Source organism: Aplidium turbinatum, chromosome 3 (assembly GCF_918807975.1).
Source record: "Aplidium turbinatum chromosome 3, kaAplTurb1.1, whole genome shotgun sequence".
Taxonomy (NCBI): domain Eukaryota; kingdom Metazoa; phylum Chordata; class Ascidiacea; order Aplousobranchia; family Polyclinidae; genus Aplidium; species Aplidium turbinatum.
Window position 1 is genome coordinate 6,120,582 of NC_137474.1, and position 72,089 is coordinate 6,192,670.

The following is a 72,089-nucleotide window of genomic DNA, read 5'->3' on the forward strand; positions in this document are numbered from 1 at the left end:
TTGTTAACTCTGCAATCTTGGCAGAACTTCGTGATAGGGTAGATCCCGAATTTAACTCGTTAAAAAATAACTTCGAACAAAAAGAAAGTGAGTTGTCAGATAGGTTGGATGCTGACATACATCCTGAGGATAGCGCCTCAAATGTAAGCACTAGGATGTCTGAGAGCTCGTCACGGATAGTTGCACAAATTAACCTACAGTTAAGACGAGAGGAGCTCCAGATCCAAGCTGAGGCCGAAGCAAGAGCTGCTGAGGCCATCGCAAGAGCTGAAGCCATACGAGCTGAGGCTGCCGCGAGAGCTGAGGCCGACGCGAGAGCTGCTGAGGCCGAAGCGAGAGCTGCTGAGGCCGCCGCGAGAGCCGAAGCTAGAGCTGCTGAGTTCGCACTCAAAGACGCTCAGTTGAGGGCCGAACAACGTAAAGAGGTAGTTTTAGCTGAATATCGTTCTGAGTTGGGCTCCCGGCGTAGCTCTAGGAAGGGCTCTTCTAGGCATTCCAGAAGTGAACATCAATCACAGTTTAATTTACCTAACCTTTTCCACACGCCTGTTCAATCCGTAAGTGGACCTGTACAATCCACATGTTTTCCAGCTGTTTCAGGAGGTCTCGGGGCCGCGGCTAAGGATCTTCCGAAGGCTGTAGAGCCAAGGTCTGCAAATTACAACCGAACTCCTCCCCCAGAGCGTACAGGTCACGGGGCCGCCATTAGCAGTAATGCTTTGCCCCCTTCACAGTTTTCAGCGCCGCTAGTTTTTGATCGCCCAGCTACACGTATTTTGGGTGGTTGTGAGAGGCGTATCGTGTCTCCTGATTTTAACGTATGTGAGGATCGTGATCGGGCTGTGCATGTGACTGAGCCCACTCAGCCCATTAAGGGATATAGCTTGTCTTCTCCCGCTAAATCGAGTTCTCAACAGCAGGATTGCTTTTTTGAATACTAAAATAGTAGGACGTTCTTCGATAAGGCGGCCTTGATTGGTTACGATGGTAATAATATGCCATTTGTCTTCTTTAAAAATCGTGTTATGGCCTTGATGGCAGCTTCGCCCTTTAAGGGAACTCGTTTGACTTTGTTGCAAGCAGCTTGTGTTAGAACAGCTGCACAAACGATTGCTAATTTGGTTTCTGACACTCCTGGCTTGTCAGAGGAAGACAGGATAGAAATGTCGTTAGCTCGCTTGTCCCAACGTTTTGGGGTTCGTGGAGGTCTTTTCGCAGAACCAGAAATTAGAAAGTATCGCTATGGTAGCAAATTGACTTCTATCTCTTCCAGTGATTTGAAAGAGTTTAAAGATGAATTGTCGCAGTGTTTGCTTTACGCGAAAGCTTATGGTCAGCGTGATAAATTAGAAGGACGTTTTGTTTTGGATTTGGCTAAGCGACTCCCGTTTGACGCTAAGCAGCGTTATCTTGACTTTTTAGGTGATCAGTATGGTAGCACTGAGGAACCTACCTTTCAGAGTTTGTTTGATTTTGTAGTACGGGAGGAAACGCGCAAGTCGACTGATTTTAGCATTATGCTAATGGGCGATTCTGGTGAGTCGCAGCATTTTAAAAAGTTTGGCAAAGGAAAATTGCCTTCATGTCCGGTTAGGCAGACGTCGGTAAAGCCCCATGATAATGTGATTTCAGGGAGTTCGCAGTACTCGACTGCTGTTGGCGCACCGCGCGGCGGTGTGGCCAGACATAGTGACATACCGGCGTGTTTTTGTTGTTCGTCACGTGGTCAAGTTGAATATCATTTTTTGTCTAATTGTAAAGAATTTTTGCGCTTGACACCTAAAGATCGGAGAGATGTCATTGTGAAAGCTGGCAAATGCTTGAATTGTTTGCGCCAGCATATGGTTAGAGACTGTAATCATGCAAATAACTGTCGTAAGTGTGGACCTACCAACGATAGGAAACACTATTTTCTTCTGCATGATTTTTATGTGACGTCACGTGATTCTCTGGATTCGGTCGGTAAAGATGATGCTGGTGCCAGAGTTCCTGTGCGTAATGTTAAGATTGGAAATGTTAAAGCAGCCTTTAACCGCGTTACTGCTGCTCGTGTTTTGAATCCAATGACTGGCAAATCGAAGTTGGTGTATTGTCAGCATGATCCTGGTTCGCAGTTGACCTTTGTTTCGAGTGACTTGGTGTGCGAACTTGGTCTTAAACCGTATGATAAAGCGTCGTTTAAAATAGATACTCTGGCTGGTCAGAAACCTACTTGTGCTGACCTTGTTAAACTCAACATCCAGTCGTTAGAGACTGATGAACTGTTTTGTGATATAACCTCGGTGGTTAACCCAGCTTGGGCTGACGATGTTAAAACTTTACCTCATAAACAAGATTTAAGTGGTTTCCGTCATTTTCATGACGTGAATATGTTTCATTTGAATGATTGTAGTACTGTAGATGTACTGATTGGCAACGACAACGCTTATTTGATGTGTGCAAAAGAAGAGCGTGTTGGTGACAATCGTAGTGAACCGCATGCTTTGCTCACTCCTCTCGGTTGGTTGGCTTGTGGTGGTAAGTCACCCTTAGTTGAAAGCGTTGCTAAAGTGTGCAGAGTGCAGACGTCTTCAGAGTCGGATGTCATCTCTGGCTTTCAGCGTAAAATTGAGTCTCGCGATATGGAAATAGCAGACCTGAATAAAGTCATTCAGGATTTGACTTTGCAAAATGAAACCTGTGAATTGTTTCGCAATGATATTTTGGCTAGAGAACTTGTCGAACCGAATATTGAGTTGAAAGATGGTCGATTTGAGATACCTGTTCCGTTGAAGGAAGATATTGATCTACCTAACAATTTTGTTTTGGCGTCAGATAGAGCTGCTGCTTTAAGGAAGAAGGCTTTAAAACAATCTGAATTTCGAGGAACTTGTGTAAATGATGTAATGTCTTCTTGCCCTGACTTGTCTGACTTGTTAAACCCTCTGGCAGATGTCTTGGCTAGATTTCGGCTTGAAAGATTTGGTTTCATGGCTGATGTGACCAAATACTTTTTTCACATTTTGGACTCTTCGATACGTAAGCCCAATTTTATTGAACTGCTTACGTACACCGGCAGTGCCGTTCGGATCGTGAACGAACGCCCTTTGGTACCTTTGAGTGACGACCCTAGGGATTTTACTGTCATCACCCCTGCTTCACTTTTGACCCCATACTTAGACCCATACTGTGCTGTTGGGCAACCACATGATCGTGACCAATTAAGAAGGGATTATCGGTTCAATTTGTCACTTTCTCATCAGTTTTGGAGTAAATGGATCGATTTTTACTTGCCAGGTCTTCAGGGCCGGAAAAAATGGCTAAAAATGGCCGAGAATTTGGAGCCTGGTCAACTTGTAGTGGTAGGTTCTCTCCAAGACATTGGTAAACGTGGGAAGTATCAACTTGGGAGGGTGCATGAGGTAGTTCCACAAATTAGGAAAGGGAAGCCTGTGGTTCGTAGAGCTAAAGTTGCCGTCTGCAACTATGGTGAGAGTACGGGGAAAGTGAAAGTAGACTACGTGTTGAGGGATATTTCGTGCCTCGCCCCCGTAAAGAACACCTAAGTGTTAGGGTTTGAGCCTGGTTTTGTCTGCGGTGGCCGATACTTGTCTGAGCCCGGAACAGTCGGTTATTAGCGCAACCATTGTATATAGCGTCATTTAGCGTGTACCTATGGTACCAATTTCATGTATCGTCGTGTTTATTCTTATTGCTGTTCATTCTTTGCATGCCCTTTGCATTTGCGTATTAACTTAAACGTGAGTGATTCAAACAATTTGTGTATCATGTGTTTTTATTCATTGGCTCACAATTGTCGTCATTTCTTTTTAGTTATGCCATGTCAGACTGTCATAACTAGGGGCCGCTATGTTCCCGACAATTTTCACCAAATCAAACGTCATATAAAAACCGTTCAAGTCTACTGAATATTACGTCATGGAAATTCCTAAAGCATGTGCCAAAATTGCACCATCGTTCATAAGACCTGTTTGGACCTGTTTGGGCCTGTTTAAACAGGAAATATTACATCAGCTTAAACACCTGTTGGAATGACTTCATAATTGTCTTTCATTTATTGCGTCACAGTTACTTTCTACGTGAATTTGAGATATTGATATCTATTCTGGTCATTCGTAAAATGATTGTTTGAAAGTTGGCCGCACATTTAACTGTTGGCTTAGTGCTTGCTAGCTGGACAAAGGTTCCGTCTTTTATCCAAGTAATCTGTTGTGTAGTGACAGTTTAAGTGGTGTAGGCGTTGCACCCCCTCGTTTTCGGTAGCCGTGGGCTAATTTTTACAGAAATACACTTCTTGAAAAGAAGTTCAAGTGTGTGTTTCTTCGGTCATTATATGCAGACGAAAGGATCCGGGAACTTTAAGTTACAATTTTCCCACGAAGAAATTATGGTTTACCGCTGTGACCACATATCTAGGCTATATGTCGTAGTATCATTGTTCATATGTGTTTTATCTTTTTCTTTCTTTTTAATTGATTTTCAAATTTTCTGGCCCCCCCCGCAAAAAACTCCTAGATCCGCGCCTGAGTCGGCGCCAGTGCGGCACCTCACTCCATTCGCTTTCGCCAACTTATCAACACTCTCATTCAACCCAAGCAAGCTCAGAAGTTTTTCAGTATTCCTTTTATCCATCAGCTTCACACCACACATTGCTCTTACCATCGCTCTCTAATAAGGCCTATTACGTTGCAGTAGCCTACTACATTTGCCAAAACTCTATTATTTCTACGCCTTTTTGTAAAACACGTTCTGGGTGAAATTTTATTCTATGTTCCAGTGTTTCCATCAAAATTCTATAAAATCCGTTAATTTTTTTCCACTTAAATTGTAAAGTAGCTGAAGCGCGATTGAAACAAATATAGCATCTGTTCGCTACCTCGAATAAAAAGTTCTGCAACCACTACAGTAAACAAAAATGTTTTGGCGTCACCACCGACCTCTGGTACGTAGTTCGTAACTTGCATGTAAAGGTGTATAAGTAAATTTTGGGTTATGTTGCGTTTTCGGATTTTTTTGTCCCTGTCCTATTGCCAATAAAAAAAAAAACGATAAACTCAATTCTTAGTACAGTATTAATAATAACGAAAGCTGATGATTAGGCTACGGTACTATAAAGTTTACAACATAGTGTAAAAAACAAAAAATCGGTAGAATTCAATTTCGATTACGGTAATTTTCTTTTGTGAAATAGTAGTTCAATAGATACTGCTACAATTATATTGTAAGGTACCCTGTGCAGTGTGCAGCATTTGTTTATTTAGCCTCTCATTTGGTATGACTTGTTTCTCGCCTTTAACGATAACTGAGTAGGCTAATATTGTAGTTGATATGGGGTGGTCCATAAAAAGCGTTCTCATAAAATTACTCTCTCCCTTATTGCCACAAATTGTCCGCACTGCGTTAACCCCTCCCGACGGACAACATTACAGATATCTCCAAAGTGTAATTAAGTGTCCATTGTGGTTCAATAAAGTTGTAGGCCTATTGCTTGTGTGCGACCACAAATACTCCATTGTCTTTCTGCTGGAGTGACAGTTTAGAAACAGTTAGTCTGCCCGTTAGCTCAGTGGTTACGCGCCCCCACTCAAGATCAAGCGGCGCTGATTCGACTCTCGTGGTATGTGCCAGAGCAACGCATTTCAGGACTGCTCTCCATTCAGCGGCGCCTAGTGGATGGAACCACAACAATCGGAAATTTCACTCTGTCAATCTCGATAACCGGCCCTGCGTCAAGAGCCTTCACAAGTATGCGAAACAACCAGGAATAACCTACAAAAGGCTTTGCTAGTCCGAGGATAAAGATTCAAAACCAAACCCTCTAAGTAGACTAAGTTATAGTTAACTATTTCAGATCCTGTGAAGTAAATAAAATAATTAAAAGAAGTTTGAAATTTTGAATTAAAAGGCTTTATAAGTTACAAAATTGTGTTGTAATAATATTACAGCAACACGTTCCATACTTTTTAAGTAGCTTGTACCGTATACAAAACTCGTTTACGATAACTGTTGTGTATCGCTACGCATCATTGCTTTTAGTTTCGACACATGGTCTGCGGAAAGTTGCATGGATGCTTAAGTATTCAATGAGGCGTAAACTCTCGTGCTAAGACGTGGTTGTATCTTTATGCAGTGATTGAAGAGAAGAGTTCGTGAAGTACAGTGCGTTGTTATTGTGTTGTCTGACTTATAAGCGTTTCGTTCAATATACAAAAACCTATATCTTACCGAAGTATCTCCTGACTTAATAACGAGGCAGAAGTAAGAATACAACAATAACAGAGACTGTAAACAAGTTACGTTAAGTTCAAACAAGTGATAAGGAGTAAATGCCTGTCGTAACCTACATACAAGATTAGCCGAAATAAACTTTCTTAAGGAGTTGAAAAAAAAACTAAATATAAACTATCGGACCACATTATCCACAAACTAGTCCTACGTCCCGGTTTGGCAGGAACAGTCACAGTTCAACGCCTTGTCCCTACGTCCGGTCAGCAAAAATGTGGTTTGTTTGTTGTATCAGGCTCACCTGGTGGTTGAAGATTTAGATTAAGTGGACGGAAAGGCAAGGAAGCCAATCTTCAGGCATGTCTTTAAATGTCCTGCCAAAGACACAGCCGCATGCTCTTGAGCGGTGTCGAACCGGCGTCTTTTCTAGTGTCGTTCCAGGGCTCTCGGCTATGCAGCCACCATAGAGCAGTCACAGTTCAACGTGTGGTGTAATGGAGGCTCCTAAAACTTGGCAGAACAGCATGCACAATCGTCCTGTTGCAAATTCGCAGGCTCTTTTCACACTTGATCTGCAATGGCTGCTGTGAGGGTAAGAAACATTTTCGTCATGTGATTGAATCATTGAGTGCTAAAAAGAAAGATCTTCCTCATAGGACCTTCGCACTGCTTGGTTTAGCAAAGATGAAGATGCTCAGCAAGTGTCCTCTCACTTCGCACAGAAAAATTGTGTGATCAAAGCCAGAATGCCACGCAGCAGCGGCAAACATTGGGCGAGTATCTTATTCTGGTTCCATAATTTGGATCTAGTTCTAAAGGATCCGTTATTCTGAAATGGTCATCCTAACTGCATGATTGATTTTGTGCGAGTCTGATCATGTGGCCCGCGATGCATTTTTGAACTTTCAAATAGGCTACTGTAATTGACAATTAAAACTCAAAATGTAATTCACATCAAAATATAAAATTCACTTTAAAATTGCTCAAGAAATCTGAAAATGCCTATCAAACTCACTGGACTTTTTTTCTCCAGGTCCAAGTCGTGCCGTTTGCATTTTTGTTTTTACAGTGTTTTTTTACCATGTCTTTGTTCTTATTCCTCTTTTTGGCGATCTTACGTTCTTGGTGCGTTTTTACTCCCTCTTTTATTGCGTTTTTATTATGTTATTTGAACGTTGATGAACTGTTTTATCAACATTTGCAAGGCACACGTAGGCTACAATACATATAACTGACATGGTGAGAACAATGAACATAGCCAGGTCAGAGACTTCAAAAAACCGGCCTGCCATACCCAGGGCCGGATTTAGCTGATTGGGGCCCGGGGCACTTTTAGATCGGGGGGTCCCTGTGCAAAAAAATTTTTTGCGCCTACGGCACGTAAAAACCATCTCTACGTCTACAGTAGCATCAGTCCAGTACTGCACAGCATTTTGCAGAAACTTTAAAGGTCAAAAGGAATAAAATAACACAAAATCACATTTTTTTCCACATAGGGGGGCCCTTCAAAAGTCGGGGGGCCCGGGGCAACTGCCCCCCCTAAATCCAGGCCTGGCCATACCCGCGGTGGTGGGGACCGGCGTGTTTTTAGAGTGGCGATATACCCGGGGAGAAAGTCCACTAGCTTAAATTGCAAAATGCGGGGCCAGGTAGGGGAGTCGAGGTACCTGGGGAAGGAGAGTGATGTTGGAAAACTCTGTTGGACCCTTCAGCAAAATTTAGAAAATTAGAGGGCCAAGAAGACTGGAACGGGAACTGTTAGTAACGTAGAACTGAAAATTAGAGGGCCAAGAAGATCGACTTAACTTTCCGCAATGCGAAGACATTGCGGCCCTCGGGTTAATTTACAAGTCCTATTCATTCGACCCTCAGAGCAATTTGCGTTCGAGACCGTTGTTGTAGTTGGACATCCCGTGCTCCATGGATAACATGATTCGCAGATTAGAGGTTGTAAAATCATAGAAAAATTGTTTTTGAACAAATCTCGTTCCCCCTGAGGCTCTTTTCAAATCAGATTTTGGATACTTAGTAGCCTACGGTATGCACTATGCAGTTGAAATGACCGCAACTTATATCGACTCTATTCTACGTTCAACTGAATTTTGATTGCTTGCCAAATTCAATTCACAATCTGACGCACAGCGCTTAGACTGCCAAGACAACCAACCGTTACAGAAACGTGATTTCCTGGAAATGCGTTTGTATTGGTTTTGCACATAGGAAAGCTTGAACAATAGTTGTTATGGTGCTTCATACCTGGAAAAAAAATACATCTTTGGGAATAAACAATGGATTATAACGACAAGATGCGCAATCTATCGAGCTTTGTAATGATGTTCTGATCAGATGACTTAACGACATAAAAGGTAAAGTGTAGCATATGTTAAAATTGGCTGTGAGTCAAAAGGAAATTGCAATTACACAACAAAGAAAGTGGAAACTTCACGATTTTTTAAACAAAGACTATCATCACGCTCATGAACATTCGAAAAACCTCGGGCCTGTGACGTAGAACTCTTTAATCTCGATGGAACTGATGACTCAAAATACAGATTTGGTTCAAATTCTCCAATCGAAGTTAATACGAAGTTTCGAAAACAGGCGTTTTTCGTATGACTCATCACAAGAAAAGACGTAAGACGAAATACAGCAATAATTAGTTTTGACAGAGATCCGAGTACTCTTTCTATTAATACAGTAGTACGCTTAATAAAGCAATACAAGATGTTTGAAAGAGATGACCAGCCTGACAAACCATCAGTGACGCGCGGTGAGGTTCCTAGATGGTGAGGCACTAATTTTTTCAAGTCACTTTTACAATAAAATTTTTTAACAACAAAAATAGTATCATAACTTACTAATCAAAAAAATTAGCAGCATGCTTTCACATTTATTAAAAATAAAATCCATGCGCCTATCCTTTTGGACATTTGTGACTTTGTTGTATAGACCCTTCTTTAGTTCTAACAGTATCACTAGATATTGAAAACAAGAGACAGGGAAAGCAGAAAAGGCAATTTTTAAAGCATAGCCACACAGCCACTTCTTTTTTGAGCAGCAATCTTTTTGAAAGTTGCAAGTTATTTTTTTTTGTTCAGTCGTCTGATGCAAACCTTATAAATTTAGAACTGGTCTTCCTTTACTTCATCATCAGACTTCAACTTTGGATTGAAAGTTTATTTTTTTTAAATCTCTCAGATTTGATACTAAATCTTCCTCCATGTTTTAGTTAAATTTTATAAGAAACAATCCTTTACAGTTTACACTGCAAGAAGTCACATACCACGTACTATGCGGGCATTCCAGCTTGACGAAAAAGGTTTCATAGCTGTGACGTCACACTTGAGGCAAGCCTCAAATCGTAGCTAAATCGTTCATGATGATTGCTGGGCGACTTTGCGAAAGAAAAAGGCACGCATAATGCAGTGTATGGAAGTTTTCTGATCTGAAGTGAGGCAAGGCTTGGCGTTGCCTCTCCTCGCGTATTTCAACGATTTTGAGTTTTTGACCACGTGAACGCTCGATATGAATATCGCCACAGAAACAGAAAAAATTAAAGCACAGTTTGGGTGTAGAAACTTGAATTTGAGGGAAAGGGGGCACGACCACAGCAATTCACACAAATAAAAGCACCTAAAAACGTGCAATATTTACTACTTTTTAACAAATAATATTTATTCTGTGATAACCATATCTTTGATATAAATTTTGCTTTGCCATATGTTGGCAGGTGAGGCACTGCCTCCCCTGACTGCACGTCCCTGCAAACCATAGCTTACCAGTTGCTTATGTGAATGTTAAAACACAAAAATATATTGCCGAAATGAATAGTGGAACTGGATTCAAAAAGATGCATGATTGCGTTTGAAGTGGACGAAAGCTTTCGAAATGAAACTTGTAATTTTAATCAAGAAAATGAAGTATCTTCTGACAGGTGTCAAACCCACAACAATGCTTGATATGAACGACTCGGTTACATGTCTTGTAAAGCAAAGAAATTTATTCTCACACGAGTCAGTTCAATCATATAATGCTAAAAATCGATTTCGATCAGCTAGATCATCTTCAGTTAAGCTAAGCTTATTCAAATAGATAATAGCTTGTAATTTTAATACACCAAAAAAAGAAAACGAGGATGAAAGACTGTTTCGAAAACAAAAATACATACAAAAACACGTATTTATGATAATTGCTACGTCAACTTCCATGGTTACTTTAGGTAGCACCAACTATATTTCGCAATTATATGCACGCGGCAACTCACTGAATCAGTTACCGGCGTCATTGGCAGTGATTGGGAAAGTTCTTCGAAGGAACTGGCTGAATTAACAAGCTTGGGAATATTAAAAGTCGTGGGGAATTCACCGAGGAAGACAATTTGAAAAAGGAAATACTATTTGTAAAATGTAAGCCCATATAGATTCAGACTAAAACTCATTCAATTGAAGCTGACAAAAAATAAATTTCAAAATGGATAACATACAATTAATGATTTTGCATATGTTTACAATTCAGAATATTTCAAGCAATACTTGAATAATCAAATACATGCAATACTATACCGAGGCAAACAATACTAAAATAAATTGATCGTCCTTACTGCATGGCACATCATAAAGTTCATACAAGTCTCGATGAAAAATCGAGCAATGATATAAATGATAGGCCATTTAATACACTGTATGGCACTTTTCTCAAGCGAGGTTTAGCTGCAATTAATTGTTATTTCCTTCTTTCGAACATTTGGTGAAAACAGTTGAAAAAATAGTTCTTGTTGAACAACATGCTCAATTGCTCACAGCTCAGTGCACTGGCAAGGCAAAAGTTGACACACTGCTGTTTTGTAAAGTAAAATGCATGATTGAATGAAACCGCTTTTTAATACAAATACAATGTTCACAAACATATTAAAATGTAACAATAAGTACAAATAATGTAAGAAGGCAATAAAAAAGTCATAGAAATAGTCAGTGCGAGCAATATACTTTTTCAAATGTACTAATGTGAGTATAATATTGATTTTGGTGCAGAAAAAATGTCAAGCTACATTGTAAAAGTGTCATACAAATATGTGACTTCAAATGAAATGCTTTGAAATCACAGCTATGTTTTTGTTGTGGGACTGCGGTTGAGAACTATGTGGCATGAAATAGTGGTATGATACTAATGAGCCCAGCCTCATGGGCGAAACACATATCTATCGTTGTCGATTCTTGCTCCACTCGACTGTCGAGAAACAGTAATGTTTTTGTTGACAACAAAGTATTTACTGCATACATACTGAAGTCTTGGCAGAACACTGCATTAGTAAATTGAGTATTTTATGAAATGAAACAAAGAAATTTTAACAGTTATGATAAAAAACTTTGTCCTCAGGCCGAGAAAGACTCAGTTACTGAGGTTGGCTGTCTAAATTTCCATAATTAGGCCTATGTAGTATCACTGTCAGTCAACATTTTACAATTTTTATGGCCCATTCATTATATCCCACTGATGAAGATAATTGCAGATCAAAGCAAGATATCAAAGCGGTATAAATCCTATTCTCCACACTGTGTTTCAGCAATTCTTTTTAATTTTGGCTTCCACACTATAAAAGTTTAGCAGTTTTAAGTATATTCATATAGACCGAGAGCCTACGACAGAAGATTTCACCCCATAAGGTACAAAAGGTTTGACCCCTTGAAGTTACTGGGGTCAACCATGTCACTCACAAAAAGTATGGAAGATTGACCGCGCCGGGTGGATCTGGTCCCTAGAGCCCCCTAAAAAGCCCAAAATGGGGGTTAATTTCACCCCATAAGGTACATGGACCAAAGTTGGTGAATACGAAGTTTTATGTCAAGACATCACAAAAATATCAAATCTAACAATATTTTCGAGTGGAAAGGTGATGTAAGACCCCCCCGAAAGTGACTCCCAGGGGGGTTAATTTCACCCCATAAGGTACATGGACCAAAGTTGGTCAAAACGAAGTCTTATGTCAGGACATCACAAAAATATCAAATCTAACAATATTTTCGGGTGGAAAGGTGATGTAAGATGCCTTCAAAGTGACTTCCCTTAATGTGACCCCCTCAGAAGGTTTATTTCACCCCATAAAGTACATGGACCAAACTTGGTCAAAATGAAGTCTTATGTCAGGACATCACAAAAATATTAAATCTAACAATATTTTCGGGTGGAAAGGTGATGTAAGATGACTTCAAAGTGACTTCCCATAATGTGACCCCCTCGGAAGGTTTATTTCACCCCATAAAGTACATGGACCAAACTTAGTCAAAACGAAGTCTTATGTCAGGACATCACAAAAATATCAAATCTAACAATAGTTTTGGGAGGAAAGATGATGTAAGACTCCCCCAAAGTGACCCCCCAGGGGTTAATTGCACACCATAAGGTAGGCTACATGGACTAAAGTAGGTTAAATCGAAGTCTTATTTCACGGCATAACAAAAATATCAAATCTAACAACATTTTCGGGTGGAAAGGTGATGTAAGATGTCATCAAAGTAACCCCCAGAGGGTTTATTTCATCATAGAGTACATGGACCAAACGTGGTCAAAACGAAGTCTTATAGGTCCTAGGACACCACAAAATATCAAATCTAACAATACTCTCAGTTGGGAAGATGATAAAAGACCTACCCAAAAGTGAATCTCCTCCTATAGTTTAATTTACTTCATTCCTTACTCGAACCAACCTTGGTGTAACGGAAGCGCTATGCCAGGACAGTACCAATGGATTAAATCGAAAAATATGTTTATATAGGTTTTGGTGAAATACATTCACAAGCTGTCCCATGATGCATGAAATGGAACTATAGCCTACTTTACAAAAAGTTTTTGTATAAATCATATTCAGTCAATCGAAAAAAGGCAACAGGACATAACAATACATGGCTTTGTAACACCAAAAACAGAAAGTACATAAGAAGCATATAGGCTACAGTCATGGGCGCCGATCGCTCTCTAAGATTGGTGGGGACATTTACTAGGAAAGAAAGGGCAGACGAGCGAAGCGAGCTGAAAGATTGGGGTCTGTTCAACAAACAAACAAATAGGCCTACAGTAGATAGGCTACAAGTCTAATGCGATGTATTTTAATTGTCTGTGTCAGCATTGGACAGCAGAAGTCCAAACACTGCAACTTGGCAACGAGTCTCCGGCGAATTAAAAACGAAGTCCTTGGTTGATCCTTGGCTTGTAATGAAGGTTGATCGAATTCAAAACTTTATTGTGCACATAGCAGACCATTGCATGATTTGGCCGTTTCTGTGTCATGGTAGATCGTAACAAAGTTTTGATACGTCGCAAAGTTGAAAATGAGCGTTCAGCTGAACACGAGCGGGCTGGTGATATGAGCAAAAGTTCCAATTGCGGAAACATTTGCCGAACAGCGGATGGTATCTTCTTGAATATCATTCGAAAATCTTGGGCAAGGGACTCTGTGTCAAAGAACTGAAGATAATCGTCTACCAAATGTGATTGTAGCTTTCCACTAAAGAGTGATTCTTGTAGAATTTTGTAGTGCTCAAGATCGATCGACTTGAAATAGTCAGTAAGATTTTGCTGCGAGCTGTCAATGACTGCAAAATACTCTGACCGATCAATCTTGAAGTTTAGGAGTTTGACCATGGCCATGTCCATACTGAAGACGATTTGGAACGTGACAAGTCTTTTAAAAATTGGGTAAGGTAAGAGTTTTTTCAATTGAAAAAAAGCTGCCTGCCAGCCTTCCAACTGCTGATTTTCCTATATACGATTTTTTGCCAAACCGGTAAAGACATTTCAGCAGCTCTTAACCTCAATGCAATAATAACTGAAAAAATAGCTTTTTTCTTATACAAAAGTAACACAAGCTACACTTACTGCACTACATGCTTGTACGACTCTTTCAAAGTAATTCTAAAACTCTGCACTGTGTGGCCCTGGCGTAATCAAATTAAATACAATTTGCGAGTTACACCAGGGTTTCTCTGCCTAATAAAACATTTCTACTACGGTTGGGGCTTCCTCGCATAAAACAAAAATGTTGTCCCCTCCTTTCAATATATTTTAAATGTTTGACTGGTAAAATTGTGACATTCGGGTAATATTTTCCCTTTTACGTTACAAAAATAATGTAAAAAGATGATGGGGACATGTAAAAAGATGGTGGGGACATGTAAAAAGATGGTGGGGACATGTCTCCACTGTCCTATAGGGATCGGCGCCGTGGCTACAGTAGCCAGAAAATTGATCCAAGATCTTGATACAACCACTAAATGTTGACTTAATAGAACAACTGACTATCCAAATAAGACGAAGAATAAGACGAAGAAAGTGAAAGCGACAGCAGTGACAATGAAGAATAAAGAAACGACCGTTTACATTTACACAAACAATCTCTGTTTATGAATGAACAGTTGCAATAACTGATTAGAGACATGAAGCAAATGGCATTAAACAAAAATTTACTACATTGGGTTTATTGGGTTATTTATTGTAGCAGCTGGAAAATGTTCATTACTGCCTGAATTAACGTTCCAAATGATTCACTTCGAAACGTTTTGATTTGGATAGTCAGTTGTTCGATTAATTCAACATTTAGTGGTCGTATCAAGATCTTCAATCAATTTTCTGGCTACTGTAGCCTATATGCTTCTCATGTACTTTCTGTTTTTGCTGTTACAAAGCCATGTATTGTCATGTCCTGTTGCCTTTTTTCGATTGACTGAACATGATTTATACAAAAACTTTTTGTAAAGTAGGCTATAGTTCCATTTCATGCATCATGGGACAGCTTGTGAATGTATTTCACAAAAACCTAAATAAAAATATTTTTAGATTTAATCCATTGGTACTGTCCTGGCATAGCACTTCCGTTACACCAAGGTTAGTTCGAGTAAGGGATGAAGTAAATTAAATTATAGGAGGAGATTCACTTTTGGGTAGGTCTTTTATCATCTTCCCAACTGAGAGTATTGTTAGATTTGATATTTTGTGGTGTCCTATAAGACTTCGTTTTGACCACGTTTGGTCCATGTACTCTATGGTGAAATAAACCCTCTTAGGGTTACTTTGATGACATCTTACATCACCTTTCCACCCGAAAATATTGTTAGTTTTGATATTTTTGTTATGCCGTGAAATAAGACTTCGATTTAACCTACTTTAGTCCATGTAGCAGGGTTGGTTGATTTAAATCAAATGATTTAAATCATGATTTAAATCAAACAATAAAAATCAAAAAAATCAATTAAAAAAATCAAATGATTTTTTATTTGCTAAAATAAAAATAAATACATCAACAAACGTTTCACTGCTTCTCTGTAATACAAAAGTTATATTTAAATACTTTAGGCTATAGGCTATGCATGCTTTGAAAGGCAACTTAGTTTACTTGGCAGTTCACAAACGGTGTTGTTCACTAAACATAGTTTTTGAGCGAGTTTTTTCCACGTTTGGTCTGGTTCAATCAGAAGCTCGAAATCGATTGGGCACTGCAAAAGCTGGTGAGCTTGTATTTATGTACAAACTTCTCAATGCAAAATAAACTGCAATTTTGTGTCATCTGAACTTTTATTGTTTTGGTATGGAATGTCGGTAACATAATTATATTACACCGGTTAACATTCTTTGCAAAAGCCAAAAAGAGTGGTTGTAGGCTATGCATCAGTTGAGCAAAAAAGCAAAGTGATGTGTGCTCAAACCTAAGGAAAGATCTTAGTGTAGTGAGATGACAGTCTGAGACGTACCTCAATCTCGATATGCACATTATGATTTAGTATAAAGCAACATATCACACCTACTTAAAAATATGTGCAATAGACAGGCTAGCCTACAATATGATAATAAAAATGATTAAACACTTGCAAACCAAAGCCTTTTAATCAATCAAGGGGTTAAAAATAATTCTGCTATCTTACTACAATGATCTCTTCCCCCCAAGTAGACTCGACGCTTTTTTATATAAAAAAAATCAAAAAAATCTGATTTAAATCAAAAAAATCCGATTTAAATCAAAAAAATCCGATTTTTTTAAAAAAATCATGATTTTTTCCAACCCTGCCATGTAGCCTACCTTATGGGGTGCAATTAATCCCCTGGGGGGTCACTTTAAGGGTGTCTTACATCATCTTTCCTCCCAAAACTATTGTTAGATTTGATGTTTTTGTGATGTCCTGACATAAGACTTCGTTTTGACCAAGTTTGGTCCATGTACTTTATGGGGTGAAATAAACCTTCCGAGGGGTCACATTAAGGAAAGTCACTTTGAAGTCATCTTACATCACCTTTCCACCCGAAAATATTGTTAGATTTGATATTTTTGTGATGTCCTGACATAAGACTTCGTTTAGACCAAGTTTGGTCCATGTACTTTATGGGGTGAAACAAACGTTCCGAGGGGGTCACATTAAGGGAAGTCACTTTGAAGGCATCTTACATCACCTTTCCACCCGAAAATATTGTTAGATTTGATATTTTTGTGATGTCCTGACATAAGACTTCGTTTTGACCAACTTTGGTCCATGTACCTTATGGGGTGAAATTAACCCCCCGGGGGGTCACTTTCGGGGGGGTCTTACATCACCTTTCCACTCGAAAATATTGTTAGATTTGATATTTTTGTGATGTCCTGACATAGAACTTCGTTTTCACCAAGTTTGGTCCATGTACCTTATGGGGTGAAATTAACCCCCTTTTTGGGCTTTTTAGGGGGCTCTAGGGACCAGATCCACCCGGCGCGGTCAATCTTCCATACTTTTTGTGAGTGACATGGTTGACCCCAGTAACTTCAAGGGGTCAAACCTTTTGTACCTTATGGGGTGAAATCTTCTGTCGTAGGCTCCCAGACTAATAGTATACTAAACCACATCCGCAAACAAGAACTCTACTTAATAAGCAGGAGCCCTGTTTGAATTGACACTAGGGACCGTTTAAATATTACGTAACGCTATCGAGGGGGAGGGGGAGTTATAAAAAGCGTTACGTTAGTGTCACATCGGGGGGGGAGGGTAGAGTGCATCAGTTGCCCCTTTATTTTTAAAAAATTGGAAATTCAACTCGGCCCTTAATAGTAGTTTTGTTCCCATTCACCAAAAAACGTCATAGCCAAAATTTTATTGAATTTGAACTTCATTAAAGGGGTCAACAGTGAACTCAAAATTTTGGAAAATTAACGCATCCGTTATCACAATATGTACAGCAAGGTAAGGAAAGAAAAGTGAAATAAATACACAGTTACACTGTAACTTCCATATTATGGTTATCTGTCATAGCAGCTTCTCAGGCTGTTTAAATCGTAAATCAGTGTGTACATAAAACAAAATATAAGAGGTGGAAATGTTGAAGTGATGTCATTAAAATTAGAGAATTGGACGTCAGTGAAGCACTTGACTACTGACTATGCTCCAGGCCTGTAAATGCGTTACATAGACCAAATTAAGTTTTAGTAAAGTCGTTAACTAAGCTCAGACATGCACATATTTCAAAGCAAACTTAAAAGTTCACACCAACGTAGTTATATACCAAATTCATCATTTTTACAATGATTCAACATTGTCGAACGTTGAATTTGTGCAACTATGGTCACTTCTCTCAACTGAATCGATGTAAAAGTTAAGACTGTCTTATAAAAGTTAATTTACGTTGCTGTTATCTATCTTCAAGCTTCTATCTATCTTCTACCTAGCTAGCTTCGAAAAAGCATTAAGCAAGCATAACTCTAACTAAACAGCAAACGAATCAAATTATCAAACAACGGTTATTTCAACTGCATATTATACAACGACTAGTTAGTTGATTGTTCAAAGACAATAAAAAATTGTGACGTACAATGGGCCAGATTGCAGGGAAACTCCACAACGTGACCGACGGATATTCACAAAATAGTTTTTAACATCAAACTTTGACTTGGATGTTGACCCCCTCAACCAACTCCAATTGACAAAATATTTTATATCCTGTGTTTTTTCATTATTTGGAACAAAATTACCAAGGGCCGATAAAAAATTCCAACATCGGGGCAACTGATGCACTCTAGGGGAGGGGGTTCAAGCAAACGTTACGTAACGCTTATGAGTACGGTAGTTTATTTGAGCTGGCTGGTATTGTCGTTTGGATACTATATTAAGCTGAAATCATATCTAACAGCACCTATTCAGCACCAACAAAATCTCTATCAAGTATCAACTACGGTACTGTATTATAATTCCCGTAATTCCATACAGGTTCTAAGTGCTCAAAACCTCGCATTGCGAAATTGCAAGGCAGCATTCTTACATCACAAAGCTTGCTTTGATGTGAGTGAACAACATTAGGGTTGCCAGATGGCCTTTTTTAGGCCAAATTCCAAAAGTCTGGCCTTTTTAAATTGCAGTTGGCTTAAAAAAAATGCAAATAAGGCCAGAAAATCTGGCCTTATTTGGCTCTTTTTATGGCTGCAAATTTTGACCGGTTTAGAAAGTATTATTTTAAGTAAATTGCAAATAAAAGTATCACTTATCATCACTTAAAGCAGTGGTTTTCAACCTTTTTGGTGGAACGGAACCCAATGAAACATTCCAAAAGCTCGAGGAAGCCCTGTTCAATAATTTAATTACCTTATGCAAAAAACATCATTTGATTAATAAAATTAAACTAAAACACTCATGTTCAGATTTATTTATGTACAATAAAAATACAAACTGTAAAAAACCTAATAGCCATGACAAAACAAAATGATCTCTAACACGTTCACGGCAATTTGACCCACCGGTGTACAAACGAACTGTCTGAAAGAACTCCTTGAAGCGAAGAAAACATGTCGACAAAATTTGGCGGGAGAGCAGAAAGTTAAAGGTTATCGCCAAAGGTGGGCACCCGCTACTCTTAAAGTAGCGCGCTACCCGCTACTTGGGCCTAAGTAGCGCATGCTACCGTTACCCGCTACCAACTTACAAAAGTAGCACGCTACTGCTACTTGGGCCAAAGTAGCGCGGGCTACCGCTACCAACTTACAAAAGTAGCACGCTACCCGCTACTTGGGCCAAAATAGCGCGCGCTACCGATACTTCTTCTGCTACGTTTGTCTAAAATGACACTAGGTAACACTCAAGTCCCTAGTGACGCAAAAATGACCTTGAAAACGAACGTTATCATTCGTTTACGCTGTCATTTTAACGTCGTTGTAGAAAACACATTCTAAGGGAAATTTAGTGTTACACATCTTTCAAAAACACGAGCATTTCAAAATGAGAGTCACTAAGTCCTGCCCGCTTTCGCTTAAGGGAACGTTCAAATATTATGTAACGCCTTCGAGGGGGAGGGGGGGTTTATGCAAAGCGTTACGTTAGCGTCACATCGGGGGGGAGGGGGTTCAAGCAAAACGTTACGTAACGCGTTTGAGTACGGAATGGTAGTTTTTTTGTGCTGAATTCGTAGTGAAAAAGCGTTACATGGGGGAGGGGGGATTGAAAAAAGCGTTACGTTGGCGTTACACAGGGGAGGGGGTCAAAAATTCGGAAAAAAGCGTTACGTAATATTTGAACGTTCCCTAAGCATATCTTTTCCAACAGAGAAAAGTCTCTCCACCGCAGCACTGGAAGAAATGGGGGTGTTGTATGTAATGAACAGATATGTTCATTAAATCGGTATGCATTAAACGCGGTATTCGAAAAGCTCAAGGACTTGCTCTTGTCCGAAAAAAAGGCGTCCACAATTGCTGCTTCCTTCTGCACCGACGTTTCACGGGATGGCGCAAACACTCCTAAAAACACATCCTCGGAGTCATGACTGGTGTTGGTGTCACTCTTCTCGGTATCAACCTGGCTTGATGTTTCCCGCAACAGTCGAATTAGGCTACATCTGTCTTGACTTTTTCTCGCAGTGCGTCAGCATCATCCGTGGAAACGTAGTGCAGAAATTGTAGCCACGATGTCTTGAAGGAGGGATGAAGATATGATGCCATAACGCATTTCATGTTGTTGAAGCACTTGTTGAATCGTTTCTTCACCTCTTCAAGGACTTTCACTTTCAACTCCTCACAGGTCACAAGATCACTGATCTCGGTCAACTTCTTCTCGCAAATTGTGATGGTTGGAATTGGAAGCAAGAGTCCGTAATATGTCTTGGACTCGCCCTGAAGAATGTCTAAAGCCTGGCAGACAGGCTTCATTACACGGAGATATTCGCCGAAAAAGTTGACGTCAGCTAGAAAAGACCGAAACTTTGCAACCAAGCCGATTATATAGCTGCTTGACCACGCCAGTAGTGCAAAACAAGCATTTTTTTCAATTTAAATTATAAAGTAGCGGGTATGCCACTGAAAAAAAGTAGCGCTTCTCCGCTACCGCTACTTTGAAAAAAAAAATAGCGCCGCTACTCCAGCTAAAAAGTAGCATCGCTACCGCTACTTTTACCAAAAAAGTAGCGCGCTACTGCCCACCTCTGGTTATCGTACCACAAGAAAACAACAAAAATTCGGGATTGCAGCGAACGTGTTAAAGTGTAGAAAATTTATTAATAGTGGCAAACCTAATCAATACTTAAACAATATGCATATAATAATATAATAGACTCTCAGATTTGAATGTAAACTTGCGGAACCCCTAGACTTACTGGCGGAACCTTACGGTTCCACGGAACCCTGGTTGAAAACCACTGAGTTAAAGCCTGAACTATATCCGTTTTAATTACTAAGTAGAGACATAGAGAGCAGAAAATGTGTTAGCTGTGGACAGGGTGGTTCTATTGAGTTGAACCGGGTGGGCTACTAAACATTTCAGTAGGTAGGCTACATAACGTTTTATTTCCAAAAAAAGAATATAGCTAAAATTTCATGTCTCAAACGTAAGCTTTAGGTGCATACAAACCAAGATATTTGATCAGCCTGTGTTTTCACGTCATAATTTTGATATAAACTGGCAAAATGGGCTTTGTAATGGAAAAGCATCACGTGGGGGATTGGGGTCAAAAATTTGAAAAAGCAGCGTTACGTAATATTTGAACGCTCTCCAGTAGCAACAGCCTTTTTGAGTTAGGAAATTAACCTTAAAATGACGTGCTAGGTTCGTTTAACAATGTAGTTGGAAAATTAACTCAACTTTCATATAGAGAATTACAATGCTTTATCACCCAACAAATTTTTAAAATGTTGTCAAAGAACATTTTCAATTTACAACACTTTTTTAAATGTAAAAAAGTTGTTCGAAAAATTGTCATAGCCTTTAATGTATTTAATGCAATATAACTCGTCGACCCTGATGCTTCGGGATGAAGACCATACTTCTGTGAAGCAAATAGAGAAAGATAACTTTCATCATTTTATAGTGCTTTCATGTATATAGTCACTATATAGTATATACTGGTGATATATTAATACATCTGTCTGCCCGACTGTCATGCTGAACAAACCAGTCAGGATTTTCTTTTGTCAAACTCTGCATTGCACTAATAGAATCATGAAGAACCTGGCCATGGGTATTTATATTCGAGTCAAAACAACTTTCAAACGAGACCCGCTCATCATGCAGTCTGTCACTGTGTGCAATTCCATACATTTGAAAGTACAATCTTTTAAAATCTTGCATTAACTTAAATGATGTGAATGGAGGATTTCTGAATTCACTGGGAATGATTTCTTGGTCACAATAATCAAAATAAACAGAAAAGTATTTATGTGATTGATCGGTCTGGCCGAATGCATTGCTGTAGATTTTCCTCACAACTGGTGTGAACATGTCATTATCGATATTATTGCTGTCCCTTGTTTTCCATCTCTCAACAGCACCTGGCGACCACACAACTACTATTTTATGTGCATCATGCATGCTGTTTTCCATCCATGATTCTGAATCTACATAAATTTCTTCTTGACTATACAATTCAAACATCACATCAAAGTTTAGGTCACACTTCAAGTAAGATGAAAACTTTAGAAGAACATCTTTGTGTTTATCATGATCATTCACAAACAAAAGATATAGCTTGAGTTGGGAAAGATCTGGGATTTCTCGAGGTATTTCATTGGACGTGCAGGATAACCAAGCAGCAATTTGTTTTACTTTCCACCTTGCCTTAAAACATAGTGCAATAAAAAAAATCACTACTGAGATGCATAAACAGCATAATATAATCAGAATTATGGAAAAACTTGTTTCAGAAGTCAAGCAATGTTCATATTGAGCAGTAATGTTTATTGTACACCTGGGTTCCCCGGGTACATACACTTGCAAGCTGTAAGATTGATTTATGTTTAAAATTTCTTTGGGAACAGTAATGTTTCTCACTCCATTTTTTGGAAGGTCATCTTGATCATCAAAAACACCATGAGACAAACTTGTGCATGTACCAGGAGAAGTAGAATTACAAATCCTTAAAGATGGAAGACCAGAATAGTGACTTGGGACACGGTATTGAATCTGAAAGGAACGATTTTCACAGTTGTATGGTACAGGCACTGTTATAGTAATACAAGCAGTTGTATTTGCTACATTCCGGTCTTCAATACAGGAAGGAATGTATATTGCAAAATATTTACTATTGTTTTCAGGAATAGGTGAAATACGAACAGTATATTTGGAGTAAGCTACCGGCATTGCTTCAACAAAACCGTCATAATAAAAAGTAGCATTTCTATATGAGGGTGGAAAGTTAAAACAATAATACATCTCATGTATAACGTTGGTATTGTTTACTATCTCAATGTGAAAGCCACTAAGTAATTCAACTGTTTCAGCTGGTGCAATGCCCCATGAAATGTTAAATCCCAAACCTTCAAAATCATTTGAACTATACCAGTCACAGTGGAAAAATGATGGCACAGTTTGATTTGGTGCTGTTTTATTGGTCGGTTGACAATAGTTTGAAGTTAAAAAGTATTCTTCAGTTGTAAGAAATGTTCCAACATGAGTGTTAGTGATGCTGTTTGTATTGCAGAACCCTGTCCAGTAAAGTAATATCGCTTCAACCAAAACCAAATAATTTTTTGAAACTTTCCGCATTGTGAAAACGTACATACTATAACATCTGAAATTCAACAATTATTATGTATTATATTGAAAATCATTCTCAAATACTACCTTTCAATGAAACCTAACTTAATAATTAATTATTTCAAAAATACTATTAAAATTCACTTTAAGCTCTTCTGTATAAATGTATATTATACATAGAGAACATACTTGCTGGAGTAATTGATCGTTGGAATATTTATCCTCAAACTAAAAAAGCTTAATCCTGGCAGTTCTACATAATTAATTACGAAGGGTTTGAACTAAGTATATAGTGAAGTGAAGTCAAGGTGCCCATAAGTACCCTTCCCACAAGTGAGTGTCGAATTACCCATAAGTCATGTCGAATTACCCATACGTGACATCAAATTAACCGTAAATCCGGCTAAATTACCTATAAGTCCGTCAAATTGCTCATAAGTCTGGCCAAACTACTCAAAGCATGTGGAATTACCTATAAAGGACCTCAAATTACCCATAAGTAGGCTTACCCATAAGCTACATCAGGTAATTTGGACTTATTAGTAAATTGATATGACTTATGGGTAATTCGACGGACTCATGAGTAATTTGACGTAATTCTACAAGATTCATTGATTTGACGCGACTTATGTATGGTGCTCATAGGTAATTCGGCTAACCTTATAGGTGATTCGACATGACTTATAAGTAATTTGAAGTGGTTTATGGGCATTTCGATGTGACTTAAGGGTACCGGTAATTCAATTCGAGAAATTCTACGGACTTATGGATGGGTAATTCAATGGACTTTTGGTGCTATTGAGTGATTTGTGGAACCGCCTTTTTCTGTCCTTCTTAAAATTGCCAGTTCACTCTCTGTTGGTATCCATGTGTAATCAATCAATCATTTTATTTTTCGTCATTAACAGGACGAAAAAGATACCAGGCCTCGAAATTCACGGCGGTCATGTCCGCCGTCACAGCATGTGATGTCCGCGGGAAGTACCATCTAGAGCGGTCATTAGGGTGATTCAAAAAAAACTTTTTTTTTATCACTCTTACCTCTTAGATATGTGATGCATCTTGCAAAAACATGTATTCCAAAAGATTTTTGAAATGAGACATCATTTAGAGGTGGCACAGCCCATGCAAAATTTTCATAGTTTTCCTATGCGATACACTACCATCGCCTTGACCAGGACCACAGATATTTTTAATCAAGATCCTAAGTGTAAATTATGTCAAAAACGGGGTAAATATTACAAGTACATGGCAGTAATTTAGTAAACCAGAAGAAAGAGTGCCTGAAAAAGTCATCACCTGGTCTTGCAGCTGCGTTAGATTGCACAGAGGTCACTGACAGGAGATCCGTGTATATATCAGCAGAAATAGTGGCGGGGGTGGGTGAAGACCCTGCTCAATTCAGGCTAAGTTCTTCTACCATAAGACGCCATCGACAAAAGTATAGACTAGACATTGAATGAATGAAATAAAAGATCAGTTCCATTCTAAAATCCTAATGAACCATTACCAGTGCATTGGGGTGGCAAGCTCCTGGAAGATCTGGTAGGCAGGGTCTGCTACTATTCGGTGAGTCCGATTCGGTGAGAGCCTTTTTCGGTGAGAGCCCTATTCGGTGATTTTTTTGAATTTTTTTTTGAAAATTATCGGGTACCGTAGCCTAATTAAAACCCCAAACCCCCAAAAAACCCCAACCCCCCAAAAAATCCCAACCCCCCAAAAAATTCCAACCCCCAAAAAAACCCCAAAACCCCAACTCCCTATCCCCTAACCCTATAACGGCAATGATAATTAGGCTACGGCGCGCAATAATTTAAAAAAAAAACTCACCGAATAGGGCTCTCACCGAAAAAGGCTCTCACCGAATAGGGAACTCACCGAATCGGACTCACCGAATCGGGCCATTCCGTGGTAGGCAAGCAGCATGTGGACCGTTCACCAATACCAGTTTCCGGTCACAGCATTTCCAAGCTTCTCTGGGTACCGAAACTTGCTTCAGGAACTGGAAACATGATGGCAACTGATGTTTTTAATGCACTTAAAGAATGGGAAGTTAGTGCGAAAGTGAGGGCCATGTGTTTTGACACCACTGCCTCCAACACCGGCCAACACGCTGGACGCTGGTGAATGCATTCTTTTGGAGCAGAAACTTGGGAAAAGTTTGCTTCACTTTGCTTGCACATACCACATTATGGAACTTATGTTGAAAGGCGCATTTGGAACAAAATCTGGTAAGTCCTCTGCTCCAGACATCAGCCTCTTCCTTCAAGCGGTTTCCCGAAAAATGGAACTTTATTGATCAATCTAATTACCAGCCAGGCCCAACTGATGGGGTGCAACCTAGTTCGTACCCTGAACAGTTCGTATCCTGAAAACATGGAGAAAAAATTAAAAAAAGCCGAAGTCGCTGATCGCAGTTTAATAGCACAAAGCTGAACTCGCTGATCGGAGTTTCCGCAAACAAACTCGAGGGTTAGGGTTAGAGAGCATAGATTACTCGATTGTTAGGGTAAGCGGAAACTGCGGAAAAATGTTTGCGGAAACTGCGATCAGCGAGGGTTAGGGTTAGAGCATAGATTACTCTATGGTTAGGGTAAAGGTTAGCAGAAACTGCGGAAAAATGTTTGCGAAAATTGCGGTCAGCGAGGGTTAGAGCATAGATTACTCTATGGTTAGGGTAAGGGTTAGCGGAAACTACGGAAAAATGTTTGCGGAAACTGCAATCAGCAAAGGTTAGGGTTAGAGCATAGATTAATCTATGGTTAGGGTTAGCAGAAACTGCGAGAAAATGTTTGCGGAAACTGCGATGAGCGAGGGTTAGCGTAAGGGTTAGAGTTAGCGAAAACTGCGATCAGCGACTTTGGCTTTGTGCTATCTTCCTCTCGATCTTTTCGGGGGGAAAATTTTAAAATGTTTGCGAAAACTGCGATCATCGACTTCCGCTTTTTTAATTTTTTCTCTCGATCTTTTCAGGGTACGAACTGTTCAGGGTATGAACTAGGTTGCATCCCAACTGATGCACATGTCAATGACTTCATCTAGCCAGTTTGTGCAGATCTGTTGACATTTGCAAATGAACAATTGTCTGTAAGACACCCACGAGATGATTACCGAGACTTGCTGGAATTGCTTATAACTTTTTTAGGAGAACAACCTCATAATGGGGTTGCTTTCCGCTGTCCAGGTGCATTCCACCACGCTTGGTGGATGTCCAAGCCCAAGGTATTGTAGGCCTACTGTTGCAAGATTTGTGTTTTTCGCATCCAATTAAAGCTGACTAAGAAATATGATACTGGACTTAAAGATCTATGCCTCTTTGCTTCATTAGTATATTATGTGAAAGCATGGATTACTTGCATTTTGCCAAGTGAGGCTCCACAACAAGATCTTAATTTAATGAAATGGCTCTTAGTCTTAGGGTATAAACATATCTGCTCGGGTCTTTCAAAAGCTACTTCAAATACTTTGGATGCAACCTAGTTCGTACTAAAAATACTAGAAAACTAGAAAAAAAATTAAAAAAAGCGAAGTCGCTGATCGCAGTTTCCGCAATCATTTAAAAATTTCCCCTTGAAAAGATTGAGAAAAAATAGCTCAAAACCGAAGTCCGCTGATCGCAGTTTCCGCAAACATTTTTCTGCAGTTTCCGCTAACCTTTACCCTAACCATAGAGTAATCTATGCTCTAACCCTCGGTCCCTCGCTGATCGCAGTTTCCGCAAACGTTTTTCCGCAGTTTCCACTAACCTTTATCCTAACCATAGAGTAATCTATGCTCTAACCCTCGCTGATCGCAGTTTCCGCAAATACTTTTCCGCAGTTTCCGCTTAACCTAACTCTAACCATAGAGTAATCTATGCTCTAACCCTAACCCTCGCTGATCGCAGTTTCCGCAAACATTTTTCCGCAGTTTTGCAGTTTCCACTAACCCTAACCCTCGAGTTTGTTTCAAATTGTTTGGGGAAACTTCGATCAGCGACTTCGGCTATGTGCTATTAAACTGCGATCAGCGACTTCGGCTTTTTTTAATTTTTTTTCTTGATCTTTTGAGGGTACGAACTGACTGTACGAATGGTTCAAGGTACAAACAAGGTTGCACCCAAATACTTTCATACCACATAATGGTATGTGTCAAAAGAATTAGTGGCTCTGGCTTTTTTTGATACCTCGGTGAGCTTGGAAACCAAGAGGAAAATGATGAGCTTTCTCAGAATGCAACAAAACCTAGAGGGCAAAAATTATTTTGTCCAGAATTGCTGAAAAAGAGCTGCGGGACTTTGTGTCAAAACACACTATGGAATTTTTCCATAAGCTTGACATTCCACATGAGCTTTCATTAGATCCGACTACTTGGGGTGACAGAGATGATTATGCAAAAGCTAAAACACAGGTGCTGGCTCTAAAAGTGGTTAACGATCATGTTGAACGAGGTGTGGGTGTGGCCCTGGTACAGCGGTTTAACAAGCTGCTTTCGAAGACTGAAGAGCGATTTCAGTTTCTTCTTCAAGAGGTGACTGAGCAACAAAAAAAACTTTCCAGACAGTGTAAGAATACCATTGTGAGCCAGATTGACAAACAATAATGTGCATAAACTTTGTGATAATGACTGAACACATATCTACATTACAAAATAACATTTCTGCATTCATTGAATCTTTGTAAATATTTGATGACTTTTAAAGACAGTGTTTTTGATATTTATCAAGTATTATTGATGCAACAAAAATGCGAATTTTTTGTTGTTTGTTTTCTGCGTGTTAATTTGTCAGGCTATATTCTAGCTTTATATAGTTTTTTTAGCATGTATTTGTGTTTTAGGTGTTGTTCTTCCTTGTGGAATATTGTGAATCAGTAAACCCACCATTTCAATGACATAATAATAAATATGTTATTTTTTTAATAAATTTCATCCAATTTGCAAAAATTGAAACTGGATGTGCCACCACTAATCCTTTAGGTAGGACAAAATTGTTTTTATGTATCATATTATTGCTTTACTCATCACACTTTTAGGGGGTGAAAGTTGAAAATTTCAAAAAAAATTATTTTTTATCGATTTTGAATCCCCCTAGCAGTCATATTTGTCCACCGAGAAATATCGATAAAAATCGTCATTGCATAGCACGAACAATTGCTGCGAATACCTGATTTTCCGTGCATTCTAGCACGCATCTAGAAAATGTGAATACTGTATCCCTTGGCTTCCATTCAAGCAGGAAAACTTTTGGAGCTGGTTTACAAGCTCCCCCTTTAGTCAAAAAGGCGATGACATCACGGAGGAGGTATCCACCAAAAAAATAATAGAAAAGTGGGGTGAAATCAGTCAACCATGACGATAAAAAGCATGCAAGTGTCCGCCTTTAGTAAATTAGTTGTGATTTGCTTGTTTCTGCTTCAATTTTTACAATTGAACCAGCCCTGCAAAGCAGAAGATCTCACCTATGCAAAGCAATGTAACACAGGCCCGAAAAACACCACATATCTCCTTAGAAAAGAGTTAAACTTGACCAAGTTTACCTATTTATCCGAAGAATACTTTTAAAGATACCAGCATTTAATCAAGAACATATCTCTGTCGTTTCTGCTTCGATTTTTACAATTGAACCATTGCTGGAAAGCACAAGCTATCGTCTACCCAAATAAAGCTAAGCCAGATCCTAAAAGTTAAAAATATTTCTTTGGTAAAGAGTTGAACTTGACCGACTTTAACCATTTACACGAAAAATACCTTCAAAGATACCAGCATTTAATAAACACTAATTTAAAGAGCATATCTTTGTCTATTTACAAGCAAAAATTGAGGTTGATGGCTTTTTCACAAAGCGAGCAACCAGGCTTCAAACACAAGCAAACAGCGCCCGATGACTCGTTGCATTTCCGAATCGAAGCAAGTATACAAGTCTCCCTCGGTCTGCGATCATTTTATGTCTTTATTAAATTAGTTGTAAGTTGCTTGTTTCTGCTTCGATTTTTACAATTGAACCATTGCTGGAAAGCAGAAGCTATCGTCTATCCAAATGAAGCTAAGCCAGATCCTAAAAGTTAAAAATATTTCTTTGGTAAAGAGTTGAACTTGACCGAGTTTAACCATTTATACGAAAAATACCTTCATAGATACCAGCATTTAATAAACGCTAATTTAAAGAACATATCTCTGTCTATTTACAAGCAAAGGTTGAGGTTGATAGCTTTTTCACAAAGCGAGCAACCAGGCTTTAAACACAAGCAAATAGCACCCGATGACTCGTTGCATTTCCGAATCGAAGCAAGTATACAAGTCTCCCTCGGTCTGCGATCATTTTATGTCTTTATTAAATTAGTTGTAAGTTGCTTGTTTCTGCTTCGATTTTAACATCGTCTATCCAAATGAAGCTAAGCCAGATCCTAAAAGTTAAAAATATTTCTTTGGTAAAGAGTTGAACTTGACCGACTTTAACCATTTATCCGAAAAATGTTTTTAAAGATACCAGCATTTAATAAACGCTAATCTAAAGAGCATATCTCTGTCTATTTACAAGCAAAAGTTGAGGTTGATAGCTTTTTCACAAAGCGAGCAACCAGGCTTCAAACACAAGCAAATAGCACCCGATGACTCATTGCATTTCCGAATCGAAGCAAGTATACAAGTCTCCCTCGGTCTTCGATCATTATATGGCTTTATTAAATAAGTTGTAAGTTGCTTGTTTCTGCTTCGATTTTAACAATTGAACCATTGCTGGAAAGCAGAAGCTATCGTCTACCCAAATGAAGCTAAGCCAGATTCTAAAAGTTAAAAATATTTCCTAGGTAAAGAGTTGAACTTGACCGACTTTAACCATTTATACGAAAAATACCTTCAAAGATACCAACATTTAATAAACGCTAATTTAAAGAACATATCTTTGTCTATTTACAAGCAAAAGTTGAGGTTGATAGCTTTTTCACAAAGCGAGCAACCGGGCTTCAAACACAAGCAAATAGCGCCCGATGACTCGTTGCATTTCCGAATCGAAGCAAGTATACAAGTCTCCCTCGGTCTTCGATCATTATATGGCTTTATTAAATTAGTTGTAAGTTGCTTGTTTCTGCTTCGATTTTAACAATTGAACCATTGCTGGAAAACAGAAGCTATCGTCTATCCAAATGAAGGTGAGCCAGACCCTGAAAGTTAAAAATATTTTCTAGGTAAAGAGTTAAACTTGACCGAGTTTAACCATTTATACGAAAAATACCTTCATAGATACCAGCATTTAATCAACGCTAATTAAAAGAACATATCTCTGTCTATTTACAAGCAAAAGTTGAGGTTGATAGCTTTTTCACAAAGAAAGCAACCAGGCTTCAAACACAAGCAAATAGCGCCCGATGACACGTTGCTTTTCCGAATCGAATCAAGTATACAAGTCTCCCTCGGTCTTCGATCATTATATGGCTTTATTAAATTAATTGTAAGTTGCTTGTTTCTGCTTCGATTTTTACAATTGAACCATTGCTGGAAAGCACAAGCTATCGTCTATTCAAATGAAGGTGAGCCAGACTCTAAAATGTAAAAATATTTCTTAGGTATAGAGTTGAACTTGACCGACTTTAACCATTTATCCCACAAATATTTTTAAAGATACCAGCATTTAATAAACGCTAATCTAAAGAGCATATCTATGTCTATTTACAAGCAAAAGTTGAGGTTGATAGCTTTTTCACAAAGCGAGCAACCGGGCTTCAAACACAAGCATATAGTGCCCGATGACGCATTGCATTTCCGAATCGAAGCAAGTATACAAGTCTCCCTCGGTCTTCGATCATTATATGGCTTTATTAAATTAGTTGTAAGTTGCTTGTTTCTGCTTCGATTTTTACAATTGAACCATTGCTGGAAAGCACAAGCTATCGTCTACCCAAATAAAGCTAAGCCAGACCCTAAAAGTAAGCCAGACCTTTAAATTAGCATTTATTAAATGCTGGTATCTTTGAAGGTATTTTTCGTATAAATGGTTAAACTCGGTCAAGTTCAACTCTTTACCTAGGAAATATTTTTATTTTTCAGGGTCTGGCTCACCTTTATTTGGATAGACGATAGCTTCTGCTTTCCAGCAATGGTTCAATTGTTAAAATCGAAGCAGAAACAAGCAACTTACAACTAATTTAATAAAGCCATATAATGAACGAAGACCGAGGGAGACTTGTATACTTGCTTCAATTCGGAAATGCAACGAGTCATCGGGCGCTATTTGCTTGTGTTTGAAGCCTGGTTGCTCGCTTTGTGAAAAAGCTATCAACCTCAACTTTTGCTTGTAAATAGACAGAGATATGCTCTTTAGATTAGCGCTTATTAAATGCTGGTATCTTTAAAAATATTTGTGGGATAAATGGTTAAAGTCGGTCAAGTTCAACTCTTTACCTAAGAAATATTTTTAACTTTTAGGATCTGGCTTAGCTTCATTTGGATAGACGATAGCTTCTGCTTTCCAGCAATGGTTCAATTGTTAAAATCGAAGCAGAAACAAGCAACTTACAACTAATTTAATAAAGACATAAAATGATCGCAGACCGAGGGAGACTTGTATACTTGCTTCGATTCGGAAATGCAACGAGTCATCGGGTGCTATTTGCTTGTGTTTGAAGCCTGGTTGCTCGCTTTGTGAAAAAGCTATCAACCTCAACCTTTGCTTGTAAATAGACAGAGATATGTTCTTTAAATTAGCGTTTATTAAATGCTGGTATCTATGAAGGTATTTTCCGTATAAATGGTTAAAGTCGGTCAAGTTCAACTCTTTACCTAAGAAATATTTTTAACTTTTAGGATCTGGCTTAGCTTCATTTGGATAGACGATAGCTTCTGCTTTCCAGCAATGGTTCAATTGTTAAAATCGAAGCAGAAACAAGCAACTTACAACTAATTTAATAAAGACATAAAATGATCGCAGACCGAGGGAGACTTGTATACTTGCTTCGATTCGGAAATGCAACGAGTCATCGGGTGCTGTTTGCTTGTGTTTGAAGCCTGGTTGCTCGCTTTGTGAAAAAGCTATCAACCTCAACTTTTGCTTGTAAATAGACAGAGATATGTTCTTTTAATTAGCGTTGATTAAATGCTGGTATCTTTGAAGGTATTTTTCGTATAAATGGTTAAAGTCGGTCAAGTTCAACTCTTTACCTAGGAAATATTTTTAACTTTTAGGATCTGGCTTAGCTTTGTTTGGGTAGACGATAGCTTGTGCTTTCCAGCAATGGTTCAATTGTAAAAATCGAAGCAGAAACAAGCAACTTACAACTAATTTAATAAAGCCATATAATGATCGAAGACCGAGGGAGACTTGTATACTTGCTTCGATTCGGAAATGCAACGAGTCATCGGGCGCTATTTGCTTGTGTTTGAAGCCCAGTTGCTCGCTTTGTGAAAAAGCTATCAACCTCAACTTTTGCTTGTAAATAGACAGAGATATGCTCTTTAGATTAGCGTTTATTAAATGCTGGTATCTTTAAAAATATTTGTGGGATAAATGGTTAAACTCGGTCAAGTTCAACTCTATACCTAAGAAATATTTTTAACTTTTAGAGTCTGGCTCACCTTCATTTGGATAGACGATAGCTTGTGCTTTCCAGCAATGGTTCAATTGTTAAAATCGAAGCAGAAACAAGCAACTTACAACTAATTTAATAAAGCCATATAATGATCGAAGACTGAGGGAGACTTGTATACTTGATTCGATTCGGAAATGCAACAAGTCATCGGGCGCTATTTGCTTGTGTTTGAAGCCCGGTTGCTCGCTTTGTGAAAAAGCTATCAACCTCAACTTTTGCTTGTAAATAGACAAAGATATGCTCTTTAAATTAGCGTTTATTAAATGCTGGTATCTTTGAAGGTGTTTTTCGTATAAATGATTAAACTCGGTCAAGTTCAACTCTTTACCTAGGATATATTTTTAACTTCTAGGATCTGGCTTAGCTTTATTTGGGTAGACGATAGCTTGTGCTTTCCAGCAATGGTTCAATTGTAAAAATCGAAGCAGAAACGACAGAGATATGTTCTTGATTAAATGCTGGTATCTTTAAAAGTATTCTTCGGATAAATAGGTAAACTTGGTCAAGTTTAACTCTTTTCTAAGGAGATATGTGGTGTTTTTCGGGCCTGTGTTACATTGCTTTGAATAGGTGAGATCTTCTGCTTTGCAGGGCTGGGGCAATTGTAAAAATTGAAGCAGAAACAAGCAAATCACAACTAATTTACTAAAGGCGGACACTTGCATGCTTTTATCGTCATGGTTGACTGATTTCACCCCACTTTTCTACTATTTTTTGATGGATACCTCCTCCGTGATGTCATCGTCTTTTTAACCAAAGGGGGAGCTTGTAAACCAGCTCCAAACTTTCGATATTTACGATTGGTGACATTGAATCAGCGTAACAAAGGTGAATTCTTCATCGATGGGAGTACCGGTACTTTTACACTAATCACGCGCAACTTAGTTCAAGTCTTACGTCACAATGTCTGGCTTTGATCTGCGAGTAATATTGATAAGGCAAGGTTGGTTACAAAATTAGATTATACGACTCGGCTATTACAGCCGTGTTTGCCTAACTACGCAAAAATGTAATGACGAACGGAAAATTATGACAAACGGAAAATTACCCAGAGAAATTCTCAAATTCCAGAAAATTAAAAACTCTAACTTTATTACTTAATTTTATTTTTTAATTTTCTTGAATTTAAGAATTTCTCTGGATAATTTTCTGTTCGTCATAAGAGGATGTGACCGTGTTTGTCGAACGACGCAAAATGTAATGCGTTCTTCGGCAAACACGCTCACATCCTCTTATTACAAACGGAAAATTACCCAGAGAAATTCTCAAATTCCAGAAAATTAAAAACTCGAACTTTATTACTCATAGTTGAAAAGACATAAAAAATTGGGCTGTAGGCTACTTAAATTAAAAATTAACCACAAAAATGCAGCAGCCTAACGATTGAGTCAATTCGGGTCAAAATTTAGTTAAAAATTAAAAATAAAAGAACGCTTCCGCGTAGTATCGAACTCATTCCCTCTGGAGCACCAGCCATAGACTTATCCTACACGCCACCGAATCAGTTGAACATAACTGCCGAATTTAAAACTTATATAGGCTCTCTTCTCGTCTTTAGTTTTGAAAAAGAAAAAAATGCCTATAGTGACGTCATGACCGGTCAAATAGTGTTTCAGATTCAAAGACCGGCGCCGGTCAAATAGCCACTGCCAAAAATAAAACAAAAAGCAGAGAGAAGCACACATGTAGTATTGTTCCAGACGGTTGTTCGCCTGGTCAAACGTCATGTAGAAACCGTTCGGGTCTACTGAATATTACGTCATGGAAATTCCTAAAACATGAGCCAAAATTGCACCATCGATCGTAAGACCTGTGTCAAACCTGTTGAAACCGGTTTAAACATGAAATATTGCGTCACACGAACTGCTCTCGTGCCTTTGAGTTATCACAAATTTTTCTGATTCATTCTCGAAGTTGTTTGTTGGAAGTCGGTCGCACATTTAACTGGTTTATTTGGTGCTTGCTAGCTGGACAAATTCTCCGTCTTTTATCCAAGTAATCTGTATCGTAGTGACAGTTTTAGAGGTGTACGCATTGCATCTTAATTTCGATAGCCGCGGGCTAATTTTACAGGAATACCGGTACACTTTAAGAATAGACGTTTCAAGAAGTGTTTCTTTTTCGGTCACTATATGCAGACAAACGGATCCGGGAACTTTATGTTACAATTTTCCCACGAAGAGATTATGGTTTACCGCTGTGACCAAGTACGGTATAGCCTAATGAATGACAGTGTAACTGAGCTCCCATACAATATAGCAGGCTACACACAACTCTTATACACTTTTTCAATTACTGTTAATGAAAGTTTCCATCCGTTACAGATTCCTTGAACTTTACCCAACCCAGTCTTGCCCTTCTTGTCAAAGCTTTTTTTCCCATCCACAACTTCTACCGTATTTATCTGATCACCCAAACAACAGAAGTCTGTCTGTTTTTCAATTCCATGATATTTAAAATACAACTAGAGAAATTCAGAAAGCCACCTATGGTAATAAAAATTTAGATTTGAACTAACTGTTCACCTGACTCAAAATCGCCAAAAGCATTTTCGCTTTTCAGCATGACTAATAGGCAGATTGGATGAAATGTGAGTGAGTGCCGTGTGGTGATTTTGTGATTAAGAGGTGAGAGTTGCCAGACAACAATATGACGATTTGACACAATGTTGCCAGATTACCATAATTAAAATTTTTTAAACAACTAATTTACAAAGTTATAAACAAACAAAGATGCTTTTACAATACATGTTTCGTAATCTATAAATTTAAACGAATTAATCATAAAAAGTTGATACAACATTTGGCTGATACGAAAACAAGCCCAAAACTTTGGCAAATAGTCCAAAAAGGATTTAAGGCATACCAGTATATGTATTTTAACTCATATTTTTGGGTTATGTTTGTCATCTGCGTCTCGGTTTCAGAGAACCAGTGAACTCACCCAACCGTGGTTTAAAAGAGTAACTACCAATGCCTAAAAATCGGTAGTTTTGCATGTGTATATATATATCCAAGAAACGCTTGTAGAAAAATTTTCAAACACAAAAATCCACTTGTATATTACTTGCTTAGAAAAAAACATCGCGTGTTTTTGGGTTAAGAAAATGTGGTAGGCCTAAAGTCCCTAGACCGACGGATGCAACTTAGTTCGTACCCTGAACAGTTCGTACCCTCAGTTCGTACCCTGAAAAGATCGAAAAAAAGATTAAAAAAGCCGAAGTCGCTGATCGCAGTTTCCGCAAACAAACAAAAACTCTTAGTTACTGCCCACCAAACAGCGTTGCCAGATGGGGAAATAGGATACCAAATAAAAAAAATTCTGGTGAAATTTAGTGGTCTTTGGTACCACGCTTTTTGACCTTGGAACCAAACAACGTTTTGGTGAAATCTGGTGAAATATTCCCCATTGATTGATTTATTTCGTTGTAGGTAAATATAGTACAATAAATACAGCAATGCAATAAAAAAAGAATTCCCAGCAACGGGAATCTGCGAAAAGACCATGGGTCTTCGAGTCAAGCGGATACCCCACTCAAGTTTATCCAAAATTTTTTAAACTTTTTAGCAAAAAATCTCTGCTCGTGCAGAAAATGTTTTGCAAAAGGTTTGCGCATGCGTGATGGCAGTGTGTTGCAAGTTCAGAGTGACAAATTTGCGCTCTTCAATCAATCTTTTGAATCTGACAGCAGCACTGTAGCCTACCAGCAAACGTGTAGCTTTTGCTACTGGCATGGTTGCAGGCAGTGGCGAGACAATTCTTTTTGGAGAATTCTTTTTACTAAAAAACTGTCCAAAAAGGCAAGTTTTATATTTAAAATTAGTGAAGGAGGTTGTTTTTTGCCCCAAAACTAGAAGTTTATCAACATCAGTGACCTTACATCGTCGTCGTTCGTCGGCTCCAGCTCGTGTCCGAGCATTGGTTTTGTCTTCAAATTGAACTTGGTTTTGGATGGTGATGTCGTAGGCCTATGTGGCTTTGGAGGCCCAGTTTATGATGGAAAAAACGTGGGCAAAAGTCACATTGTATGGAGGGTGGGAGACGATCATCATAGATCCGCCGCCAATGTGTGAGACCGAGCTGGAGGTTTCCAGCTTTACCAAGCCTGCCCCCGTTACCGGTAATATCATCGCCATTGGGCTTTGTTCGGTCCTGGTCCAAATTGAGACAAAGGTCATTCGCTTGTGTGGTTGTTTAACCCTTTGCTTTTCAACGTTTTTTTGGAAGTTAACTGCTCAAGGGGGGGGCCGTTTTTGGATCAAATTCAATCAGCTGTTACGTGTTATCCGCTGGTGCTATTTCAACAGAAGTTGCACTGGTGTGAAAAAAAAATCATTTGTCTATAAGTTTGAAAAGTCATTATTTTAAAATTTTATATGTTAAACTTGATATTTCAATTTTTGCAAAGGTACCCAAAAACGACAATTTTGATTTATCTTGCCGCTATTTAATTATCGTGCTAATCCGATTTTATGCAAAGTTCTGAAAAACAATGAGCTCGATCGAAGGCACGAAGTGTGTGTGCGGTGTGCCGAATCATTGCATTGATAAAGATTTACTTACGACTTGCGAGCAAATCTTATTGTAAGCTACTCACTGATTCTAAAATAGTTACAATCAGAGTAATATTGTTACACGAATTCGAAAAAAAAAAAAAAACTGCGTTTGTTGTCTTACATTTTTGTCCTAAACTAATGCATTCCCAAACTCATGGCTAGCTTCTAGTTTTATGGAACCAAATTTCTCATAAGTAACACCTTAGCCTGCTTGAATAGCTGTTTACATCTTCGTTTGTGTATTTTAGGTCTACAATTGAGTTTGTAGTATGAATATTTTTAGTAGAGAGAAGACAATTGAACAAATTGTTGAAATTATCTGAAATTTCTAAGTTCAAATTAGGTGCTTTTGAAATTGTGGATTTGTGTCAAGTCGCATCACAAATATCATGCAGGCTACATCATAAGTCATTTCGCTTACCGGTATTTATAAACATAACTCATAAATTACATCCACAAACAATACAGCATTTACATCAACAAAGCTAAGTTCGAAACCAAACTTTTTATTGAAGATTGTGTCAATCAATTTGAAAATACATTTTTAGTCCGCCAGCGTCGAAACAATGCAACAGCGAATTGATCAACATGCGTAAACAAAGGAAATGTGAAATAACCCACAGTCAGCAAAGCTACATAAATTTAACGTTTACAAATGTTGAATCAATGTAAAAGGACTGGATTGCTGACTGGGTCGTCATTGTTTGAAACACAAAAAATACGCGTAAAGGCGACAACATCAGCAAGGCAGCGATTATGTTTCTGGCCAAAAAAAATTAACTTTTTACTTCAAAGATAAAAATGATTATAACGAAGCTTCAAAGATTGTCGTAAAAATATTGCAGAGATACAATAAACATAATCATTTTGTGCCAGATTGTGAGAAGACTTCCTAGATTCTTTCCAAACATTTGCAGGATTGCAAATTATTTTCTATAACTTTATATTGCCAAAAAATGGCTTCTTTGTTGAAACAACGTGGCTACAATTCTATAAAAAATTCTTAGGCCTACTACATTGAAGTGATGAAATTTTTTTTTGATTTTGCTGATGACGTTTTACAATATCCGAGAAGTAAAAAATAATAATGATGAATTATTTTACAAAACCGTGGTTTGCAAGCGCTTCACAAAAAATTGTTGGGGGAAAATTTACCATTAGACGTAAAACGTTTGTAAAAGAAAATTGTCGGTTTACGTATTTATAATGTTTATTGCGCTGTTCGAAGTATAAACTGCCTTTATTGTCTACCTTTGTGGTTGCCGGCCAGCTTAGAGCAGCATGCAAACCACGCGTTTATGGTATTTGCATCGTGTTATGATTCTCGAAAATTTCGCACAAGGTCTTTATTTTTATCGTGATATTTTTGTGCCTTTTCTGTCCTAAACTTGAAGTCATTGTGCAGCACAATCCACATCGGTTTGTAGACTCAGTCTTCATTGACAATGTTTTGTGTGGTGCATCATTTCAAGTAGTGTCTTCCCCTAAGCTGTTACACAAACCGCCCAGAACCAGGTTGATTATTATGTATCTTACAGCCGTTGAGAGCCCGTTATTGTATGTGTGGAATTATTACTGTAGATGTCTGACTACATTCATGCCAAAGTCGAGCAAATTCTGCTTTCGGGATCCTTGCCGTTATTTACGGTATTTTTTGTTGATAAGTTTAGGCAGCATTTTTCAAAGATAAATGAAGACATCGGTATTGTTCGTCACTTAGATTTAGTTTTCTCAGCATTGTTTATTCATTCTTTGATCCACTAGTTTGTCCCACTTTTGGTATAATCGAATCGTTTATAAATGGCGGGCCTTCACAATAGCCGGCCTCTTATACATTGGCGCAACGTATTCAGATGTTGAATTAATGATGAAAAAAGCTGATTTGTTGTTTGTCTGATGTGACGCCTAGCTTTATGCCTCTTCTACATTACAAAATATTTAGTAATGTAGATGAGGCATTATCATCTTTATTTTGCGCTCTTTGGAACAACACACAGTGCACTGTGAAACAAAAATGCAGGACATAACAACAAGTAGGCGACATAAAGCAGGGAAGGGACATGTAGCCATCGAGTTAGCTGCTACGTGTAAATGGAGCCTATCTCATAATTTTGAGTGTATCTCACAATTACTGTTTACAAAAACGCCATTTCTTCGGCCTCTCCCAAAAGCATTTGCAGTGATACATTTCCTCAATTGCAAGTTTTGTCAATGAGAGCATTTCCATAGAACGTTTATTTCAAAACCAGGTTTTCGTGCATTTACCCAGGAGAAGATTTCTTATTGTAACGTTTTTTATTCGTCAATGAATATTATCTGCTTGAAACAACTGTTTTGAATAGTTTGTGGCCTACATAGCCTACTATTTTGATCGTGGATTGCTATTCTTCTTTGTAGAGCTGATAACGCAAAAAACGTTTGCTATTATTGTTTCTAATTAACAGCTTTGTGATCACTGGCTTTTCTTTTGTGGCATAAAAAATAACGCGCTTTGTATTATTGAGGTCAAACCAAACAAAGGAAAACAAGAGGATGTTTCTCTCTGCTCGCGCACATCGATGCACGAAGCAATTATGAGCTTATGGCTTGTTATCGCAATGTAATCCATTTCACGCTTTGCTGGAAGTGAGCTAGAAATAGCAAAAATTCACCAAAATCTTGAATTTACAAGAAAACTACACAACTTTTAGCATCAAATTTAATATCATCAGATCCGCCTGGCAATTTTAGGAAAAGTCAAGAAAAACCAAGTGCATGGCGTTACTGTGCTTCAAATAATCAAAGGAAATATGAGGGGGGGGCCAAATCTGGCCTCCCTTTGAGGAGCAAAGTGTTAAGGTGGTCGTGACTACGCGAGGGCTACGCTGCCTACGCACACACTCTTGGCCAGATCCATGTCCACTGCGGTCCAATAAGATCGGAACGTGCAGATTCAGGGGAACCGGTTGCAACGGTTTGCCGGGTGCTCTGTTCATTGAGGCCCGTCAGACACTACCCTTTTCCGCCAAAAAGAGATTGCCGTTGGAGACTTTTACGTGTGTCTATTAGCCCCAGGAGTTGCTAGGAATGAGCTTAATTTTCAGCCTTTGTTCACCTCTACACCACGTTGAGGCATCTCCATAAGATGGGGGCTGAACAAAGTCAGCTTCCAAGACACTCCGATTTCGTAGATCAACATCAGTGACCTTGGTTTGGTTTGTTTTTTTGAATCTTTATCCTCGGACTGACAAAGCCTTGATAGGTTATTCCTGGTACTTGTTCGCATACTTGTAGAGGCACTTGACGCAGGGCCGGTTACCGAGATTGGCAGAGTGAAGTTTTCCGATTGTTGAAGTCTTGTTGCCGAGAAATTATTCCATTCACTAGGTGCCGCTGAATGGAGAGCAGTCCTGAAATGCGTTGCTCAAACGCACACCCCGAGAGTCGAACCAGCGCCGTGTGATCTTGAGCCCGGCGCGTAACTACTGAGCCATCGGGGCGGACTTACATAGGCTACGGCCGCTACACAATACACATGCATACAGTGGCCACTTGTTTCATTTTAATGGATATCCAAAAGTCTTTCAATTTTTTTCATCGGGATGTTATTGCATCTTGGAGTGCATTTTAACCCTGGCAGTGAAAATTTCCGCTTTTAAAGTAAAAACAACAACTTTTTTGGTTAAGAACTTTTGATGTTTATACTGATAATTATGACTGCTACAGTTATAATCCGTGTATGCAATGTGTGACAAAACATACCTTTTGCATATTCGTTTCATTTTAGTCTTATGTCTCAAAAACTATTTGTATTTTTAGGCAAAATTGCTTTATTTAGGGTGTTTTAACTATCTGGTGAAATTGAATGCAATCTGGTGAAATTTTAGTTACTTTTTGGTGCCAAGGAGCTTGCAGCATCTGGCAACGCTGCCACCAAAGGTGGGCAGTAACTAGTTAAAAAAGTAACTAGTACTTTTTGAGTAACTGTAACTTCGTTAATTTTTTGAAAAAGTAACGATAAGCAGTAACTAGTATTTCAACAGTTACAGTTACTTGATTTTCCAAACAAAAATTGGTCGTTTGTTTTTCACTTTATGGCAGTTTTTTTTTAGTGGTCAAATTACTTGTTTGGGAGATATTATAGGAGTTCGGCGATAAGAAGCGAGGTTATGTACAGAGAGGAGCTGTGTAAACAGCTAAATAGGATTTTGCGGGCACCAGCGACAGGAAGGAGGCCGTGTAAACTGCGTGGTAGGATTTCGCAGTGTTCTAAAAATCCTGTCTGTTGTGGTACTTAGATAGCTATGGTACTATTTTATTCGTATTGTGTATAATTGTACCGTACTGTTGTCGCAACAGACAAAATAAAAGGTTTCTCTCTCTCTTCTCTCTCTCTCTCTATACGGATTGATGTCTGTGACGCCACAATCCTTTGTTTGTTCCCCTGCTTCATTTATTAAGTTTTTCTCGTTGAAGCTTGGAAGCAATGAGGCGCCAAGTTTCTCTGTTGTGAGATTTTCCTACTGCAGTTTTGTAATCAAGTCCTGACCAGTCTTCAATATCATTAGTCCAAATTCTTGGTGGTCTGTCCCTATTTCGTTTGCCGTTCATTTTTCCTTCTAGTAGTTGTCTTTGAATAGAATCATTGCGAATCATGTGGTCAAAATATTTCAATTTTCTTGATTTAATTGTTTGTAGAATTTCCATGTTGGTATGTATTCTAGATAGATAGTACATCTTTGTTTGTGACTTTATCCTTCCATTATATCCTTTTCCCTACTAAGCTGTCTGTTAGAAATTTCACGTTCTCCTTTTTTGTAAAGCGATTTTTTTTCGTAGATTGTGGTTATATAGCTTTGATTACAGGTAGACGATACTCAGTATCAGTAGCCGAAAACTCGAAATAGATAAGTTTCTATCTAAAGTATCTGAGATTGAAACAAACCCCACTGGTAATGGTAAAGGCATATATGGGTTGCTGCGATACCAACCTTTGGGCATGACGCAAAAAAGATCAAGAACTTCGGGACAGTAACAAGGTGGTTGTCTGCGTGCCATTACTTACCCGATTGTTGGAATCTTTGCAAAACAGATTTGATCATGTTTTTAATGATAGTGACTGTCAGCTAGCTGCTGCGTTTCATCTACAATTCAAACTTTCTTGGCTTGACAAGGGTGAAAAAATTAAGATTGCTCTGCAGTCTGCATCTCAAAATCGTTAATCTATTACAGAACAGCAGCAATTTCAATATCGACGATGCAGCAAGCAGCAGCGACACTGATGTTGACAGTCATGACACAGATAACTTTTTGCTCCGTTATTTGAAAACACAAAAAAAGAAAGCGAGTGTCGCAAAAATTCTAGATAAATTTCTCGAACGTAACCTAACAAAGACGGTAACGTCTGATGCATTCCCCAATGACGCTAATTTTCCTATCCCCCCTGTGCTGCAGTTGAAAGGCTGGTCTCAGTGGTCTCCCTTGGAAAGGACATTTTAAAGCCAAAGCGAGCTGGGCTTAGCGATCAACATTTTGAAATATTGATGTTTCTGAAAGGAAATTGATGTTGTGCCTCTTCGCTCATTTTAGATACCCGTATAAAAATATTGACACGCCCTACTGGCTACTGCTTATATAGGCCTACAGAGTGTCCTGTGCATGTCGTTTATTTTTTCAATTTTTTTATATTCGGTAGGCGGCCGTTTTGGGCTTAGATTATGGATGTTTAGAAGCATCATAGTCAGGGTTGCATTCCTGGGGGGGCTCGGGGGGGCCCAGCCCCCCGAAAAACGAAAAGGCTTGATGTAGGGGGGGGGGCTCAGGGGGGGCTCGTTCAAGCTTCCATTTTTCAGCTTTTCTGGCTGAACAACAACTTCTCGACTGAACAAGTAACACTTTAACAGCTTTCTCACAACAGAACTGCAAAAAAACACGAACATAAGTTGATAGCAATCGCCAATTATCACTTTTGTCAGAAACTCTCCAGACTGGGAATATCAACTTCGTAGTAGCTAATCGTCATGTCAAATGGACTGTTAATTCTCTACTTCAAATAAAAAAAGCTATTCAAGAAGGAAAGTATTCGTTTGATGAAGTTGTTAACTTGAGTCCCGGAAGTACAAAAAACTACTCCTTTAAAGGCACAACATTGGACCAGTTCAAAGCTCGACGTAGAGACTAGCCTACCCTTCTTTTGATCGTAATCAGTTTATTCAAGCTTTGGTTGAGAACATTGGAAGCAGGATGGTGGACACCAACAATGAAAATTCTGTGAAGAGCTTGGAAATTATTGTACCAGAGTTATGGCCTGCTGCAGTCGAAGTTCCATGGCAAGAAGGGGAGCAGAGATTACGAAAAATAGAGGAGAGATTTCATGTCATCACTCCTATTTCCGATTTTCGATTGTATGTTGACAATCCTTGTCATATACCAGATACGATAAAGTTGCTCAAGAACGTATAGTACTAAACATGATTGCTATAAGTTCTGCTGAAGCCGAACGTGGATTTTCACAAATGAACTTGGTCATTACACAGCTACGATCACGGCTGACCATATCACTTGTTTCAGCATTGTTGTTCATCAGCATCAATGGACCACCTCCTCATTTATGGAATGGCACTGCGGCAACTCAGAAGTGGTTGCAGACTCATCGGTCGGCTGTGGAGGTTCAAGTTAAGCATTCTAAGCTGCCCACATTGAATGAACTCAGATCTCCGCAAAAACTGTTTGCTGGCTAAAATCAAGGACTGTCGTGGTGCTTTAAACTTAGCCCATAAAACCAAAGACCTGGCAGACAGGCTGTTTGTTTTGTGTAATCTCGTTTGCACCAACTTGGAATATGCTTTTGCTGTAATTGGAGTTTTTTAAACTGTTCGTTAATAACTAAATGAGATTTTAGTGTAACTGTCACATTGGCAGCTTATTGGTTCTTATATAGCAAATCTGCAACCACAATCGCTCATTTCAAGAATTGCATTTCCTTACTTTCCTATTGCAGTCAATGTTTTTGCAAGTGTGCTTAGGATTGGCTCATACAAATAAGTTTACAATTGAGTTAAGAGATTGAAATTAGCTCATGCAAATCGAGTTTCAAGTGTAGGCCTACTCAGTAAAAAAAAGCAAAGGAGATTGCAGTGTAGCAACCAAGCCAAATTTCAAACTTATAATTTTATATCCACTAGCGTACGCAGGGGGGGGGGCCATTGGGCCATGCCCCCCCCCCCCCCTTAAGATGTTGTGTGACGTCACGATATTGAGAATGATGCTTTCAGTCTCTTTATGCTTGGGAATGATGCTTTCAGTCTAAAAAAAAACTTGCCTAATTTTAAACAAAACTGAATTAAAAGAGCGAGTTTTGCCAATACCAAACATTCAAACATCTCAGCCAGGAATTAGCAACAAGAAAACGTAGACTTAGCTTTATTTCCGAAAAATGTCGAAGAAAACATGATCTTATCCTTTTGCTATGCCACCTGACACCACCATTTTACAGGAATATTCATACCCACATTTTTGTTGAAAATGCTCTCAGAATGCACCAAATTCAAAGTAATTTTTCAAAATTTTCTGGGGGAGGCCCCCCAGACCCCCCGCCGCTGGGTGTCGTCTTAGGCGAAAACGCCGTACGGCTTCGCCCGCTGGTCATCAAACCCACCCTTCAAAATTTCCTGGCTACGCAACCGTTAATGGCCCCCCCCTTGAGAAAATCCTGCGTACGCCACTGTTTATATCGGATTCAACCACGCTTTCACATTTTGTTGCTTCTACCTTTTTCTGTACTTCAAGCTATGTTTTAGCATGGGTTGTTTTTCGACATGATGTTCAGAAGTAAAAACATACTGAACAGTGTTTCCTTTTAAAAAAGGTAAACATTGTTGGCTAACCTACACCGATTACTTATACATAGCCTACTTTGTCTACAACAACACAGCCAAGTGTTAGAGCCCCCCCAAAAAAATTTTAGGAATGCACCCCTGATCACAGTATGTGGACAGCTAGAAGAGTGGTCGCTGTTTTCTAGTTAGGCAACAGCTACGAACAAAGCATCATTTTGCCCTTTATCATGTATTTTTCAACTTGTACTTCATGTGAAGAACAGTAGTCATAGGGTACACATCCATTTTCTTCAAAAAGTAGCTGTAACTTGTTACTTTTCAAAAAACGGTAACTGTAACTGAATCTAGTTACTTTTTGAGCGAAGTAACTGTTATTGTAACTCAGTTACTTTGAAAGTAACTTGTGCCCACCACTGATAAGACGGTGTCCGGTCGTTTGGTCGACAGACGTTTCGTCGACAGACATTTGATCGACAGGACGTTAGGTCGACAGAACGATTCATTTTAGGGTTAGGGTTAGGTTAGGGTTAGGTTAGGGTTAGGTTAGGGTTAGGTCAGGGTTAAGGTTAGTTAACTAACCCTAACCCTAAAATGAATCGTTCTGTCGACCAAATGTCTGTTGACCAAATGTCTGTTGACCAAATGTCCTGTCGACCAAGTGTTTTGTCGACCAAATGTCTGTCGACCAAACGTCCTGTCGACCAAATGACTGTCGACCAAATGATCTGGTACTGATAAAGACAACCAGGCGGAGTTGTCTTGAGCGAGCAATCAGATCTTTGCAACATATTCTCACCTTGTTCAGGCTTTATCTGTAATCCGGCAAACTGTAACGGGACTCGCCGTGGCAGAGGAAGTTTATCAGTTCGAACACAGGGATTTGCATTGGGGAAACATATTGATCGAAGCCAACAAGACCACGCACATCGATTTCATTATCAAAGGAGAAAGAAGAGAATTAAAGTCGCACGGGGTAACTGCTCGGATTATCGAGTTCAAGCTTTCACGCATGACAAAAGGTTGGTTGTTTAGGCTACAACACTCGATACGGTAAAGCAGAGTAGGCATGGGCGCCGATCGCTCTCTAAAATTGGTGGGGACATTTACAAGGAAAGGTAGGAAGGGGTGACGAGCGAAGCGAGCTTGAAAGATGGGGTCTGTTCTGACAAGTTTAATACAAAATAAGCTATATATAATATTTTATTTGTCAGTGTCAGCAGTGGACAGCAGACGTCCAAACACTCGGCGACGAGTCTCTAGCGAATTAAAATCGAAGTCTTTGGAGAGGTCATAGAGTTTGATCGAATTTAAAACTTTGTTGTTCACATGGCAGACCATTGCATGATTTAGCTGTGTCTGTGTCATGGTAGGCCTAGTTCGTAACCAAGTTTTGACACGTCGAAATGTTGAAAATGACCGTTGTGAACACGAGCTGGCTGGTGAAATGAGCAAAAGTCGTACAAAAAGTTCCACTTGCGGAAACATATGCTGAACAGCGGATGGCATCATCCTGAATATCATTCGAAAATCTTCCACAGACTTTCCATTGTAGCCTACTGCTTTCGAAAGAAGCATAGTTCTTGCGCCAGGGACTCGTGTCAGAGAACTCAGGATAATCGTCTACCACACGTGATTGTAAAGTAGCTTTCCACTAAAAAATAAATCTTGTAGAATTTTGTAGTGCTCAAGATCGGTCGACTTGAAATAGTCAGTAGCCTAAGATTTTGTCGCGCGCTGTCAATGACTGCAAAATACTCTGACCGATATTTCGTCTCTGGTGTTTGAAGTTGAGGAGGCTGACCATGGCCATATCCATTATTCATGCTGAAGACGATTTGGGATATTTTTGGGATGTGACAGTTTCCATGACTCAAGTTTGCAATCCTCCATTAGCCTCTTGTTACGGCCAATCTCTGTACAAATCAAACGTCATATAAAACCGTTCAAGTCTACTGAATATTACGTCATGGAAGTTGTTAGAAAATGTGCCAAAATTGCACCATCGTTCATAAGACCTGTTTGGACCTGTTTGGGCCTGTTTAAACAGGAAATATTACATCAGCTTTAAACACCTGTTGGAATGACTTCATAATTGTCTTTCATTTATTGCGTCACAGTTACTTTCTACGTGAATTTGAGATATTGATATCTATTCTGGTCATTCGTAAAATGATTGTTTGAAAGTTGGCCGCACATTTAACTGTTGGCTTAGTGCTTGCTAGCTGGACAAAAGTTCCGTCTTTTAACCAAGTAATCTGTTCTGTAGTGACAGTTTTCAGTGGTGTACGCGTTGCACCCCCTCGTTTTCGGTAGCCGTGGGCTAATTTTTACAGAAATACACTTTTTGAAAAGAAGTTCAAGTGTGTGTTTCTTCGGTCATTATATGCAGACGAAAGGATCCGGGAACTTTAAGTTACAATTTTCCCACGAAGAAATTATGGTTTACCGCTGTGACCACCTCTCAGCCTTCACAAAGACACGATGAAATTCTTCTTCACTGCGCAGATGGCGGAGTTCAGCACTACAACGTTCAGCATCTTCATGCATGCCAGCCACAGTCACCGTGCAACCTTGCAAGGCTTTGAACGTTCCAGACACTGAATGACAGACAATGCCGCTAATTGCCCAAGTACACTCGACCCACGAGAAAAGATTTCATAAGCCAATTAACAGTTGTTGCTACATTAAATTTTGAATCAAATTGACTCACGGCTGCTTCCAAGGCTTCCAATACTGACTTAGGCTATAATATCAAGCACTGCTTTTACAGCAGCTGCACGTGTGAGCCATCTTGTTGGACAAATTGGTTTCAGTTTTAATGCAGCCTGAGGCAAAGACTCTTTAGAATAAAAGTTCAGGTAGGCTACAGATGCTTGAATTTCCCAGAAACTTTGCATAGCTTTCCAAGTTCTTGTGTGGATCTTAGAGCATCTCTAATAAATGGCGAAGCTACAATATCTTTTGATATAATTGGATTAGTAATATGTGCCCAACATTTCTACTACGGTCGCCGGTCGGGGTTTCCTCACATAAAACTAAAATGTTGTGGGCTACCCTCCTTTTAATAGATTTTAAACGTCTGACTAATAAAATTGTGACATTCGGTTAATATTTTCCTTTTTACATTATAAAAATAATGTAAAAAGATGGTGGGGACATATAAAAAGATGGTGGGGACATGTCCCCGCTGTCCTATAGGGATCGGCGCCCATGAGAGTAGCAGACAACGATGCACATTTAAAGCAACATTCTATTGTTTAAATCTATTTGAATCAATCAATTCAAATTACCCAATGGTTTATTTAACAGGAACAGTAGGCTATAACAGGGGTGTCCAAAGTCCGCCCCGCATGGCATGCCTGGTAAAAAGTTGGACACCCCAGCAGACTGCAGTATAATAAAAAATAAAGAGCCCAAAATGAACATACTAAGCTCATGTTCACTGTTCAGCAAACCCTTTGAAAAGAAACTGTTTACATCTCCAGTGCTATTAAATCAAATATTTAACAGGGAATCACTGCCCCTACTCCTACAGCAATGATGATTTTGTTGGTTAAAAGCCAATTTAACAAGTCGAAATTCTGCCACTAAACTTGACTAGAATGAAACCGCCAACCAATCATAAGCTACGGTTTAAGTGACGTAAAAAATGGCGAAAAGAAGATGATAGAAAGCAAATTAAGTGATGGATTTTTTGTCAACTGGTTGGCTTAGGGGTTAGGGTTAGGGCTAGAAAGTAGTCATTTCATTGACGCGGATTCGATTCCCACCACTGCTATTGCTCTTTTTCTTCTGTAATTACCAAATAAAGTTCAAAACAAGCATTAACTCTCTGGATGAGTGCTAGAAGGGTCACCATTGGACAGTAACCTCTTATAATAACATGTTCTGATTGGTTGGCGGTTGCATTGTAGTCATTCGCAGTGGCAGAATTTCGACTTGTTTAAGTGGTTACAGATTTTGTTGGTTGAAAGCCAAGAAAAATACACACAGAAAAAGATTTTAACCAGAGTGTGCTCGAATTTCCGAGTGAACATATTCAAGTGCATATGAAACTGACAGATGAATTTCCATAACATATCACTTACGATACACTGTGGCAGTGTGGCTTTGTAAAACGTTTTGATCTCTTTTTAAAACAGTAAAATCCAAGCTTTTTTTTCAAGCTATTTGGAAATCACGAGGTCTATTGCAACTTGCAGTTGGTTTATGTCTTTACCAAGACCTGGCAACTGATCCAGAAATCTTTTAAGGCGATGGAGGTGTTGATTACCAGTTCGAAATTTACCGGATGATGAGAAGCATAGTAGAAGATGACTGGTCGCAATATCGGCCCAAAACAAACGTATTCTGGATCGATTACCTTTTGAAGAAATTTTTATAAGCTGTGAGTGGCTAAGATCGATTCGCATCCACTGCGTTGGCAATGAAAAGTTCTTACTATCATTATTAGGCTTCAGTATCCCTAGCTTCAGATACCAACGAAGCACTAGTTAGCGCGTAGATTCGCTTTTTCTGGACGCAAAGGAAGCTTATACAATCATCAGTGTCTAGTTGCAGTTTGGTCCCACTAGTGGGGGTGGCCGATTTTTTTCATTCAGCAATTATCTTTTGCTTGAAAAAGAAACATCAAAACAATATTTATGGATTTTTTTTTTTCAGATAAAATACAAGAACAACCGAAGCAAAGTTCACAAAGATGCGTTGAAAATGTTAAAACATTTAGAACAATCTATTCTTCAATACGCTTCTTATTGTAGCCTACACAAATACTTGAAAAAAGTGAACTGTTCAAGACATGACATTAGTTATAAATACCAGATGGCAACTTTGCAATAACTGCAGTCTTGAAGAGTCAGACATACTTTCTGAAAACAAAGAATAGCCAATGAACTGACGCACCTACATATTGACGTAGCAATAAAAGAATTCACTGTATATTCTTCATGCATTATCGACTGTATAGAATAATTCAAGGCTGGCGTGGATAAGGTTATTGAAACGCGAATGTGCACTATACTAGTGAATGTACCCTTGTATTGGTAATCGCATAGCAGTTTCTACTTTCTATTATATATTTTATCAACATGATTATAGGATTTTAAAGAGTTTTGTAACTTGGCTATGTGTGCGTTTTAAAAAATTGCGTGTGTTTACTTTTGATGTGACAAACTTCTGCACTCCGGGCATCAGTCTTCAACAATTTTCGATAAAATAACCTCAAACGTGCACCCGAGTTGTTTAACTGACAACCAATTTTCGATGAAATAACCTCAAACGTGCACCCGAGTTGTTTAACTGGCAACACTGAACACCAAGGTGTGTACTGAAAAATGAGTTCCGCGTATCCCTGCGAAATGATGGGGTGGGCATCCGCGACTTTAAAGGTAATGCGCTACCGCTACAATACGCCAAAAGTGCGGCGCTACACACTAGCAGTCGATGAAAAGTAATGCGCGCTACTTCTGTCTTGAGCTGTCTCTGAAAAGCTGTTTTCAAGTAATTAGTGAAGTAAAAGTAGTAGTAGTCCAGTTTTAATCCGGTGACGTCCCCGTTACCGAGAGTGGCCGAATTCACCTCCAAATGCCGCAATCGCTTTCACACCCTGCCTCCACATCGATCTGTCTAACGTGTCCTCTCCAGTCAAGCCCACCTTGCTGCTCTCTTCAACTTGCCTTTTCCACGTTTTCTTGGGTTTTCCTTGTTTTCTACGACCTTCCACTCGCAACTCCAGCGCTCTTCTCAAAACATCATCTTCATCCCTTCTCAAAACATGCCCATACCACCTCTCATAGGCGCCGACTTTTATTTTTGCACGGGGTGGCGGATAGCACAATATGGCAACCTAAAAACTTTCAAACTGCATGTTTTTGTTTGATTTTTATTAAGCGTGTTTGGTAGATGCAATTGTCTTTTCACACCTGATTTTTAGCTCGATAATTTACAAAGCAACTTTCAAACGAAGTCTAAACTATCTCGGACGAACTCTCATAAACAAACGGATAGCTTTATTTGAATCTCAACATGCACTCAGATTTCAACATAAACTAGCAAGGTAAACGCCCACATAGCTGCGGCATTAAACGTTTGAACTTATTGTTGGAACTCGAGTTTTGAAGTAATAATAATAATGTTATGGTTTTATTTATTGTCGCTCTACAACAGCTAAGGTCTTTTAGCGACAGGGCTCATTTTTAATTTGTATCAGGTTTACGATGTTATCACATTATTACCCGACTCATTCTCACTGCGCTAAGCAGGATAGAACACAATCGGTACCGTTTTTAAAGTCTTCGGTTTGACCCGACCTGGAATCGATCTCAGATCTACCAGCACCAGAGCCGAAGGCGAAACCACTCGGCCACTGAGCTGGTGAGTTTTGAAGTGACGCAACGCTATCAGGAAAGCGTATTTAACAGCAGCCAATCAATAGATCATGGAAAACGCATAAGGCAAAATGCGAAACACAAGGTACAAACTTAAAAGGCAAGTTCTCAAAAGAATTAAAAGTTTAAAGACACGTTTCCAATGTTACAGTATGTCGTGAATTTTATTGTTACGTTGCTGCTCTGACACTTAACATTTGGCAAAAGTATTTTTGCGCACAGCAGCTCTGTCAATCCAACTGTTAATCAACTGGTCAAGTTGTAACTGTGAAGCTTCAGCTCGATAAACATTTAAAATTAGGACGTGGTTCAATCGCTGTTGCGTCATGGTAGATCGCAAGTAGGTTTTTATGCGCCTGAGTGCACTAAACGATCGCTCCGCCTCGCAGGTGGTGGAAGGCAACGATAAATATATTTTCACAATGCAGACCACGTTTGGAAGCATTAATGAAATTGTTTCATTGCTTGCAAATAGATCAAGCAGTTGCGACATAGTTGAAACAAAAATCTGTTTTTGCTGTTGAAAACTTTCCAGCTGTTGCAATTCCAGACGCAGAAGCGTTGGGTTTATGTCATCTTTATATGTGGCAGTGACATTTTCAAAAGCAGCTCTGTTCTCTTCCGATGCTTGATCCTTGGCAAGCAGAACTGTTTCCATGTCATTGATCGTTTTCATGTCCTGCTGTGAATAACGTGACAAAAGTGAAGAAGAACACTGTTTAAATACGTCTAAATAAATGCTTTGGTAGTAAGCATCTACGGTAGAAAAAAACGGTTGCTGTTGCTGGTCATCGAAAGATCTTGCAGTACGTCTACCACGGCCACGCGGCAAAGATGGCAACTGCAAACCCATATCAACAGCTGATTTTTTACATGCGTCGAACAACGCAGATGCCTCACTTTCTGTTGCTGCATTCCAAGAAACTGTTGATGATACGGCTTCCAATAATTCACGTACCTTTCCGACATTGATCCCGCGTTTCTGAACAGCGATATGTACAGGGCTTAAAATAAGCAAAAGCTTTTGCAAGACACGCAAGGAAAAGTAAACGTCAAAATTCTCCATGGATAAAACATGGCTAATGGCATTGTTTCGAGTGACAGCATCCATGCCATCTTCTTTCGATGCTGTGTCAAGCCAATCTAGTATGACTTCATACTGCCCAGTAAACATTGATTGTTGGGGCAACATTGGCAAGAAGTTGGCCGCAACATTGGCAAGATGCAGACGCCAACGTTGGCAAGATGCTTTATGCACCATTTGGATGCATCTGGCCAGCGTTGGCGTCTGCATCTTGCCACCGTTGGCTTCTGCATCTTGCCAACGTTGGATTATGCATCTTGCCAACGCTGGCTACTGCATCTGGCCAACGTTGGCTTCTGCATCTTGCCAACATTGGCAAAATGTTTTATGCACCATTTGGATGCATCTGGCCAGCGTTGGCGTCTGCATCTTGCCAACGCTGGCTTCTGCATCTTGCCAACCTTGGCTTCTGCATCTAGCCAACATTGGCTTCTGCATCTTGCCAACATTGGCAAAATGTTTTATGCACCATTTGGATGCATCTGGCCAGCGTTGGCGTCTGCATTTTGCCACCGTTGGCGTCTGCATCTAGCCAACGTCGACTTCTGCATCTAGCCAACGTTGGCTTCTGTATCTTGCCAACATTGGCAAAATGTTGTATGCACCATTTTGCTTCATCTTGCCAACGTTGGCATCTGTATCTGGCCAGCGTTGGCAAGATGGCTTGTGCACCATTTTGCTTCATCTGGCGCCTAAATTCTGGTTGACTTTTATGCACCATGACGCTGCTTCATCTGACCTATTGACTATTGTGATGCCCGCGCTTTGACCAAGGTTGGCCATGCAAAGCAAGCTGGTGCATAAAACATCTGAACAGCATTGGCATTTACATTTGCCAAACGTCTCTGTACCTAAACCTCGCTCATCACCAAAAGTTTATTGTTGAACCTAGCTAATCCTTGGGCGAAAGAACAGCAGCAACACGGATTTATAAGCAACACTACTCCCTTTGTGACAAAGCAAAGTAACAGCCGAGCTTCTTATATTTTCACATTTATTAGAACAAGCTACATCAAATCGTATTGACAGATGGATATTCATTGCACATCAGCAGCTTTTTCTTGCGTATCTTTATCATTCTGAATTCCTGCGAATGAAACAAAAATATTTAATTCAAGAGGGCTGTTTGGCAACAGTGTAGGATTTTGATCAGTTGTTGTCCAGGATAATACGAAGTTAATTGACAATCTGCAATATCAAGGTAATATCCATGGTAATATCCCTCTCTCCAACGTGCGTGACAAAAAACTTATCATTCGATTCTGCGCCACGCAGAGCGATAATCAAGTTCCAATACATTCTAATTGCGTGTACAGATAGTTATTCAACAACTAAAGCAACACATTTGCAGTTGTCTTTCAAACATACAACAAGCTCACCAAAAGTTAGTTTTTGCCAGTTTCGGCCACCTTGCCTGTCCTTCCAATTTCGAAATCACTCTGAAACTCTTCATCAATTTGCTGCACGGCAGCAGCTTTGTCGTGCGCCATCACCATGTCTAATCATGAAAGTAAAAAAAGAAGTGTTAAATCAGCATATAATGCCGACATAGCCTACTAACCACCATGTTCGTTGTTCACATCAATGCGAGTACACCACTAAAACATTTTCATACATTACTCAATACTCTTCACAATTACATCATACATTAATCAAAAGAGCAAAATGGCATAATCATTTAGTCGTAGTAGAAACATTTATCCGTACTCACCAAGAACAACCTTTTTCAGATTCTTCTTTAAACAATCAAACGAGTGCTTAGACTTCACGATGTTTTTTTTTTCTTTTTTTGTTCTCGACATGACTTGAACTGTGTTGTGTTCGATAATAATAGTTGGAATAAGTCCACTGATACAATCGCTTGCATTTTTGCCAACAACTTAACTTAAATTTGCCACCTGCAAAATGTAAATCGAATATAATGACAGGGGTTTCATCCATCATATTAAAAAGCTTCAGCACTTGTTACAGAAATTTTCGACTGTTACAAATGACAGCCAACGTTTAAAGTTTTATTTGGGATTCCAGTCGTGTGTTGCGTATGTAGGTCGCAGTGTAGGCTACTGTAGGCTATGTTGTCGCAATGGGCGCAAAATAAAACATGTTATTATTATTATTATTCAGTTGACGGCAATGAAAGCTACATTTGCAAATACTCTACAACCATCACAGACCTATCCACACGACATAAAAATACAAACACATTCAAGCAGTCAGGCAAACACTGCCGGAGCAGCAAAATCAAAGATTGAGCAAAACCCTACACATGTTGTGGGACATCACAAGCTCTGCTACTTTGCTGATATCTTCTTAGCACTCATCTAGGAGCACTGGCACTAAATTTGTCACGAGAATATTTCATATGAAAGTTTTCCATTGGTCATTGAGTTTTATAACTTTCTTTAAATTGTGTAAACGTAGCCTAGTGACAAAAACGACTTTACACAATTATTTCAGGTTCAATGAATAAAAGACATTCACTTACCAGGTTTTCATAAACATTGTCGTAAGTCATTCCTATAGTTTCATTTTGATCATTTCTAAAACTTCTTTCGGCTCATTTCTAATTGATCATTTCTAAAACTAATATCTCAATTGAATTCGATTTTTTATATTTTCGATGCAAGAAGCGAAAATTCCTCTTAGCGCTGTTCACATAAGCATTGTGCTTTCGCCTCTCCGGCTCTACACGTAATTGTGTATTGCGCACAACCGCCATGCTTGAACAGTCGAAGTGAATCGAGTGACGTCATAATCCCTTTAGCAAAGGATTAAGTCATGGCCTTTGTCTTCCTTCATCAAAACAAACCAAGTTCTTCTGCTAAATTGCATCTCCTCACGTTGATATAACACATCGCCGCATTCTAAAGCTTTGTTGCCTATTTCACTTCAACACGTCATATTGCCCAGTCAAAGTTTAAGTAGTGACGTCATAATGAAGTTTTCACAACAATTATTGTGCCTGCAGTGTTTTTCTATGCACCGCGGGAGGAGAAAAACGATTTGCCGGATCGTTGAAAGTAAAAGTAGCAATCGTTTTGTGAAATCTCGCTTCAAGAAATTGAGGAGAGATTTCGACGCAACATGACTGCTCCTGAAGCTGGGAATTGCCCACCAGTAGCGGTGTCAGGGGAGTTCAGGGAGTACTTTTGAACTCGGGCTCTGGATAATGTTAGGAGCCCGTAACTTCTTCAAGGTGTCCGGAAAAACAAACAAACTACCGCGTATATTTAGATGTAGTGCGTTATTTTTAAAACTGTTTAGAGGTCCAAAGATCTCATTGGTACCGGGCCCAAATTATCTTCTCACTGGCCTGGTCTGTAGCAAATGATGGTGTACATTTGTATAAATTGAAAGAAAACTTTAGAATAGTTGTTCAACGTTGGCAACATTTCTAACCGATGCTTGCTCACAGAAACATATTTTTAAACAAAACCGCATAAAAAAGGTTTGTAGGCTATTGATATTTTTAAAAATGGAAATAAGTAATAAAAGCATTGGCTACACTTCTGACCAACGCTGGTCTTAAATATTCATAGTATACTTGTACGGTATCAGAAAATAATGACAGCATTGATAGCCTATTATTAAAATTTTAAATTGTAGCAAAATGATGGCATACATTTGCATAATTTGAAAGAAAACACCGAAATTGTTTTGAATTGGCACAACGTTGGCAATGCTTCTGACCGATGTTAACCAATCACACAACTGTGTTTTGAAGCAATACCACATGAAAAGAGGTTTGTGTTAGTATTTTTCAAGTTTAAAACAAATAAGCTTAAACCTGAAATAAAATCTTTGAAACCTTTTTGAACGCTTAATAAGAAGTATTGAAATTGTTGGCAATGTTGGACGAAATTGCCGACCTTGTGCCGTCACATCCAGCATATAGCCAATGTTGCAATTGTTTATTTTGTGGAAACGTGTAGGCTAATGGAAACTTTAAACTGTTTCGGTATCAAGCACGTTATCACGTTCGCGTTTTGTTGCTCCTACCTTTTTCTAGACCTCTGCTCAGTTTGGCATAAACAAACTGAAATGAAAGTACTTTGTTGGCAAAGCATTGGCTACTCTTCTGACCAACGCTGGTCTTAAATATTCATAATATACTTGTACGGTATCAGAAAATAATAACAGCATTGATAACATATTATTAAAATTGTAGCAAAATGATGGCATACATTTGCATAATTTGAAAGAAAACACCGAAATTGTTATGAATTGGCACAACGTTGGCAATGCTTCTGACCGATGTTAGCCAATCACACAACTGTGTTTTGAAGCAATACCACATGAAAAGATGTTTGTGTTAGTAATTTTCAAGTTTGAAAAAAATAAACCTGAAATAAAATCTTTGAGACCTTTTTGAACGCTTAATAAGAAGTATTGAAATTGTTGGCGTATTGTTGGCAATGTTGGACGAAATTGCCGACCTTGTGCCCTCACATCCAGCATATAGCCAACGTTGCAATTGTTTATTTTGTGGAAACGTGTAGGCTAATGGAAACTTTAAACTGTTTCGGTATCAAGCACGTTATCGCGTTCGCGTTTTGTTACTCCTACCTTTTTCTAGACCTCTGCTCAGTTTGGCATAAACAAACTGAAATGAAAGTACTTTGTTGGCAAAGCATTGGCTACTCTTCTGACCAATGCTGGTCTTAAATATTCATAATATACTTGTACGGTATCAGAAAATAATAACAGCATTGATAGCATATTATTAAAATTTTAAATTGTAGCAAAATGATGGCATACATTTGCATAATTTGAAAGAAAACACCGAAATTGTTTTGAATTGGCACAACGTTGGCAATGCTTCTGACCGATGTTAGCCAATCACACAACTGTGTTTAGAAGCAATACCACATGAAAAGAGGTTTGTGTTAGTATTTTTCAAGTTTAAAACAAATAAACCTGAAATAAAATCTTTGAGACCGTTTTCAACGCTTAATAAGATGTATTGAAATTGTTGGCGTATTGTTGGCAAAATGTTGGACGAAATTGCCGACCTTGTGCCAACATACCCAGCATATAGCCGATGCTGGCCCAGCAATCAATGTTTGCTGGGTGACCAAGAAAAGCATTTACGGCTGGGAGCTGCATTACCCAGCGTGTGGTACAGAGAGGGCGCAATGAAGGCGAGGAAGAAGATTCATTTATCTTCATGAAATCATTAAATTTCGCCAGTCTTTTCGGAGATGCTTTTATAAAATTAACAACAGCACCTAACACTGATATTGCATGCAGTCCTTGTTTAGTGAATTTAAGGCAATCTTGTGCGATCAGATTTACTTGATGACCTGCGCAATGCAAATAAAGCATAGTTGGGCGAGTTTCTTTAAAGCGAGCTTGCACACCTGAAAGTCTTCCTGCCATGGCAGCAGCTCCATCATACCCTTGACCTCGACAGAGGGAAAGGTCAAGGCCAAGAGAAGTCAATCCATCAGATATTAGCTTATGAAGAGTCGCCGCATCAGTGCACGGACACTCGATTAAACCGAGAAGTGATTCATGAACTTTCCATTTTTCACCTGTATACCGAACACATAAACAAAGTTGTTCTTTAGTAGTAACATCTGTTGTTTCATCGGCCATGATACAATAATACTTTGCTTGTTTGACATTAGCAGTTTCATTACGAAGCACGTTGTGAGCAAGCATTTCCAAAATTTCGTTGCATATTTCATGGCTTAACCATTTGTACCGTTGACGGTTGAGCCACTCCGCTACGTTTGAATTGTATTCTCCCAGGAGTTTCATTAATTCGCAAAAATTTGAGCGATCGTCAGTGTGACCACGAACAGCAATGCCTTGCCGACCAAGAAACAAAAGACAATTGAATACTGCTTTGATAGCATCACAATTTTGTTGCATTTTTTTACATGTCTTTTCGGATAAAGCAATTGTAGCTTGGAGACCTTGCTCAGAGACTAATTTCGCTTGTGTGCTATCCTTGTGAATACCACTATCCCCATGTTTTTTGATACCTTGTTTTCCTTTCTTCCAGTTACCATACCCAGTTTCTGTCCAAACTTTTACAGAGTTCTGAATTAATGGAGTTAACGACGCCACATTTACTTTGTTGTGCGAAATTGCCCATTTGCAAATCGGACAGAATGCTCTATCTTTGCATCTATCGTATTCTAGCCACGGGAATTCGCTCTCCCACGATTTTTGATAGCTTCTCCCTTCAACAGCGATCATCCTGCTCGTGCTCGGTTCTTCTACCTCCCTGATCGTGCTAACGCCTTCTGGCAGTGGCACACTTTCGTTTCGTTCAGGCGTTTGGTCACTTTCATGCTGGCTGAAATCCTGACTAGACGCAACAAAAAATGACTCAATGGAGGGCTGCAATTTTGAACGCTTTTTCGGTGGCATCTTTAAGCTGAATAAAACTGGAATGTCGGCGAAAACTTTTACAGGACGACTTTTCGTAATTTTTTCTATGATGTAACAAGCAACTCCTATGTTAGGCCAATAAATTCCCGCATCAGACTTTTACAAGACGACTTTTTCGTAATTTTTTCTATGATGTAACAAGCAACTCCTATGTCAGGCCAATAAACTCCCGCATCAGACTTTTACAAGACGAGTTTTCGTAATTTTTTCTATGATGTAACAAGCAACTCCTATGTCAGACCAATAAATTCCCGCCTCACAGTTTGTCACGCATTGACACGCAATATTACTGCATTAAGTAGATAACAAAGTAGAAATTAAAGCATGAAGTAGATGACAGTACACTCCAATTGAAATCGGAAAATAATTCAAAATCTTGAGTATATAATTGAAAAAGGTTGCTTTCATTATTGGAAATTGGCAGGGGGTGTAGCTTTCCTCGAATAGAATTATGTAAATGTCTAAATTTGCAGAACGTTAAAACTGCTACTTTACTAAGTGCACTTTTCAAACAAAACTCAAAAAGTTTCGAAAATTGCATTTTTTTAATGAAACTTGAAAATAGACATTCATTTACGAGGTGGAGCTATCAATCATCGAGATAATTTTATTTCCAAGTATTTTATAGCTGTCATAATTTATAGCGATATTATGAGCAGTTTAAAATTTTTCAAAAAAATTTTTGAGGGAGGCAATGGAAAGATCGTATGTTATTGATTAATAAATCCCATTGTAAACCTAACAAATGTAACAATGACTAATGACAAGTAACAAATAAAACAATCGCAACAACAACAAGGAAAAAACTCGTAGCCACGTGTTGCGTAATCTTCACGTAGCTTGCTTGATGTTACGCGAGTATCATGCTTGTGACAAAAACAATCATTTTCTTCCCAATACTGTATTGGTTCACCTCTTGCTTTACGTTGACTTGAAGCGAAAACCAATGATCAAAAAAAGATTTAAACGTCCGTTCAAATTACATTTATTTGCAGTAAGTAATGTAATCTAAACGGGGTGGCCAGTAGCGGCGCCACGGGGTGGACTGGGGTGGACATGTCCACCCCACTCCTATTTAGGGTCAATTTTGTAATTCGTCGAGATCCGATGAGAAAACTTGGGGGGTGTATGCAGGGGGTTAGGGGGGCCTAGTGACTTCGTCATAAATTAATTTCAACTTCTTACATATAAGTTACTTTTGCAGCATTGACATAAGAAGAAATGAAGAATCTTCATTGTTATCGCTTTGTTGTATTGATTGATTGTAGTCTAATTTTACCATTTTGAGGTGATGGATTTTATCACAGCTGAGACACAAGCTTTGCAAGACCTAATAGACAAAGGTTTTGATGGGGCCACCAACATGTCAGGCAAGGATTGAAGGCGCACAGCAACACCTAGTTGCAGCGGGTGCCAAACTGTCGGTATATTTTTATTGTTTTGCACAACGATTAAATCTTGTGCTTGAGCACAGTGTTGAAAACGTAGCGACAGTCAAAACAATTTTTGAAACAATTGTTAACATCTACCACTTTATGGACTGTTCTCCCAAGCGATTTTTTGTACAGTAGGCTATAAAAAGCATTTGAAAAAGGAGGGAATCATGTCTGGAAAAATTGCATTGCACTCGTTATCTGATAGGCTACTAGATGGTCTGCAGGTTTAGATAATCTGGATGAGGTTATTAATGTAGTCTATATCCAGCACTGCTGTCAATGTTCCAACAAATGTCAAACGAAGGTAATAGTGTAGCAAATGGTTTGTTGTTCCGCATCAAGCAAACTGAATTCGTTACTGCTAGTCTTATTCCTCATAAACGATTTTCGTTAAATAAACAGGCTTCAGATTATTTAAAAAGTGAAGAAATGGATCTCACCACTGAGGTTGCTGCTATCAACGACTTGACAAGAGCATGTGACTCACTGCGTTCAGAGGAAGATTTTAACAAATTGGTTTTCAACTCATCGCTGTTTGCGGATCGAAATCAAATTACCAGTGAAACCACCACGCCGGCTAAGCGATGCCGCTACCAACAAAGCCATTTCCGAGATGGTCCGATATTATTGACAGGTTGCAACAGTCTGTGCCGTTGAGTGAATCTGAATCCATTACAGAAAAGTTAAGAAGAGACTTTTCTTTATCCTTTAACAGAATGCTCAGTGAACTTAAAAAGCGTTACTCGGAACAAGCATGTGAATTAATGTCAAATGCAGCTGCATTTTATTTCACGCACATGTCTCCATCAAATTTTCCTAAAGTTGAATATTTAGTCAAATTCTATAATTTCGATTAAAATCAGGTTGGGCAGCAATAGGATCTTCTTTTTTTTGAGGTCAGCTAAGTTATAATTGTCACAAGTGGAAACTAGAATTTAAAAAGCACCAAAGTGGATTGACCAAGACCGCGTGGTTGTGTTTGTCTTCACTTTTGAAATTGTGTGGACAAAACGATCTTAAATCATTTGTACAGCGATTTGTTTCAAATTATTGCTACTTTGCCCATGACAGTGGCGTCTTGTGAACGTATTCACAGCAAAGTTAAGATTATAAACAATTATCTGGGAGCTGCCATGTCATCACAAAGACTTGAACATCTGGTGCAGACCAGCAGTGAGCGAGACATTGCCGATAACACTAATCTTCCAAAATTGGTGAAACTTTTTAAACTGACCTGGGAGCGCAAAATAAAACTTTAGTGCAGTGATTCTTAACCTATGGCTATGGGTATTTTTGGGTAGGTAATAGCTAAGTTTTTTTAAATTCTGTTTAAGGGGCCACCCAATAAATTTTTATGAGGCCGCCTATCATTGCAGCAGCTCCATGACATAAAATAACGACAAGCTTGCTAAAATCAAGATCGTAGTCGGAAATTCCATGGACCGCATAGGAAATGTATAGTGCAGCGTTTGGCCCCATTCTATTCTTTTGTTCATAATTTAGAGTGCGCTCAATGGAAGACAAGCTTTTACCCCCTTTCAATTTCCTTTGTTTATTTTTCAATAAATTTCACAACCGAGCTGCAGTGAATCACTTCGCAATCGGTAATCTAAGTGACCATATTTTTTGCGGTAGCATTTTACCTCGAAATATTTTTGTCCACCCCACTCATTTTTGGCTGGCGCCACCCCGTAACCCCGTAAGTCGGCGCCAGTGCGGCACCTCACTCCATTCGCTTTCGCCAACTTATCAACACTCTCATTCAACCCAAGCAAGCTCAGAAGTTTTTCAGTATTCCTTTTATCCATCAGCTTCACACCACACATTGCTCTTACCATCGCTCTCTAATAAGGCCTATTACGTTGCAGTAGCCTACTACATTTGCCAAAACTCTATTATTTCTACGCCTTTTTGTAAAACACGTTCTGGGTGAAATTTTATTCTATGTTCCAGTGTTTCCATCAAAATTCTATAAAATCCGTTAATTTTTTTCCACTTAAATTGTAAAGTAGCTGAAGCGCGATTGAAACAAATATAGCATCTGTTCGCTACGTCGAATAAAAAGTTCTGCAACCACTACAGTAAACAAAAATGTTTTGGCGTCACCACCGACCTCTGGTACGTAGTTCGTAACTTGCATGTAAAGGTGTATAAGTAAATTTTGGGTTATGTTGCGTTTTCGGATTTTTTTGTCCCTGTCCTATTGCCAATAAAAAAAAAACGATAAACTCAATTCTTAGTACAGTATTAATAATAACGAAAGCTGATGATTAGGCTACTATAAAGTTTACAATATAGTGTAAAAAACAAAAAATCAGTAGAATTCAATTTCGATAATTTTCTTTTGTGAAATAGTAGTTCAATAGATACTGCTACAATTATATTGTAAGGTACGCTGTGCAGTGTGCAGCATTTGTTTATTTAGCCTCTCATTTGGTATGACTTGTTTCTCGCCTTTAACGATAACTGAGTAGGCTAATATTGTAGTTGATATGGGGTGGTCCATAAAAAGCGTTCTCATATAATTACTCCCTCCCTTATTGCCACAAATTGTCCGCACTGCGTTAACCCCTCCCGACGGACAACATTACAGATATCTCCAAAGTGTAATTAAGTGTCCATTGTGGTTCAATAAAGTTGTATTGCTTGTGTGCGACCACAAATACTCCATTGTCTTTCTGCTGGAGTGACAGTTTAGAAACAGTTAGTCTGCCCGTTAGCTCAGTGGTTACGCGCCCCCACTCAAGATCAAGCGGCGCTGATTCGACTCTCGTGGTATGTGCCAGAGCAACGCATTTCAGGACTGCTCTCCATTCAGCGGCACCTAGTGGATGGAATCACAACAATCGGAAATTTCACTCTGTCAATCTCGATAACCGGCCCTGCGTCAAGAGCCTTCACAAGTATGCGAAACAACCAGGAATAACCTACAAAAGGCTTTGCTAGTCCGAGGATAAAGATTCAAAACCAAACCCTCTAAGTAGACTAAGTTATAGTTAACTATTTCAGATCCTGTGAAGTAAATAAAATAATTAAAAGAAGTTTAAAATTTTGAATTAAAAGGCTTTATAAGTTACAAAATTGTGTTGTAATAATATTACAGCAACACGTTCCATACTTTTTAAGTAGCTTGTACCGTATACAAAACTCGTTTACGATAACAGAGACTGTAAACAAGTTACGTTAACCCATTCATGGCCGGTGTCCTTTTAAAAGGACATCGTTTTGAATGCATCAGTATTGCATCATCTTATTTTGATTGAATCATTTTGGACTTGCTAGTAGTTGTTTAGGGTCTGTTTTGGAAGGTGTTGATAAATATTTGCAAACAAAGTACTTTTTCTGAATTTTGTGAAAGTTTGAAAATTGTTGAAAAATGAGAAGAGCCCGATAAAGTGAAGTGAGGAGGAACATGTATGTTTTATTGCCTATTGGTAATAGATATGAATTATGTTTCTTCATAGTTTGATACTCTGTAATATTGTGCTTCCTACTACACTCTAATTTGTGTAAGGTTTTGCTTCTTTTATTTGTTTATTTTGCTTTATATTTATTGTTGCCTTTTAAAAGGACACCGGCCACATGGCCACATTTTTTTGGTTGTTTGTAACACTGTCAAAGAATATTGAACATCGTGTAAAAGCAGCACATTGTGCCTATGGAAGACTTAACCATCGTGTTTTCAACAACCATGCTATATTTATCCGCACAAAAATTATGGTCCTCCGGGCAGTCGTTCTATCCACTCTTCTCTATGCTTGTGAAACCTGGACATTATACCGCCGTTACATCAAAAGTCTTGAAAATTTTCAGCAGAGGAAACTGGGTCAAATGCTAGGCACTCGTTGGGAAGATTGTCTCACCAAAGATGCAATCCTTGATCGCGCTAGGTTGCCTAGTTCAGAAGTCACCATATTGCAACACTGCCTTCGCTGGACAGGACATGTCATGAGAAGGAACAACGAGGAGGGACAACTAGAGACAGGAAACCCCCCTCCAGAAGACCAAAAATGAGATACAAAGATTAGCTGAAAGTCTCCCTCAACCATGCAAACATTGATCTGGATTCATGGGAAAACCTTGCTAGTGACAGATTACTCTGCAGAAAAAGATCTAAGGAAGGCACGGAAATTTTCGAAAAAAAGGGATACAAAAAGCCCAAGAAAAACGAACACTAGAAAAGTTAAAACTACCACGTCCCTCCCTCCATACAATCCTTACCCCTCATACAATGTGACTTTTGCCCACGTCTTTTCCATCATACACTGGCCTCCAAAGCCATATATGACATCACCATCCAAAGCCAAATTCGATTTGATGACGAAACCAATGCTCAGACACGAGCTGGAGCCGACGACTGTCAGTGGCGTATCGCTATGGTTTGTGCCGCCCGCGGTGGACCATGATTTTACACCCCTGAACGCGTGAAGTAGGAACCAGCAAATAGAATACGAGCCAAATCCATTTCAAAAAAGATTTTGACTATGCTTTTTCGTTTACGTTTAAAAATATTCTACTGCCACAAGCTTACGACCGAGGGGGAGACTGCCCACTGGGGGGGACACCCCCCCACTAGCTACGCCGATGGTTACCGTGAATATAATATGTTCATACAATAACTTTGAAACGTCCTTCAAGTAAGATCTGACAAATTTCTACCGAAACAAACACCTTCTTATGTTAAGGTATCGCGAGATTTACATTTGACTATGTGGCCGGTGTCCTTTTAAAAGGCAAACAAAAAAATGCATCAAAAAAGTAAAAATCATCAAATTTTTTTAAACTAATTCAAAAGTTATGACAATACAACTTTGTGGCTGAAATATTTCCTAAAAAGAGCAACGGGAACTTGTGGCGGCTTTTAATGGGTTAAGTTCAAACAAGTGATAAGGAGTAAATGCCTGTCGTAACCTACATACAAGATTAGCCGAAATAAACTTTCTTAAGGAGTTGAAAAAAAAACTAAATATAAACTATCGGACCACATTATCCACAAACTAGTCCTACGTCCCGGTTTGGCAGGAACAGTCACAGTTCAACGCCTTGTCCCTACGTCCGGTCAGCAAAAATGTGGTTTGTTTGTTGTATCAGGCTCACCTGGTGGTTGAAGATTTAGATTAAGTGGACGGAAAGGCAAGGAAGCCAATCTTCAGGCATGTCTTTAAATGTCCTGCCAAAGACACAGCCGCATGCTCTTGAGCGGTGTCGAACCGGCGTCTTTTCTAGTGTCGTTCCAGGGCTCTCGGCTATGCAGCCACCATAGAGCAGTCACAGTTCAACGTGTGGTGTAATGGAGGCTCCTAAAACTTGGCAGAACAGCATGCACAATCGTCCTGTTGCAAATTCGCAGGCTCTTTTCACACTTGATCTGCAATGGCTGCTGTGAGGGTAAGAAACATTTTCGTCATGTGATTGAATCATTGAGTGTTAAAAAGAAAGATCTTCCTCATAGGACCTTCGCACTGCTTGGTTTAGCAAAGATGAAGATGCTCAGCAAGTGTCCTCTCACTTCGCACAGAAAAATTGTGTGATCAAAGCCAGAATGCCACGCAGCAGCGGCAAACATTGGGCGAGTATCTTATTCTGGTTCCATAATTTGGATCTAGTTCTAAAGGATCCGTTATTCTGAAATGGTCATCCTAACTGCATGATTGATTTTGTGCGAGTCTGATCATGTGACCCGCGATGCATTTTTGAACTTTCAAATAGGCTACTGTAATTGACAATTAAAACTCAAAATGTAATTCACATCAAAATATAAAATTCACTTTAAAATTGCTCAAGAAATCTGAAAATGCCTATCAAACTCACTGGACTTTCTTTCTCCAGGTCCAAGTCGTGCCGTTTGCATTTTTGTTTTTACAGTGTTTTTTTACCATGTCTTTGTTCTTATTCCTCTTTTTGGCGATCTTACGTTCTTGGTGCGTTTTTACTCCCTCTTTCATTGCGTTTTTATTATGTTATTTGAACGTTGATGAACTGTTTTATCAACATTTGCAAGGCACACGTAGGCTACAATATATATAACTGACATGGTGAGAACAATGAACATAGCCAGGTCAGAGACTTCAAAAAACCGGCCTGCCATACCCAGGGCCGGATTTAGCTGATTGGGGCCCGGGGCACTTTTAGATCGGGGGGTCCCTGTGCAAAAAAAATTTTTGCGCCTACGGCGCGTAAAAACCATCTCTACGTCTACAGTAGCATCAGTCCAGTACTGCACAGCATTTTGCAGAAACTTTAAAGGTCAAAAGGAATAAAATAACACAAAATCACATTTTTTTCCACATAGGGGGGCCCTTCAAAAGTCGGGGGGCCCGGGGCAACTGCCCCCCCTAAATCCAGGCCTGGCCATACCCGCGGTGGTGGGGACCGGCGTGTTTTTAGAGTGGCGATATACCCGGGGAGAAAGTCCACTAGCTTAAATTGCAAAATGCGGGGCCAGGTAGGGGAGTCGTGGTACCTGGGGAAGGAGAGTGATGTTGGAAAACTCTGTTGGACCCTTCAGCAAAATTTAGAAAATTAGAGGGCCAAGAAGACTGGAACGGGAACTGTTAGTAACGTAGAACTGAAAATTAGAGGGCCAAGAAGAACGACTTAACTTTCCGCAATGCGAAGACATTGCGGCCCTCGGGTTAATTTACAAGTCCTATTCATTCGACCCTCAGAGCAATTTGCGTTCGAGACCGTTGTTGTAGTTGGACATCCCGTGCTCCATGGATAACATGATTCGCAGATTAGAGGTTGTAAAATCAAAGAAAAATTGTTTTTGAACAAATCTCGTTCCCCCTGAGGCTCTTTTCAAATCAGATTTTGGATACTTAGTACGGTATGCACTATGCAGTTGAAATGACCGCAACTTATATCGACTCTATTCTACGTTCAACTGAATTTTGATTGCTTGCCAAATTCAATTCACAATCTGACGCACAGCGCTTAGACTGCCAAGACAACCAACTGTTACAGAAACGTGATTTCCTGGAAATGCGTTTGTATTGGTTTTGCACATAGGAAAGCTTGAACAATAGTTGTTATGGTGCTTCATACCTGGAAAAAAAAATACATCTTTGGGAATAAACAATGGATTATAACGACAAGATGCGCAATCTATCGAGCTTTGTAATGATGTTCTGATCAGATGACTTAACGACATAAAAGGTAAAGTGTAGCATATGTTAAAATTGGCTGTGAGTCAAAAGGAAATTGCAATTACACAACAAAGAAAGTGGAAACTTCACGATTTTTTAAACAAAGACTATCATCACGCTCATGAACATTCGAAAAACCTCGGGCCTGTGACGTAGAACTCTTTAATCTCGATGGAACTGATGACTCAAAATACAGATTTGGTTCAAATTCTCCAATCGAAGTTAATACGAAGTTTCGAAAACAGGCGTTTTTCGTATGACTCATCACAAGAAAAGACGTAAGACGAAATACAGCAATAATTAGTTTTGACAGAGATCCGAGTACTCTTTCTATTAATACAGTAGTACGCTTAATAAAGCAATACAAGATGTTTGAAAGAGATGACCAGCCTGACAAACCATCAGTGACGCGCGGTGAGGTTCCTAGATGGTGAGGCACTAATTTTTTCAAGTCACTTTTACAATAAAATTTTTTAACAACAAAAATAGTATCATAACTTACTAATCAAAAAAATTAGCAGCATGCTTTCACATTTATTAAAAATAAAATCCATGCGCCTATCCTTTTGGACATTTGTGACTTTGTTGTATAGACCCTTCTTTAGTCCTAACAGTATCACTAGATATTGAAAACAAGAGACAGGGAAAGCAGAAAAGGCAATTTTTAAAGCATAGCCACACAGCCACTTCTTTTTTGAGCAGCAATCTTTTTGAAAGTTGCAAGTTATTTTTTTTTGTTCAGTCGTCTGATGCAAACCTTATAAATTTAGAACTGGTCTTCCTTTACTTCAACATCAGACTTCAACTTTGGATTGAAAGTTTATTTTTTTAAAATCTCTCAGATTTGATACTAAATCTTCCTCCATGTTTTAGTTAAATTTTATAAGAAACAATCCTTTACAGTTTACACTGCAAGAAGTCACATACCACGTACTATGCGGGCATTCCAGCTTGACGAAAAAGGTTTCATAGCTGTGACGTCACACTTGAGGCAAGCCTCAAATCGTAGCTAAATCGTTCATGATGATTGCTGGGCGACTTTGCGAAAGAAAAAGGCACGCATAATGCAGTGTATGGAAGTTTTCTGATCTGAAGTGAGGCAAGGCTTGGCGTTGCCTCTCCTCGCGTATTTCAACGATTTTGAGTTTTTGACCACGTGAACGCTCGATATGAATATCGCCACAGAAACAGAAAAAATTAAAGCACAGTTTGGGTGTAGAAACTTGAATTTGAGGGAAAGGGGGCACGACCACAGCAATTCACACAAATAAAAGCACCTAAAAACGTGCAATATTTACTACTTTTTAACAAATAATATTTATTCTGTGATAACCATATCTTTGATATAAATTTTGCTTTGCCATATGTTGGCAGGTGAGGCACTGCCTCACCTGCCTCCCCTGACTGCACGTCCCTGCAAACCATAGCTTACCAGTTGCTTATGTGAATGTTAAAACACAAAAATATATTGCCGAAATGAATAGTGGAACTGGATTCAAAAAGATGCATGATTGCGTTTGAAGTGGACGAAAGCTTTCGAAATGAAACTTGTAATTTTAATCAAGAAAATGAAGTATCTTCTGACAGGTGTCAAACCCACAACAATGCTTGATATGAACGACTCGGTTACATGTCTTGTAAAGCAAAGAAATTTATTCTCACACGAGTCAGTTCAATCATATAATGCTAAAAATCGATTTCGATCAGCTAGAAGCTAGATCATCTTCAGTTAAGCTAAGCTTATTCAAATAGATAATAGCTTGTAATTTTAATACACCAAAAAAAGAAAACGAGGATGAAAGACTGTTTCGAAAACAAAAATACATACAAAAACACGTATTTATGATAATTGCTACGTCAACTTCCATGGTTACTTTAGGTAGCACCAACTATATTTCGCAATTATATGCACGCGGCAACTCACTGAATCAGTTACCGGCGTCATTGGCAGTGATTGGGAAAGTTCTTCGAAGGAACTGGCTGAATTAACAAGCTTGGGAATATTAAAAGTCGTGGGGAATTCACCGAGGAAGACAATTTGAAAAAGGAAATACTATTTGTAAAATGTAAGCCCATATAGATTCAGACTAAAACTCATTCAATTGAAGCTGACAAAAAATAAATTTCAAAATGGATAACATACAATTAATGATTTCGCATATGTTTACAATTCAGAATATTTCAAGCAATACTTGAATAATCAAATACATGCAATACTATACCGAGGCAAACAATACTAAAATAAATTGATCGTCCTTACTGCATGGCACATCATAAAGTTCATACAAGTCTCGATGAAAAATCGAGCAATGATATAAATGATAGGCCATTTAATACACTGTATGGCACTTTTCTCAAGCGAGGTTTAGCTGCAATTAATTGTTATTTCCTTCTTTCGAACATTTGGTGAAAACAGTTGAAAAAATAGTTCTTGTTGAACAACATGCTCAATTGCTCACAGCTCAGTGCACTGGCAAGGCAAAAGTTGACACACTGCTGTTTTGTAAAGTAAAATGCATGATTGAATGAAACCACTTTTTAATACAAATACAATGTTCACAAACATATTAAAATGTAACAATAAGTACAAATAATGTAAGAAGGCAATAAAAAAGTCATAGAAATAGTCAGTGCGAGCAATATACTTTTTCAAATGTACTAATGTGAGTATAATATTGATTTTGGTGCAGAAAAAATGTCAAGCTACATTGTAAAAGTGTCATACAAATATGTGACTTCAAATGAAATGCTTTGAAATCACAGCTATGTTTTTGTTGTGGGACTGCGGTTGAGAACTATGTGGCATGAAATAGTGGTATGATACTAATGAGCCCAGCCTCATGGGCGAAACACATATCTATCGTTGTCGATTCTTGCTACACTCGACTGTCGAGAAACAGTAATGTTTTTGTTGACAACAAAGTATTTACTGCATACATACTGAAGTCTTGGCAGAACACTGCATTAGTAAATTGAGTATTTTATGAAATGAAACAAAGAAATTTTAACAGTTATGATAAAAAACTTTGTCCTCAGGCCGAGAAAGACTCAGTTACTGAGGTTGGCTGTCTAAATTTCCATAATTAGGCCTATGTAGTATCACTGTCAGTCAACATTTTACAATTTTTATGGCCCATTCATTATATCCCACTGATGAAGATAATTGCAGATCAAAGCAAGATATCAAAGCGGTATAAATCCTATTCTCCACACTGTGTTTCAGCAATTCTTTTTAATTTTGGCTTCCACACTATAAAAGTTTAGCAGTTTTAAGTATATTCATATAGACCGAGAGCCTACGACAGAAGATTTCACCCCATAAGGTACAAAAGGTTTGACCCCTTGAAGTTACTGGGGTCAACCATGTCACTCACAAAAAGTATGGAAGATTGACCGCGCCGGGTGGATCTGGTCCCTAGAGCCCCCTAAAAAGCCCAAAATGGGGGTTAATTTCACCCCATAAGGTACATGGACCAAAGTTGGTGAATACGAAGTTTTATGTCAAGACATCACAAAAATATCAAATCTAACAATATTTTCGAGTGGAAAGGTGATGTAAGACCCCCCCGAAAGTGACCCCCAGGGGGGTTAATTTCACCCCATAAGGTACATGGACCAAAGTTGGTCAAAACGAAGTCTTATGTCAGGACATCACAAAAATATCAAATCTAACAATATTTTCGGGTGGAAAGGTGATGTAAGATGCCTTCAAAGTGACTTCCCTTAATGTGACCCCCTCAGAAGGTTTATTTCACCCCATAAAGTACATGGACCAAACTTGGTCAAAATGAAGTCTTATGTCAGGACATCACAAAAATATTAAATCTAACAATATTTTCGGGTGGAAAGGTGATGTAAGATGACTTCAAAGTGACTTCCCATAATGTGACCCCCTCGGAAGGTTTATTTCACCCCATAAAGTACATGGACCAAACTTAGTCAAAACGAAGTCTTATGTCAGGACATCACAAAAATATCAAATCTAACAATAGTTTTGGGAGGAAAGATGATGTAAGACTCCCCCAAAGTGACCCCCCAGGGGTTAATTGCACACCATAAGGTAGGCTACATGGACTAAAGTAGGTTAAATCGAAGTCTTATTTCACGGCATAACAAAAATATCAAATCTAACAACATTTTCGGGTGGAAAGGTGATGTAAGATGTCATCAAAGTAACCCTCAGAGGGTTTATTTCATCATAGAGTACATGGACCAAACGTGGTCAAAACGAAGTCTTATAGGTCCTAGGACACCACAAAATATCAAATCTAACAATACTCTCAGTTGGGAAGATGATAAAAGACCTACCCAAAAGTGAATCTCCTCCTATAGTTTAATTTACTTCATTCCTTACTCGAACCAACCTTGGTGTAACGGAAGCGCTATGCCAGGACAGTACCAATGGATTAAATCGAAAAATATGTTTATATAGGTTTTGGTGAAATACATTCACAAGCTGTCCCATGATGCATGAAATGGAACTATAGCCTACTTTACAAAAAGTTTTTGTATAAATC

The 72,089-nt window shown here is 38.9% G+C and overlaps 2 protein-coding genes across 2 annotated transcripts; one reads left to right on the plus strand and one right to left on the minus strand.

Annotated features, from left to right (window-relative positions):
* The first annotated feature begins 27,476 nt into the window (after positions 1 to 27,476).
* On the plus strand, positions 27,477 to 50,014 carry LOC145766128 (serine/threonine-protein kinase haspin homolog). Its single transcript, XM_082577785.1, has 4 exons — positions 27,477 to 27,692; positions 45,922 to 46,135; positions 49,370 to 49,503; positions 49,779 to 50,014. Exons 1-3 carry the CDS (start codon positions 27,477 to 27,479, stop codon positions 49,498 to 49,500), a joined length of 561 nt encoding a protein of 186 aa, XP_082433911.1. The 3' UTR covers positions 49,501 to 49,503; positions 49,779 to 50,014.
* Positions 50,015 to 51,692: 1,678 nt separating this feature from the next.
* On the minus strand, positions 51,693 to 58,793 carry LOC145766129 (zinc finger MYM-type protein 1-like). The gene is made up of 2 exons (XM_082577786.1): positions 57,636 to 58,793; positions 51,693 to 52,661 (listed from the first exon to the last, which is right to left on the minus strand). Exons 1-2 carry the CDS (start codon positions 58,791 to 58,793, stop codon positions 51,693 to 51,695), a joined length of 2,127 nt encoding a protein of 708 aa, XP_082433912.1.
* Between the last annotated feature and the right edge of the window lie 13,296 nt (positions 58,794 to 72,089).

What these genes read in the sequence shown, in the direction of transcription:
- LOC145766128 (XM_082577785.1), top strand. Translation starts at nt 27,477, where the DNA reads ATGGAATTTTTCCATAAGCTTGACATTCCACATGAGCTTTCATTAGAT. An exon ending in TTCAGTTTCTTCTTCAAGAG is followed by an intron (nt 27,693 to 45,921) that starts GTGACTGAGCAA and finishes CACCTTGTTCAG; the next exon opens with GCTTTATCTGTAATCCGGCA. An exon ending in GCTTTCACGCATGACAAAAG is followed by an intron (nt 46,136 to 49,369) that starts GTTGGTTGTTTA and finishes AAATCTTTTAAG; the next exon opens with GCGATGGAGGTGTTGATTAC.
- LOC145766129 (XM_082577786.1), bottom strand. Translation starts at nt 58,793, where the DNA reads ATGATCGCTGTTGAAGGGAGAAGCTATCAAAAATCGTGGGAGAGCGAA. An exon ending in CAGCAAACATTGATTGCTGG is followed by an intron (nt 52,662 to 57,635) that starts GCCAGCATCGGC and finishes TTTACTGGGCAG; the next exon opens with TATGAAGTCATACTAGATTG.